At 45.2% G+C, this 66,689-nt stretch overlaps 4 protein-coding genes and 1 long non-coding RNA gene across 7 annotated transcripts; all 5 read left to right on the top strand.

Moving 5' to 3' along the window:
* Nucleotides 1-18,394: 18,394 nt before the first annotated feature.
* On the top strand, nt 18,395-20,611 carry LOC120676313 (E3 ubiquitin-protein ligase At4g11680-like). Of its 2 annotated transcripts, XM_039957548.1 has the most exons (3): nt 18,430-19,064; nt 19,184-19,541; nt 20,023-20,611. In XM_039957548.1, exons 1-3 carry the CDS (start codon nt 18,628-18,630, stop codon nt 20,164-20,166), a joined length of 939 nt encoding a protein of 312 aa, XP_039813482.1. In that variant the 5' UTR covers nt 18,430-18,627; the 3' UTR covers nt 20,167-20,611. The 2 variants fall into 2 exon arrangements, with proteins under 2 accessions (XP_039813483.1, XP_039813482.1); XM_039957549.1 differs by lacking the exon at nt 19,184-19,541 and having other exon boundaries at nt 18,395-19,064.
* A 4,305-nt stretch (nt 20,612-24,916) lies between these two features.
* Nucleotides 24,917-29,327, top strand: LOC120673150 (farnesyl pyrophosphate synthase-like). The gene is made up of 3 exons (XM_039953862.1): nt 24,917-25,366; nt 26,627-26,713; nt 29,081-29,327. Exons 1-3 carry the CDS (start codon nt 25,226-25,228, stop codon nt 29,126-29,128), a joined length of 276 nt encoding a protein of 91 aa, XP_039809796.1. The 5' UTR covers nt 24,917-25,225; the 3' UTR covers nt 29,129-29,327.
* A 782-nt stretch (nt 29,328-30,109) lies between these two features.
* LOC120673151 lies at nt 30,110-30,804 on the top strand. Its single transcript, XR_005674526.1, has 2 exons — nt 30,110-30,259; nt 30,691-30,804. It is a non-coding gene; the product is annotated as an uncharacterized LOC120673151 (long non-coding RNA).
* A 1,449-nt stretch (nt 30,805-32,253) lies between these two features.
* Nucleotides 32,254-37,022, top strand: LOC120673148 (farnesyl pyrophosphate synthase-like). Its single transcript, XM_039953859.1, has 11 exons — nt 32,254-32,629; nt 34,412-34,552; nt 34,665-34,751; nt 35,089-35,205; nt 35,299-35,387; nt 35,613-35,664; nt 35,767-35,862; nt 35,942-35,986; nt 36,103-36,192; nt 36,266-36,337; nt 36,702-37,022. Exons 1-11 carry the CDS (start codon nt 32,477-32,479, stop codon nt 36,828-36,830), a joined length of 1,071 nt encoding a protein of 356 aa, XP_039809793.1. The 5' UTR covers nt 32,254-32,476; the 3' UTR covers nt 36,831-37,022.
* Nucleotides 37,023-55,697: 18,675 nt separating this feature from the next.
* LOC120673149 (farnesyl pyrophosphate synthase-like) lies at nt 55,698-60,304 on the top strand. Of its 2 annotated transcripts, none has more exons than XM_039953860.1 (11): nt 55,698-56,030; nt 57,810-57,950; nt 58,054-58,140; nt 58,462-58,578; nt 58,668-58,756; nt 58,971-59,022; nt 59,119-59,214; nt 59,303-59,347; nt 59,466-59,555; nt 59,636-59,707; nt 60,007-60,304. In XM_039953860.1, the coding sequence occupies exons 1-11, from the start codon at nt 55,881-55,883 to the stop codon at nt 60,133-60,135; spliced, it is 1,068 nt and encodes a 355-aa protein (XP_039809794.1). In that variant the 5' UTR covers nt 55,698-55,880; the 3' UTR covers nt 60,136-60,304. The 2 variants fall into 2 exon arrangements, with proteins under 2 accessions (XP_039809794.1, XP_039809795.1); XM_039953861.1 differs by having other exon boundaries at nt 59,977-60,110.
* The last annotated feature ends 6,385 nt before the right edge of the window (nt 60,305-66,689 follow it).

Genomic DNA, 66,689 nt, shown 5'->3' with positions numbered 1-66,689 from the left:
TATATTGTGATGCTTCGAAGGATGGTCTTGGGTGTGTTCTGATGCAGGAGGGCAGGGTGATAGCTTATGCTTCACGGCAGCTACGCCGGCATGAGCTGAATTATCCTACTCATGATCTTGAGTTAGCCGCAGTTGTGCATGCTCTGAAGATTTGGAGGCATTACTTGTATGGGCAGCGGTGTGATATCTACACTGATCACAAGAGCCTCAAGTATATTTTCACGCAGAATGAGCTGAACATGCGGCAGAGAAGATGGCTAGAGTTGGTCAAGGACTATGATCTGGAGATTCACTATCATCCGGGCAAGGCCAATGTTGTAGCAGATGCTTTGAGCAGAAGGAGTTATGTCAATATGGCCGTTGCTTTCCAGATGCCTCCAGAGTTATGCGAGGAGTTCGAGCAGTTGAGTCTGGGCTTCTTGCATCATACTTCGAGTGCAGCATTTGAGGCAGTACCGACTCTAGAGTCAGAGATCAGGCAGCATCAGAAAGATGATGAGAAGCTGCAGGAGATTCGTGAGTTGCTCAAGAAGGGCAAGGCTCCACATTTCAGAGAGGATGATCAGGGTACCTTGTGGTACAAGAACCGGATCTGCGTGCCTGATGTGCATGATCTTCGGAAGTTGATTCTGAGTGAGGCCCATGATACAGCTTATTCTATTCATCCGGGCAGCACAAAGATGTACTATGATCTGAAGGAACGTTTCTGGTGGTATGGGATGAAGCGTTCAGTGGCAGAGTACGTGGCTATTTGTGACACCTGTCAGCGTGTCAAGGCTGAGCATCAGAGGCCAGCAGGTCTATTGCAGCCTTTGAAGATTCCAGAGTGGAAATGGGAAGAAATCACTATGGACTTCATTGTTGGATTGCCTCGTACTCAGAAAGGGTACAACTCCATTTGGGTAGTAGTGGATCGTCTGACGAAGGTTGCTCACTTCATTCCAGTGAACACTACTTACTCCGGTGCTAGACTTGCAGAGTTGTACATCTCTCGGATTGTCTGTTTGCATGGTGTGCCCAAGAAGATCATATCTGACAGAGGGTCTCAGTTCACTTCTCGTTTCTGGGAGCAGCTCCATGATTCGTTGGATACGAAGCTGCGCTTCAGTACGGCTTATCACCCTCAGACAGATGGGCAGACAGAGAGAACCAACCAAGTGTTGGAGGATATGCTGAGAGCTTGTGCTATTCAGTATGGTACTAGTTGGGATAAGTGCCTGTCATTTGCCGAGTTCTCATATAACAACAGCTATCAGGCCAGTCTAAAGAAGTCTCCCTTTGAGGCATTGTATGGCAGAAAGTGCAGGACTCCTCTCTATTGGGATCAGATTGGTGAAAAGCAGCTCTTCGGTCCTGAGATCATAGATGATGCAGAACAGATGGTTCAGGCTGTGCGAGAAAATCTGAGGATTGCACAGAGCAGGCAGAAGAGCTATGCTGATGGCAAACGGAGAGACCTGACTTTCAGTGTCGGTGATTATGTGTATCTGAAGGTGTCTCCGATGAGAGGAATCCGCAGATTTAATGTCAAAGGGAAGTTAGCACCTCGTTATGTGGGGCCATTCAAGGTGCTAGAACGGAAAGGCGAAGTTGCTTATCGCCTGGAGTTACCTCTCAGCCTCTCAGGAGTTCATGATGTCTTCCATATATCTCAGCTGAAGAGGTGTCTGCGAGTACCCGAGGAGCAGGCACCCCTGGATGGAGTCGATGTCCAGGAGGATCTGACTTATACTGAGCATCCGGTGAAGATTCTGGAGACATCAGAGAGGGTCACTCGGAACAAGCGCATCAAGATGTGCAGAGTTCAGTGGAGTCATCACAGTGAAGCTGAGGCTACATGGGAGCGAGAAGATGAGTTGAAGAAGACATATCCAGATCTCTTTGCTAGCCAGCCCAGCTAAATCTCGGGACGAGATTTCTTTAAGGGGGTAGGGTATGTAACACCCTAATTTAAATTTCAGCATTTATTAATAAATTTAATTTGGCTTTATTCAAATTTCTAAGGTTTATTGTGCTAGTAATGCATTTAATCTAATTTTGGTGCATAAGTAATTAAAATTTTCCTTAGATTTAATTGTGTTGTTGCATACATGCTGGTGCATTGCTTTTGTTGGTTGAGTGCTAGTCGTGAATTCAAATTTGAATTTGAATTCATCTAAGTTTGTGTTGGTTTGAAATTAGGAAAGACCCAACTCAAGCATGTGAGCCCAACCCAAACTCTTGCCACCCGGCCCAAAACCCCAAACTTGAAACCAACCCAAAGCAACCCAAACCCAAACCCAGTTGGCCCACAAACTCCCCCCTAGAACCCAGCCCAAACCCACCAGGCAGCCCAGCAACCCAACCCGCGGGCCCAGCTCCCTCCTCTCTCTCAGCCCGCTACCGCCCCAGCCCAGTAGCGGCCTGGCCTCCTTTTCCCCTCCAACCGCGCGGCCCAGAACCAGCGCTCCGCTCGCCCGACCCCGTCTCGCTGCAGCCCGGGCCCGCCTGCCAGCTCCCTCTCCCCCGTTCCTTCCTCCCCGCCGCGAAACAGAGCCCGAGATCACCGGCGAGGACGCCGGGATCCTTATCCCGCTGCGCCCCGCCGCGATCTCCGCCCGGCCCCTTTAAACGCCCAAGCCGGACCCCCCATCCTACTCCAGCGCCGCAAACCCTAGCCGCCTCACCCCCGCCGAGCCGCGCCTCTGCTCCGCCACGGCCGCGCCGCCCTGCTACGCCGGAGCTCCGGCCGAACAGCACGCCGGCTCCGCCTCGACGCTCGGGTCTTCCCCGAGCCGTTTCCCTCCGCTGCGACCCACACCAACCCCGGTTCAACCTCCCTCCGCGAGCTCCACCGACGCGCCACCGCCGGACGACGCCGCCGAGCACCCTACGCCGGCCACCTCCTTCAATACACAGCTCGGTGAGCACCCCGGTTCCTCACCACGTTTTTGCGCCCGTTGTTTTAGCCGTAGCGCACCCCAGCCCCTGGAACACCGCACGCCGGCGGGTTCCGCCGCCATAGCGCCACCTCACCACCCGAAACCGCTGCTCCGGCCCTGGATAGCCCGCGCAACCACTCCCAGTGGGTTACGCATGCGGCGGGCTACCCCCCAGGCCAAAGCCCCGCCCGAATCGAGCCCCGGAGCGGCCGATTAGCCAACTCCGGCGAGCTCGCCGCCGCGGAGCTCTGCTCCGGCGGCTGAGCGCCGCCGCCCAGCGCCCCCTTTACCCTGGGCCCTCCGATCCGAGCCCAGCGGTCACGATTAGATCGTGGCCCGATCCGATCTAAACCGTTAGATCCAGATCCAGCGGCCCACGTGCGTGGATACCGGTTCGGCCTGGAGTTTTTCTAAAGAGACCCCCGGTTCTGTTGAAATCAACCCGCAGTCCGAGCTTATTCAGAAATATTTACGCAGAGGTCCTGTTTTTATTCACTTAAGCCCCTGATCTTTCTAAATATCGAACCCGCGGTCCAGAGTTGTAGTTTTTGCACGTTGGACCCTAGATCTTTAGTTTAATTATGTTTTAGCCCTCGGTTTTAGCAGAAAAGTCCCTGGAACCTTAGTTTTCTCGCAAATAAGCCCCTGAACCTTGTTTTTAGCCCAGAAAATGCGTTTTAGCTCCGTTTTTAGCGTTCTTTATGTCCACGCGATCGTTGTAACGAGTAGGATAGTTTTAGCTTAGTTTTTCTTGCTGTTGTTATGTATTGATGTACTGTTCTTTAGCTTTTTGTTAGAGTTTGCTTGTATGCTTATTGTTGTGCATTGTTTTGGCCATGTGTTCGTGAGTAGACGCTGATCCAGTTGAGGAGCCCCAGTACCAGTACCCGGAGCAGCCGTCTTCCGAGCACTTTGAGCAGCAGCAGGAGCAGTACGAGGAAGGCAAGTATAACATGAACAACCTATCACTTTTAAATACAATTCCATACTGCATTTTAATACTGTATGCCTTTAAGGATTTCCTAGCCAGTTTATATCCTTTAAATATACCCTTGGGTTGCATTTTGGTTAGTTGTGCTAGGTTGCTGCGCTATAACACACTCTGGTCCTTTTTAATTAATTTGATTAATGGTTGACTTGAACTTAATTCTGAGAGTGGCACTCTGTGTGGCTTGAGTGGCTCACTTCTCGTTAAAAGATGTTTTTTTTAGAAACATGGTTTAGGGGGCCAGCACGGTGCTTAGTGCTTGGTTGGCCACTCTCCATAAGGACCGGTTCATAGAGCGACAACCTGGGACAACAGCGCTACCACAAGACTGGAATGGGACGGTCTTGGCTTACTAATTAGGCCATGTTGGTTCGGGAGTAACTTACCGACGGGGCATGGGGGGTGGTGAGCTTCAATGGTGGCCAGGCTACGAGGCTGGTCTGTGTGTCTTGTACCCCCTCGAGGTGGTTACCATCGTTGCGGAGCCTGATTCCTTAGCGGTTACACCTTACCAACGTGTCCTTTGTAACGGCCTCGTAGTGAGTCGCTAGTCATCTCACCTAAGGAAGTGTGATGAACAACTGGCGTAGCTCACGACTTGTGGGTAAAGATGTGCAACCTCTGCAGAGTGTAAAACTGGTATACTAGCCGTGCTCACGGTTATGAGCGGCCCAGATCCTCCTTTTGATTAGTGAAGTTATCTTCTTCCGACGAGGGAGGTGCTTCTCGGGGTTTACCTTGGTGGCTTGGTTTTGGTATGTTTCTCAGTAGTATCATAATTAATTCTGATTAATTACTATGTAACTGGGTTAATGGTGATTCATCAACTCGTAGTAAATAGCTTTAATAAAATTTTGCCAACACTTAAAAGCTAATGCAGTTGAGTCAGCCAGCCTAGAGCCTCATAGTTTGTGTTATACTTGTTGAGTACAAGTTGTGTACTCACTCTTGCCTCTTCTCTACTTTTTCCTCTTGGCTACGCTACTGCTGCTCAGTTCCTGCCGACACGAGGGAGTTCGTCCAGCGCTACCAGGACTACGAGGACTTCTAGGTGCTTCGTCTCCCAGTCGACGTCCCTGTGGCGCCCTGCTTCGGCTTCAGAGAGCTTTATCGTATTTTGTACTTCGCTTCCGCTGTATCAGACATTTTGTCATTATTGTAATAAATAACATTCGTATTCGCTTTATTATATCTTTTTACGTGATATGTGCTATGATATACTGTTCATTCTGTTGTATATACGTGTGACTTGATCCTGGCACGTATATGATTACTCGGTTTATGTTCTTTTATAAACCGGGTGTTACAGACACTATGCCCATTAGGGAGGTTTGTACTCTGCTATTGCTCCGGAAACCTTAGCAGACTACTTCTTACTAGGAAATCTTTGTAAAGACCTCGTAGAGTCCCTATACAATCACACCTCGGAAGTGTGGTATTGTGCCTGATCAGCACAGCATGGTTGGGTCCAAAGTTCTTCGGAACTTTTACGCGACTTGTGGGTAAAGTGTACAGTCTCTGCAGAGTGTTTAGAACTGTTGTATCAGCCGTGCTCATGGTCATGAGCGGCCTGGACCCTCACATGATAATTGAACTTGAAGAATGACTTAATCGGTGGTGCTTTGGCTTTATATTGTTGGATCATTTATGATCTTATGCTTAAGTGGGTTGGTATAAATTTATACCTAGTAAATAGGTGCTTGCTAATAAAATTTGACCAACTAAAATGCTAACTGCTATAAACCTCAGCCTTTCCTTGATAGCCTTGCATCTTCCCCCACTTCCTGAGTACCAACCATAAGTGTACTCACCCTTTCCTAATTGCTGCTCAGAAGAGAACATTGAAGTGGAGAACTACAACAACTTCAAGGAGTTCTAGGCGTGCGTTCACCAGTCAATTGCCTGTGGGATTGGATGAAGCTTTGTTGAAGATCTCGTATAGGATATCGGTGGAACGTCTAAAGACCTTCGTGTCTATTTATCGGAGTGTAATAATGTTATGTACTCTCTCTTGCTTACGTTTTGGACATTGTCTTTGATATATTTCACTTATGACGTCTATCATATGTGTGTAAACTTGATCCTAGCGCATATATGAGATGCATCTGATTTCTTTCTGAAATCGGGTGTGACACAAATAGATTAGGAAGATGGAAGGATGGCTAATTTCTTTTGGGCAGATGGTCAATCTATCGTGGACTACACATGTTTCGGTGATGCTGTTTCTTTTGACACCACATTTCAGACTAATAAGTTTGAAATGCCTTTTGCTCTCTCCTGGGAACGAACCATCACAAGCAGACCATAATTTTTGGGGCCGCTCTATTGTTTAATGAGACTATTGAGTCATTTGTTTGGCTGTTTGAAACCTTTCTAATAGCAATGTCTGAAAGACTGGATCGGGTGCTCTAGCCTAAGAGGGGGAGGGGGTGAATTAGGCAAGTTAAATCTTTAACCTATGGCTCCAACTAAATTGCACAATATTAAACTAAAATATGCTATCTATACATGCAACTAAGGTTGTTCTAGTGTGAAACCCCTATCCCAAAAGAATTTAGCAACCTATAGCTTTCCTATCAAGAAACTACTCTATGAAAGTAAAAGCATATAAGAATTACTAGTATGAAATGCAGAAACATAAAGAGCGGGATAGGAGGAAGCAAACTCCTGACGCGGGTGTTTATCTCGTAGTTTGGTTAGCCACAAAGGCACACCTACATCCACGTTGTTGAAGCACTCACTAAGAGTATCGCTTCTCGGTAATCAAGTCTCTTCTGTGGACTCAACCACGGTCACCTTGATCCCGATTTCCACTAAGGAGCTTCTCCACAAAGGATGGGGGTCTCCATGTCCCCCGTACAAGATTGTCGTCACCGCTCCACACCAAGTCGGAGGGTCGATGATGTGCCGGCGAGCCACCTTTGCTTCAAAGGGCCGGCGCACCAAAATCTTCTTTTGGTTCACTAAAGAACCACAACACAAGGGCACAAAGCCTTGCTCTCTCACTCTCTAAAGAGCTAACCTTTCACAACATTCTCAAATGTGTGCTAAGGACTAAAGATATGATCACTAAGCTCTTGGATGGCTTGGAGATGTTCTTGGGTGTGGGTGTGATGTTCTTGAACTCCAGCAATCTTCAAATGGCCGGGGGAACCCATATATATTGGCCACCAAGTGGAGAGAGCCATTGGGAGCCGTTACCCAACTTTTCTGCGTGGCGTCGGATAAACCGACGGTGGGGCACCGGTTCATCCGATCACACTGCGCCCTGAGATAGCCATTGGGTCTTCTGACAGCTGACGTAGGTGTCACCGAATAGACCGATCCTGGGCCGTCGGTGAAACGAACCGGGTTGTCGAACAGACAACCCGACTCCCTGTATCATCGTGATAGTCCCTAGATCAGTAGCTATCACATACAGAACTCATTTCAATTACATATCACAGTCATACTTCGCGATAAAACACAACAAAGGTTTAATTATTACATAATCCAGCAGATTGTGGTACGAAATCATCTGGTACAAGCCCATTGGGCTAAAAGGGAACAACCAGAAAACGGAAGCGGTAGCTAGACTTCTGGGGCATCCTTCATCTTGATGTCTTCTTTCATCCACAGGCAAACTTGAGCGAAGCACGAGTCGTCCTTAGTCCTTCCTTCAAAGTCATCGTCGATCTTCGAGTCGGATCCTGCATCTACCAAACTATCCCCAAGGACGGGATATGTTCACGTCACCATCCGTATGCAAGCTTTAAGTGGATGCATTATGGTATAAGAAATAGTCAACAGATAAGGTTAGGGTTTCCTATGCATAGCATCAACAAAGTATAGCATCTGCCAAGTCACCTGACGCTGGCCATTCCGGCATCCCGGACTCCATTTCGGCATCCCAGACTCCCGGTCAACTCACACCTCCGAGACTCACCCAAGTCCCTAATAACTAAGTCGGTGCGAGAACTCCCTCTCCTCGCACCTCAGCTGCTATCCAAGCAGAAAAGTAGGCTAGAGGGAGGTAGAAAAGTATCAAGTCACACTAACAAATGGAAGTAACAGAAGAGTAGGAATGTACATGACCGAGTACGTGGCTATACATATAGTTTTCACCCTACAGAGATTGTACACCTGTACCCACTCGAATCGCTGCCAGCCGGAGGCCAGCCGACTGACATCGAGACACCGGTCTACTGAGAACAAGAACTAGCAGCCATGGCACCATCCTGCTTTCCCGGGTTTGGGCGCGTTCTCTCGCAAGAGGTCACCCCGGGACTGTGAAGCCATCTAGAATAGGATTCCCATGAATCCCGTGAATCGGGGAATGTCAAGTCCACACCTGCTCCCCCTGCACCGATACTACATCCGCCTACAGGCTTGGCACCACACTTACTAGCCTCGGACCGGATCCACCCGCATAGTGGATAAGTGGTGTGCACGCTCACAAAGTCCCACTAATCATAGTTACACCAACCAGTTCCTTATATGCCGGGGCGAGCATCTCCGTCCTCATGTGTATCCGCCATAGCGGTCCGTGAATGGCACCCATTACAGGTTAGGCCCACGAAACACATCCAGAGTCTAATCGTGTCCAACGACACAAACATGCACCCGCAACAGGTGCTCGCAGGGTGTGCCAAACACACACCCCAGCAAAGTCAACTTGCTCGCCCCCTGCTAAAAGCCCTAATCACCAACTCCTGATATGGTGGATCACCACTCACGCCAAGACTATCATATCACGAGGAAATCCCACACATACACATGCAAGCATATCAACCATTCAAACATGGTTTATATTAGGAGTTCAAGGAATAAGGGCACACAATTGGCTATGCAGGTTCATCTCATAATAGTAATAAAGCGATAGCAGTTCTAGCAAGCAATGCCTAATAGGTAATCAAATCATAGATGGGCGTGAACCCGAGACTTCTCATAGTCGTCCTAGGTCTTCGGAGTCATCTCGTAGTCTGGTACGTCCTTCTGGGTCCTCTGGGCGTCTGGGGCGTCGGTCAGCTCCTCCTCGCTAAGGGCCTATTCGTAATTACGAATTACTAAGGGGGCCAAAGTGCAAAAGTGCACAAAAGTACCCAAATAAGATCCAAATCACACCAAAACCTACTCTAACGGGCATATCATGATTTTAGAAAAATTATGAAACTGGTTTCATAATTTTTGAAGCTCTAGTTAATTTATTATTAATTTTTTAAGCCTAAATCTATTTCTAAAATTATTAACTAATTTTTGGAAAATGAAAAACACACAGTCAACGGTCAACGTCCAGGTCAGCGGGTCCACTAGTCTGTGGCCCCACCTGTCAGCCTCACCCTGAGGTTGACATGTGGGACCCGTGGGTTAAAAGGGTAAAAGAAAGGAAAAGGGGACTCGGTTACTGGGCTAAAAGGCCATGGGTCGTCTCGGCTTGGCCCAAAAGGAACTCGGCTCGGCTTAAAGGACCGGCTCGGTCTGCCGCTCACGGGCCGGCTTGGCTACTAGGCTTGGCGAGGTGGCGGCGAGGCAAGGCCGGGCCTAGCTCACGGCGGCGAGGCTAGGCTGTGGCACGGTGCGTGGCGGTGTGGCGAGCTCAGGGGTGAGACCAAGGCGTGGCCTTTCGGCCTCGACGGCGAGCGGCGTGGCAGAGCAGAGCGGGGTGAGGTCGTGCGTGCGTGTTCGTGGCGGTCTGGGCAGCCAGAACCGCGAGGGTAGCACCGACGGGGCTCAAGCGCTCCGGCGGCAGACAGGAAGGCGGAGCGGGTGCGTGTGGTTGTGAGTGTGCCGAAGGGGGCTGTGTGGGTGTGCGCACAGCAGGTGCTCGATGGTATGCTGCGGCGGACCGACCACGACACGCGCGTGGCGTTGCAGCGTTGGCTGCGGTGTTCGTGCATGGCGAGGCCAGGCGGGGCTGCGGCACGCTCAGGCGAGACGAAAGGCGTGGCCTTCCGGCCACGACGGTAAGCGGCAAAGCAAAACAAGACCGCGCGGCGGCAAGGCGGAGCTGGACAGGCATGGGCGTGCGCGAGGCAGTGTGTTTGCGCGCCAAATGCGACACGACATCGCAGTGGTGTGTGCGGGCCAAAAGGGCGTGGCTCAAGCCTGGGCGGTGTGCGCGCGTGCGCCGGGCATAGCCACGGTGTGGCGATGGCGCAGCGCAGGCATGCCCAAAAGGCGGCGTGCAGGGTCAGACGCGCGGCCAGGTCGCGCGCGTGCGTATGCCCAGCACGGCCACGGCGAGACCGTGGCGCGGCGAGGCGGTGGCTACAGCGTTATAGAGGAGGCTACGGGCTACGGCGACGCTCGACGTTGGCTCCTGCAGAAACGGAGGACGGGGACCCTAGGGCACGCTAAGGGATGGCTCATCGGTGATAGAGGCTCGCCGGACAGCAAGGCTGTGGCGAAAATGGCCTCTCATGCCATATTTCAATATAATATTTTGGTGATTGATATAGACAACATAACACTTGGACTAATATGATTGTTAAGATGACCATTCTCAGTCTTTTAGGTTCAAGTGATGACAAAGAGAAGATAGGCGTAGCTAGGCCCGAAGGACAAGAATTGAAGAGACCGTGAAGAAATCCACGTCGAAAAGATCAAAACGAAGACAATTTGCTATCACCGGTTAAACCGATGATGAGCAAATTGCACTCATCGGTGCAGTGAAAACAGAAGCTGCGAGCTAGGGTTTGGCACCGGATTAACCGGCGTTGGGTGTTTTACACTCACCGGTGTAATGGACTTGGAGGCCGAAGAAGCAGCAGGAGTTTTACAGGCACCGGTTAAACCGGCGATCAAGGCAAAGTGAACGTCGGTGTAGTTGTCCAGATAGTTGGTTTTCGGGAACTCTGGGACAGTTACATGCACCGGTTAAACCGGCGATGAAGATACATTCACCGGTTGATTACATCGGTTGATTAAGGTAGCCGTTGAAGTATAACGGCTAGTTGGAAAAAGGTGCTCACCGGTTAAACCGGTGATGACACAAAGTGGATCATCGGTTTAACCGGTGATAGCGCTTTTTGTCAGCCACTTTTCCAACGGCTCTTTTGGGGTGTGTGGGCTATATATACCCCCCCAAGGACGGTTGCTGCATATGGTCGAATGCCAGAAAAGTTGAAGGAAGTGTTGCCCAAGCAAACTAACATCTCCAACCATCCTAGCAAAGCTTAGTGTCATATCTAGCTTGTGAGAAGCTTTGAGAGAGTACTTTGTGCACTTGTATAGGGATTAGTTCTTGCGAGAGCTCCCTTGAGCAAAGTCTTGCTGCGGCAAGCAACCGTGTACTCGTCGTGTGACCCTCCGACTTGGTGTGGAGCGGCAACGACACTTTATGCGGGGAAGGAGACCCCTCTTGGTGAGAAGCTCCGATAGTGAAGACGGTGCCGTTGGTGACACTTCGAGAGAGACGGTGGCGGTGGCCTTGTCTTGGTGACTTGGCGCCACTTAGCATTTGCTTGCTGGAAGCCTTGGTGGCGAACGCAAGACGGTGATCAAGCGAAGAGACTCGGCATCACACTTGTTCGTGTTGGACAAGTGGCCGTGGACGTAGGGAGGGACTTGGTGTTCTGACCGAACCACGTTAAATTGTGTGTCTTGGTGTCTTCACGGGAGTTTGCATATTCTCTCCCTTACCTCTTTACTTACCGTATTATGTTTCCGCATTTGCTCTATCATGCGTGCCTTTACTTACCGTATTACGTTTCCGTATTTGCTCTATCATGCGTGCATATTAGGATTGGCTATAGGTTGCAAGTCTTTTAGGGGTAAGTAGAGAGTAGCATAGATAAATCTTAGTCATAACTAGCATGTGTAGGACGTGTTAGGTTTATCTTATGCAAATAGATTGAGCCCTAGTATAGAAAGCGATTAGCGACCCTATTCACCCCCTCCCCCTCTAGGGTCGGACACCCGGTGATCCTTACAAAGGCAAAGGAAAAAGGGGCGGCCTTTGGACTAAACGCGCATGGATTACGCCAGGCATGGCCGCGGCGAGGCCATGGCGCGGTAGCGGCCAAAGGGGAAAGACAGGGGTGCGGCAGATGGCAGGCTCACCAGCGGGCTCCTGGAGGTCAAGCGTGACGCGGTGGCGAGGCGAAGCAGGGTAGACGCGAGGCTGTGCCGTGCCGGGCAGGTGCATCGCGGTCGTCGTTCGGGGCGCCGGCCTGGTGGAGATCCCCGTGGCAGCGTGGCATCGCGATTCACCTCCTCGACTCCGTGGCTCTCCGCTTCTCCTTGGCTTCCTCCTTCCCCTCTTCGCGTGGCGTCGGTCGACGAGCTGCAGCGGCGCTCCTGGCTCCTCTCCTCTCCTCTGCTTCCACTCCTCCTCCTCGGTCTTCTCGATTTGGTGGCGGCGGCGCTTGATTGGAGCGAAGAGAGGGACGGCTAGGGTTTGCGGGACAGCTTTATAGGCGGCCGAGCTAGGGTTCGCGGGTCTGAGCACGGACGCCAAGGGCGTCGATTGGACGCGTCGCGGAGGCGGGACACGCGGCGGGATCAGGCGGCTCGGCGTCGGGGTTCACGGCGCGGAGCACGGGGAAAAAGGAGCGCGGGCAGTCAAGGCGCGTGGCCGGGTGGTCTTCGTGCCTTGTCGCGGAGTGGAGGCGGTCGCGCCGGAGCAGGTGGAGCGCGTGGGGCGAGCGGCGGCGTCCGCGAAAAGCAGAGAGGCGTCGGGAGGAAGGACAAAAAGGTACAGGGGCGCGCTGACGTGTGGGCCTGGGGTGTCAGCGACACAAGGCGGAGGGAAGGCGGCGTGCGGCGTGTGCTGCGTGAGGCTGGGTCGGATCGGGCCGACGGTGGTGTTCTTAGCGGGCCGGCGTGCTGGGCTGTGCGGGTTGAGCAAGCCGGCTGGTGAGGAAGGGGTGGTTGAATAGGTTAGGTGATTTAGGCCCAAGGTTAGTTAGGGATTTGAGTTAGCTTTTGCAAATAATTTGAATGGCTTAATTCAATTTATTTGCCACCCAACTTCAAACAAAATCCAATCAAACCAAATTTGAAACAAGGTAGATCCAAATAAACTCCAACTCCAAATATAGCACACTAACATTTATATCCTTATATTTGTTTTGCTTTTAATTTGAATTCGATATGGAAGAAGAGATCAACCTTACATTATTTCTACCTAGTTACACATGCACACAAAAAGTTTTTGAAATTTCACATTTTTGCACTATATAACATTCCGTAAAAATACGGGATGTTACAGTCGGTTTATCCGGTGGGCGTCGGATTATCTGGTGCTGAAAGAATCTTTAGCTGAGGCGCTGACGTCATTACTCCGACGCGATACACCGGTGCCTGTCGGATCATCCGGTGCTGAAGACTTGGCTTCAACGCTCTTGACATGCTCTCTGGTACATCCTCCGGTGATTGCTCCGACGCTCCATCTTGACACCGTCGGATCATCCGGTGCCACTGGGTCTTTTCTACGTGGCCTCCTACCAGTGCAGCAAATTGCACCGACGCCTATGCATCGGTTTATCCGGTGCCAACCGGATAGACCGGTGCCTCTGCATCGGATCATCCGGTGCCACTGGTTTCTACAGAACTCGTCCATTTCAATCTTTCTTGAGTTCTTTCTTCATGTTTTGCTTTGCTTGGCCTTTTTGCTTCATCTATGTGATCTATTAATGTTCACTTGACAAACTCATTAGTCACATTGATTTCGTTGTTACTCAATCACCAAAATCACAAAACAATGGCCTAATGGGGCCATGTTCCTTACAATGTCAGGCAAGCATCCTAGCACAATTTTCACTGATCAAGATGCAGCCATGGCAGGAGCAATTGCTTATGTATTCCCGAACACAAGCCATCGTCTTTGTTTGTGGCATATTTATCTAAATGCTGCTAAACATCTGGGCCATGTAATTTAGAAGCATCCTGAGAAGTTTCTTCCAGATTTTAAGAGATGTGTCTATGAAGACAGATCTGGGTTTTACTTCAACAAGAAGTGAGATGAATTGTTGTGTGACTACCATCTTGAGGACAATGAATGGATGTTAAACCTATACAACTTAAGAACCAAGTGGGCTGCTGTGTATCGGGACTCATTTACAGCTGATATGAACTCTACTCAAAGAAATGAAGGTATGAATAACGTATTTAAGAAAAGATTTCGTAGAAAACTGGGTATTTCAGAACTCCTTGTAGAGTGTGACAAGGTTTCCAGTAGTCTTCGTAAAAATAAGTTGGATAAAGACTTTGAATCACGCCGAAAGAGCCCAGTTACTTGCATCCCAAATTGTCCTCTATTGAAGACTGCGGCTGAGTCATATACAGGTAGGATGTATAAAGAGTTTGAGGAAGAATTTAAAGAACAACTTTTATTCTCTTGTAAATTGTTACACACTGATGGGTCAATCTTAACATATATGGTTACACATATATACTCTAATTATGGGAAAACGGTCGTATTCAATAAAGAGGATATTACCATTACATGTGCGTGCCGAAAGTACGAATCCATAGGTATGTATCCACAAAGTTTCAACTGCAATAGTATAGTTTCTAATACAAACTGATGAAGTATGACATTCATATTTTATAGGTATATTGGGCAAGCATGCCCTCAAAGTCTTCAATCTGAATGATGTTTTCATATTGCCATCACAATATATATTGAATAGATGGACAAAATATGCAAAGAGAGGGTTCTGTATTGAGGAACAAGAATCTGACAAGGAAAGTTTGAACACTCGTGCTGCCACATAATAGATTTGAAGGACGACATGAGGATGCAGATCTAGAGCAATTTACCGTAAGCCATATGACTTAGACTACATTAACTTCTCATATTTGATTTTCTTACATTCAACATTTTATATTTAGAATCATATTCTTCTACGTAGGATCTTCATGATGGTAGCATGGATGCTAACAATACAATATCAGACGACTTTGCAAATGATGTGTATGTGCAATCTTCGTTCATGGCTGCTCCATCGATCCAAAATGGATCTGCTAATACTGTAATGCCATACATAAATATGTATGGCAATTCTTCTATCGTGGGCGCTCCTTATATCCAAGGAGGATATACAAATCTCCTACTAGGAGTTGATCCAGCTGCCACATCGCAACAGCTTGTTAAGAAATTAAATTTTGATGAGTGACAAATTAAGAAAACATGTAACCTTGATGTGTTACACTGAATTTTATTTTCATTTGTACTGTTACAATTGGGACCATGTACCTCATTTATATTTTCTGACGTGAAACAATCTCATTCTTTTGTCAAAAGGAATGAGACAATATAATGAACTTATCTACTCTATGTTAACGTGCGAGCATGTGGCAACTAACACTATAGTCTAGTCTAGGTCCTGTTGGATCCGATAATGCACCTTTGCATGTTGGATCGGAGATGGAGCTTTGCGAAGTTCATTACTGAGTCGATGGTTCCATTCATCTTTACGGAAATCACCTCCATCAGGCCGCACCTGACCATGATGCCCGGCGGTGGCGACAACTCGCGGCAGCGGTGGCCGGCGGGCGGCGTCAGCCACGGCCGGAGGCCGCAACTCGGAGCAGCAGCCGGCAACGATGGCGATGGCTGATGCGTTCGTCAAGATTAGAAGCTAATGAGCCGAGCAAGATTACAAGCCGAGCTGCGCGTGCGTTGGGCGCGAGCCAGCAGAGCTGATTCAATCTGATGTTCTTCCTCCACGTGGCAGGTATCTAAGCGGGGCTGTACAGGCGCTGGTTTACAGCGCTGCTGTACCCAATTTTTTTCCCTCGCGCGGACGACCCCCCTGCCTGCCTGCATGCGGCCGCACTCCCGAAGTCCCGAGGTTGACCGCCCGGGCCGCGGGGACGCCCGGATGGGGAGCTAGTGTCGGCACGACGCCCAGCTACACACACGCACACACGGCCCTAAGTGGCTAATTAATCGTCTGATAATCGCAATCAGGGCCATGATCGAGCTAGCAGGATCCATGTGTGTGTGCGCTATTGACTTGGATTTCACGTTAACCTGCCGACGGTGACACGGGGGCGGGCTGACTGTACACAGACACGGAAGTAGACGTGCAATTTGCTGCGCGTTCTGGCTACTGGCAAGTTGGATTTCTAATTTCTTGGACCCCTTCGTGTTCGTCTCATCGGGGTCTCCATCGCCATCGGCCACTGGCCAGTCGCCGTTCAAAGTTTAGACGTGCCTTGTCTAGGACTTTATTATTATTTTTTTGGCGGCACTACTAGTACTACAGCTTAGTTACAGGCTTACAGCGAGCGCGATGATGGCTGATGCCAACTTTTGGCCCTGCACTAGCTAGCACTACTCCGGTACTCTTATTTTGTCTCCTTTTTTTTTTTGCACTACTAAACGTGGTACTACTATATGCAACTAGTTCTGTTCCTATATGCAACTGTATTGTTTACATGCATGCTATGGACATTAGCCAATAGTCCACGTGGATAACTTCTGAAGCAAAGTGCTAAATCTATTCTCAAGCAAGATCTGGACACCGTCAGCTCAGCTGTGCATTCAAGCTGGAAAGGCCAGCGCCAAGCTTCCACGCTACCAAATAACAAGTGACACAAGATCAGTTTCTCTTTTGCAAGATGCCAAGATCCAGCAGTTGCAGTCCCTGTCAGCCTGTTGTTCTTGGGGGGCGTTTTCCCTGATGGGCCTAGTAGAGAGTATGTTTTATGTTCCCCTGTCCCACGAGAGTAGGATGCCGCTTTTGCCCTCCCCTCTCCTCCCTGCCGCTGCCTTGCTGAACGGTCAGCGTCGCCGGGATCGTCGTGGCTCGGCGTTTCAGCAGGAGGAGGCCCCGGCCCCGGCCCCGGCATCTCGCTGTCAGCCTAGCCTTTCCTGGTTCCTCATAGCAGGGTTAATAGTTTCGTCGGCAGCGAGCGCATCCGCGGGCGGTAAGAAACGCCAGCCCATCGGCTGAGAGAGCAGCGGATATTAGTTTAATCATCATTTAATGTTGGGAGCAGCTGGAACAACAACATGCAACCAATAGGTACCAAGGAGGGTTGCGCCACATCATATCCGCCCGTGTTGCGCCGGCGACTCACCAGTCGGCAGCTTTTCTCTTCCTCTTTCTCCCACGTCAGACTGTGATGACGTGTTCTGTCCATTCGCCAGCTGATCTAGCCTTATAATACTTGCTCTCATCTGTGATTGTGACGCGGTGCGCGAGTGGGAACGCCAGCGGGCACCGATGCAGAAAGTCTTCATTTTATTTGCTGCGTAAATTTAGAAAATTATTTATGTCACTAAAATAGGTTGCTGCTGCAAGAAAAGAAAGTTTGCTGCTTTCTTTCCAAAGTCCATCCGATAAATGCTGTGCTGTGATGTGGTTACGAGAAATACAAGAAGAAATTGGAAATTGGCCGCGAAAAATTAAAAAGAATAAGACGAAATACTGAAGTCGCCGTGAAGGAGAGGAAGGAGAAGCGGCCCAGTGGCCCATCTGTGACCCGCTTATGCCGCCAGAAGGTGGCCCGCGCAGCGGCGCTGGGCTAAACTCTGTTTGCCTAAGTATGAACCACTTCGTGCTCCGAAATGGGTTGGGCCTGAGGTTTTGTCGGAAAACACGCTGCTATCAGGGCCCTCTGTTGACCGCCAAGATATTGATTGGATCTGATCACTGGTACCTCTGTTTCTTTTGGTGGATCATCAGTTGGGCTCTGTCCCATCGCAGCAGACATAATAGTAGGCCTTGCCTTTTTTTTGAAAGAAGTAGGCCTTGTCTTAGCGTAAAAGAGACCATATCATCAGATCAACAACCTCTCAATCTTTTTTTTTTGAAAAATCAACCTCTCACGAGACAGAGGAAACAAAGAGCAGATCAGCAGAGCACCAAACGGAAAATCTGCACAAGTACGCAGGGCAGGTGTGAGAGTACGCACGGTGCTGCACGAACATTTGGCCGCGTCTTGACGACTTTCCTCAAACCCGACGACTCTCCCGTTGAAAATCCCAGAAAGGCTTGGGTAACTAGTGCCGTGCCGGAGGCAGGATTTCTGAACCAAAAAGGAACAGACCTGAATGAGGGCGCGGTAGTTGAGCACCACATCTACAGAGACGTGCAACCTATATGCAAGAGCTCTGGTTCCCCGCTGACAGCTTCCGTGGATGCATTCTTGTGAGACACATGCGCTTCGTCATTCACACTGATTGCCTGGCAGGCTGACACGTACAGTATCACTGGTAATCATTGAAAAAAAAAAGATCTCTTCTTCGTTTCCAACACCAATGTGGCACTGCAATTATCAAGTGCTGAGATATTTTTTCAATCCAGTAATGACCAGACCAGTAAGATTAGTAGCCTGAATGTTTGTTTAATAAGAAAACTAATACAAACAGCTAAATATCTATATAAAGCCTAGTGACGTAATCTGAACGTGTAAGGAAAAAAAACTAGTTCAAGCCATGGCCATCTGGTTGCCGCGACCCCTGACCGCCCGTGTTGCTTTCCACCTAAACAAGACCAGACACAAGCCAAGGCGGAGCACGAGGAGCCAGGAGCAAGGAAGCATGGCGTGAGGAAGGAGACGGTTAGGCCAACCGTCTGTATCCCCTCCAGTCTCCACGCACCTCCTCCTCCAGAGCTCCACTCTTGGCGCCAAAGCAAAGCCGTTAGATTATTGGTCACCATCCCGAACCCAACCCCGCCTCCGGCTTCTCCCACCATTTATCCTTCCCGGAGAAAATAAGCGCGCCATGCCAATGCCCGCTCCGCCCTCCTCCTCCTCCGGCACCGTCGCATCCCAGCAGCAATGCGGCCGCCTTCCTCTTCGTCCTCCTCGTCGGCGGCGGGCGGCGGCGGCGGCCGGGTGTCCGCGTTCACGATGCGCGCGGTGGCGCGCATGTCGAGGGCGCGGTGGTTCATCTTCCTCCGCCGGGTGTACCAGTACCAGAACGGGCCCAGGTCCGACCTGGGCTCCAACCCCTTCAACTCGCCGGGCTGGCTCGCGCTCGAGCTCGGCATCATCGTCGCGCAGATGGTCCTGACCGCCGCCGTCGTCGCCACCTCCCCCAGCGAGCGCCCCGCGTGGCCGCTCCGCCTCTGGGTCGCCGCGTACAACGTCGGCAACGTGCTCAGCCTCCCGCTCCTCTATTGGCGCCGCCGCCATTCCTCCGCCGCCGCCGCCGCCGGGCGCGGCGACGCGCTGTCGGACGACCTCGAGATGCGCGGCGCCAGCGATCCTCTAAGGTACGGCGAACGCAACATCTCGATTCATCCGTTCAATTCGTCTGCACCGACGGTGAAATTTCTCGTGAAAAATCGACACGACCGGGTTTAAATTTCCTGCGCGAATCGAACGCACGCAGGAGCAGCTCGTTCCTGATGAACAAGGCGCGGGCGTTCCTGGAGCTCTTCTTCGCCATGTGGTTCGTGATGGGCAACGTGTGGGTGTTCGACGCGCGGCTGGGTTCGCTCCACCGCGCGCCGAGGCTGTACGCGCTCTGCATCGGCCTGCTGGCCTGGAACGCCGTCGTCTACTCGCTCCCCTTCCTCCTCTTCCTCCTGCTCTGCTGCTTCGTCCCCATGGTCGGCTACGCGCTCGGCTACAACATGAACTCGGCCTCCGCCGGCCGGGGCGCCTCCGACGAGCAGCTCGCCGCGCTGCCGCGGTGGCGGTTCAAGGAGCCGCCGGATGTGCCGAGAGACCGGGACCACGACGACCAAGTGAGTGCATCGAAATCAAAATCTCTCTCGTTCGTTCACGCTGCTGCGTACATTATATTTACTTGCCGACCAGCTGGTTAGTAAGCAAACATGGCAGCATTTCTAGCGTGGTGAGGTAGGAGACGGAGCAGAAAAAGGGGAAGCCAGGAGGAAACTCCATCATCAGTTCATCACCAAACAAATGATTGGTAAACTCAGATACAGGCCGGAATAGGATATCGCAAAAGTGACAAAACGTGCGTACGAAACTAGAACATGCCTCCCCTTTTGGATGATACTAAAGATAAGGAGTCCTACCTTGCCTTTTTGGATCCTGCCAATTATAAGCACCTCTTTTCCTGCTACCTATTACCAACCGAACGAGCAAGCATGTACCAATCCTAGCTTGCTCATTGTCATGTTCAAACGGTGAACTGCTGCTGAAGCCTCAAGCCTGATCAGCTCGAAGTCTGATGAACTTGTTTCTGAACCGCAACTGCAGGACTGCTGCATCTGCCTGGCGCCGTACAGGGAGAAGGAGGAGGTGCGGGAGCTGCCGTGCACGCACATGTTCCACCTCAAGTGCGTGGACAGGTGGCTCAGGATCATCTCCTCTTGCCCTCTCTGCAAGCAAGAGCTCAAGTGATCCATCGATGCCTACCCGACTCCTACACGGACGACGCATATTCTTCCCTGACCGCGCCCGCCGATCAGCGCAGCGGGGCTTGCACCCTAAGACAGGCAGGGGGGATTGGCCGGACGCGCCACCCGCATGTACTGCGACCGCCGGCCGACGCGGCGGCGATGCGTGCGTCGTACCTCTCGCGGGGGGATTCCGACGGACCTGTACTGACCTTAGATGCTGACAGGCGATTGGGACACTTGCACTTGCAGCAGGTAGCTGCCTGAAAAAGGGTGTCATACAGATATACTTCAGTCTAGGTCTCTAGGAGACTAGCAGCAGTCTGGGCAAGGTGGAAAATGTGTGAAGGGAAAAAAAAGACTCGTTTCTGTGTGTAATTTGTTGTGCCTGCCTGCCCTTGCTCCATATAAAACTGAATGCACTCTCTCCTTTGGCGTAGAGATAGACATCAAATGAAAAATTCCTATTTTTTTTCTAACTTATTTTTTTTTTTGAACCCTAACTTATATAATTCAATGTGTTTATGGATGCTGGTCCAGAATGGACTGAGAAAGAAGGATCCACCAAACGTGCTCCGGCGGTCGGGCCCAACAATATTTGGTGGGATGGATGCTGGTACGGCCTGGGCCTGATGGTAGGATTTGGCCCCGACACAGGCCCCATATAAATTCAAGCCTTTTCAATTTGCTATATACGTAGGCCGAATTGCTGCCTCAAAACTTGGTGGAATTTCACGGGGCCTGCTAATTTACGATCGCCCGTTGGCAGGCCTCCTTCGGGTCGAATTCGGACAAGCTGCTCTGGTAAACCAATCAAGTCACACAAGCACTGTAGATTTAGCTTCTCGGAATTCGACCGGACTCTGTGGTGCGATGTTTCCGTTGACAACGAGGCGTCTGTGGTGACTTCGTCAATCTCGAAGTTTTGCCGGCTCGGTCTTCGAAAATACTCATAGGAGTAGGGTTTGCGTACATGTGTTTATAGGGATGTGAGTGTACATGCGTTGTGAGTGCCTGAGTAGTATCGTGTAATCTCAAAAAAAAAAGTCACACAAGCACTCGCCCCGCCTTTCCATTTTCTTTTGTTATCAAAATTTATTCAAATACACATGTTTGTAGATAATAAATTTATAGAAAACAAAATTTATATAAAAGTTAAACAAAAAGTTTACCAAAAAAATCTGAAACCAAACATTTGAGAACAAAAATTTGAAATGAAAAAGTTCGGAAAAACTTAGAGATAAAAAACTTGCATGCAAAAATTTGGAGAAAAAATTGGGAAACAAAAATTAGGGATTTAGGATAAAAAAATTTTGAATAAAAATTATAAAAAAACAAATCAGAAAAAAATTAAAAAATATCATCACTGATAAAAAGAGCGAGCAGAGAAAAAAAACGATAGAAAAGGGAGTGTGCGGACAGGAGGAGATATGGCTTTGGTGAAGCATCAAATGATCGTGCGTGGGATCTACGACTAGCAAAGGAGTCAAGATCGACCGCTGGCGTAAGAAGTTACGGTCGACTGTAGATTTAGTTTCTTGGAATTTCACACAGGCTGCAACGAGGGTTAGGACATGTACAACGGCAATTAATAAGTCGTCTATATACGATTAATTGTGATTACCGAAGCTAATCAAGGAGCCGAACCGCTGGTGCCGTCGCCTCACGAGAGAACGGCACCGGCTCGTGCTCCAAGAGCCTACTGACAGCTCCTCATCCGTTGTACGAGCAGCTGCAAGTCAGCCATGGCGGAGAGAGATCCCGTGCGCCAGCTTCGATTTCCTTCAAGAGCGCGTGCAAAATAGTCGGTGGTGGAAAGGCTGCGAAGGCGTTGCGGATGAGAAGCCATAGCCTACCAGTATCACCTTGTCCCCACGCTGGTCACCATCGTGCAGGTCCGCTCCCGTCGCCGCACTCGCCCGAGCCGGCCACCGCTCCCGTCAGAGCCGGCCCCGCGCCGGCCGCCACTCCCGCCAGAGCAGGCCCCCACCTTGCCCCCACGCAGGCCGCCGCCACATCGGCCCGCTCCCGCCGCTGCGACGCTGCCGCGCCTTGCTGCTTCGTTGGTCAACGCTGAGAGACAGACACGAGAGCTGCAGAGAACCAGAAAAATAAGAGATTGAGGCTTTGTTTAGATTCCAACTTTAAAATTCCAATTTTTTCGTAAATTCTCTGCATAGTGTATTAAATATAGTCGAAAAAAATCATATTACATAAATGGACTGTAAATCGCGAGAATAATATAATGAACCTAATTAGGTCGTGATTATACACTAAATTACTACATTAAAACTACAGTAAACATGTGTTAATGATGGATTAATTAGACTCATTAGATTCGTCTCGTAGTTTACAAACGAGTTCTGTAATTAGTTTTGTGATTAGTCTATGTTTAATATTTTAAATGTGAAAAAATTTCCTTTCAAAATTCCAAAACGAGGGAACTAAATCCACCCGGAGAGATGGAGAGAGATCAGAGGTGTATGAGATATTTTTCTATTTTAGGATTGTATAAGTTAGCATATTAAAAACGTATATATATATATGTAGAACAAGCAATAAAATGGCACACATATATCAATTGTATGATTGATCACCATGTTTTATGTACCTATGTATAAATTAAATAGCTTACAGACAGAGTAATAGACAGGCCATTGTACAAGTTATCTTTTCTGCTGTCTATGTGTGGTATTCTAGACGTAAATAGACAGCAATTGTCTACACCATTGTACATGCCCTTGTAGCTTAGCAGTGGCCTTGTTTGGTTCGCGTTACTATTCCCAGTGCACGCAAATCGAGAAAAGAATCTTCCATGCATGAAGTCCAGAATGAAGTTTATTTGCAAAACTTTTTCAGAGATGGGTGTAACTTTTCGCGACGAATCTAATGACAGTAATTAATTGATGATTGGCTACAGTGATGCTACAGTATTGATCATCTAATTATGCGGTAAAAGGCCTCATTAGATTCTTTAGGGTTCCTAGCGTAGGGGTTCTGAAGTTAATTTTGTAAACTAATTTAGTTTAACACCATAATTAGTGGTCAAAATTAACTACAGTTCCTAGCGCTTGGGGAAAAACAGGGCCAGTGACCCTGTCGCAGAGAGGGAATAAGATGGGTTCGGTGCGGAGCCCAAGAAATTCTGAAAAGTTCAATCGCAGCCTACAAAAGCAATATCTTTTAGCACAAATATTAAAATAAAAATCTAATCGCATCATCGTGTCTCTTATGATTTCTAATGAAATCTTCAAAATAATACCACACTTGAATATATTTGGATGATTTTTGTACCGGAACAATTTTAGTGTGATGACAGAACAGTCGTTCCTCTTTCAAAAATAATTTGTTCTGCAGTTATAAAAAATTATAACTGGTGAGCGCTCGTAGCGTGGTGGTGAGGGCTCTCGTCGTGGAGGCCACCCGCCCGGGTTCGATCCCAGTCTGGAACGAATAACCGGGTGTAGCACGGGGGTATTTCCCCGGAGAGGGTACCAGGTGCATGAGTGTGTGTGCGGGTGTGTGTGCGCGTGTATGCATCTCGGTAGGTGCATCCTCAGACTTTCCGGCAGCCCATCTGCGTTGAGCGCGCGTTCAGCGTGGGTGCCCAACTTGAGTTCTTAAATGCCGGCCAGTGCTCCTGGCAATGTTAAAAAAGAAGTTATAAAAAATTATTCTTGGATAACTTTTATACTGGAACAATTTTATTTTGAAGATGGAACAATTGTTCCTCTTTCAAAAATAAATTATTCCACATTTAAAAAAAATTTGTTTCGAGAAAATATTATTAATCTAGTTTTGAAGATCATGTTTGTAACAAACATAACGGTATAATCAGAATTTTATATGACATTTAATAAAACATTACGAATTTTTTTATTTGATTCTTCATTTGAATAACCGCCCTGCCTGTATGGGCCACGCGCTAATCATGGGCCGTGGAAAAGCACCCTGCTGCTGCGTGCCAGTCCGGCTCGGTGTAGTATAGAGACGGAATTGCATTGAAGGCACCAGCGACGTCCTATTTTCACTACTGTAATTCCAGTGTTTTCAAAAAAAAAAATCCAGTGTTTTCTGCAAGGCGAATCTGGTTTCAGATGAAACACGAGCATCGCGTCAACACGAAAATCTCCAGGCGTACGGTCGTCGGATTGGCTTGCGGGATGGGTTTTAAGCAGTACGGCGGATCTGGAATGCTGCGGGCCGTCACCACGGGAAGAAGAAGACCATATATTGAATTCGGATCAGTGGGTGGAGTGGAGGTGGATCACCATCGGCGCCGCCGCTGCGCACGCCCGCCCGCCGTCTCCGCAACTGTCTGTCTTCAGCAATCCGAAGCGTACCATGGAAAGCTTTTTACTTTGCGCGCCTATAAAATGATACTCCATCCGTTCTAAATTATAAGTCATTTCAAAAAATTTGGAGAATCAATTTTTTTAAAATTTGACCAAATTTATACAACAAAATAATAACATTTACGATACCAATTAAGTATCATTAGATTATTTGTTAGTTATATTTTTATAGTATACATATTTGATGTCATAAATCTTTGTGTTTCTCTCTATAATTTTAATTAAACTTTAAAATGGTTTAACTCTCTAAGATTCTTGGAATGATTTATAATTTATAATTTGTAACGGAGGGAGTAGATTTCAGCTAAGCTGGTGGGGGTGGGAGGATCATGCATGTATAAAACGAGATCAGATTTCCCCGACTGATCACTCATCTGTTCTTCCTTCCCTGATCTCAATTCTCCGCTTCCAACCCTCTTTTCCGGTTCTTCTGCGGCGCCTCGCGCGACCAGAGCGACGTGAGGTGCGGAAGAGCTCCGACTCCGGGGGCGCAGTAATGGCGGCGGCCAGCGGCTCGCGGGGCGCCGACAGCAGCAGCAGCACGGCCGCGTTCATGGAGACGTACAGCAAGCTCAAGAAGGAGCTCCTCGAGGACCACACCTCCGAGATCACCGACGAGTCGTCGCTCCAGTTGATCCACCGCGTAATGCTCTTTCTGCTCCCCTTAATTTTAAAAATAAAAAATAAAAATCGTGCTGCCTGGAACAGATGGTGGATTATAATGTGCTCGGGGGAAAGTGTAACCGCGGGCTCTCTGTCGTCGACAGCTACAAGATCTTGAAGGGTGTCGATGTTCTGAGCCACGAGGATGCATTTCTTGCTTGCACCCTTGGTTGGTGCATCGAATGGGTAATGATACTTTCTGCAAGGCGCAAGCGTTCTTTTCGAACATGCTAACTGAATGTGAATAGCATCATACACTACGGGAAAATCGTAGTTCGCCGAGTGCCAAGAGGTTTACTGAGTGCAATTCTTCGGACACTCGGCAAACAATCTATTTGTCAATTGCCAAAGAAAAAATACTGAAAAAAAAACAATCGGCAAAGAGGACAACCATTCCTGAAATTTTTTAAAATTTTAAAAATAGCAAACAAAGTCTCAAAATTATGAGATTTGGCAAGATGTCATAATGTCATATGTGTAGGTTGTGGAAAAAAATTGAGGAGGTTTCGTACACTTTTTCACGTACGTTGCTTACAAACCGAAACATCTTCGAAAAAGAATCGTAGAGTTGAGAATGATCCGGTAGGATTTGGAGTTAAATTGATGGTCAAATTGTTGTTTGAGTTCAAAACTTTTTGTATAGGCAATGGACAACATAGATTGCTTAATGTGAAATTTTGGTAATTTTTCGGGTCTATTTGGTATTTTTAAATTTTTTTGCTTAATTTCTTTGCCGAGTGTATTTCATTTGGCACTCGGCGAAGCATCTCTTTGCCGAGTGCCATAAAGATACACTCGGCAAAGCTTCTCAGATGAATTTTGAATTTGAATTTTTGGAGTGTTTCAAACGACCTCGGATGAAAAAACTCACAATATCAAAGTTGTAGATCTTGAAAAGTTAAGAAAATTTGTAGTTCACAACTTTTTTATTTGAATTCATTTAGGATTTCGAATATGTGTTTGAATTTCTCAAATTTGAAATTTAAATTTTGCAAACGATCTCGGATAAAAAAACTTACAACATTAAAGTTGTAGATCTCGAAATGTTATGAAATTTTGTAGTTCAAAATGTGTTTATTTGAATTCTTTTACGGCCTCAAATAAGCAATTTAAATTTGACTTAGTATAATATGTGGAGAATCGAAACGAAATATACCAGGAAAAAAATATTTTTTTTTTGCTATCTTTAAACGCTACTTTTTTGGTCCGTGGTCCGAAAATTTGCCGAGTGTCTTCTGGCTCATGGCAAAGGCTTTGCACAGTGCCCGAAAAAAAGCACTTGGCAAAGATGATTTCGCCGTCACTTTTTTCCATGTCTGGTTTGCCGAGTGCAAAAGGATCTTTGCCGAGTGTATTTGGCACTCGGCAAAGCGCGCGAGTCGGATAGTGATAAGATCTTAGCCAAGGTGGGGAAACATTAATTATCATTGCTCTCTCATTTGTCAGCTTCAAGGTTATCTCCTGGTGCATGATGATATCATGGACAACTCCCAGACACGACGTGGAAAGCCTTGCTGGTTCAGGGTGCCTCAGGTCAGATGAGAATACATTAGCTCTATTTGGTGTACCAAATCATTTCGGGAACGTTATTTTTACGATGCCTGTATCAGGGCTTTAATTACCTGAGAAGGATTCAACAATGTCGACTGCATCTGTTAAAAATTGACTTTCATGCCACATGTTTCTATTTGATCTCTCTTTAAGAAACTTATTTTATGATGCCAGTATTGTATCAAGGCTTTTATTGCCGGAGAAGGATTCAATGTCGACTGCATCCGTTAAAAATTGACTTCCATGCCACATGTTTCAATTTGATTTCTCTCTTAAGAAACCATGCATCCAACTAGGTAGCAAGCTCTTACTTTAATACATTAGAAACTATAAGAATGTATAACTGTTTGAAGTGTGTTATCAATTTTAGATAGAAGATAAAGGTTGACAAAAGTAAGCAAAATTGGATTCACAATTTCAGAGGCACATATGTATTTATTGTTCAATATATATTTAACTAGGTTTAAAAAAATATAGATTAAACTGTACCAATCTAGAAACAATTAATGCCAACCAACATCTCTAATGGATATTACACATCATAAGAAATCTTGCAAAATTGGTTTCATAATTTTGGATTAACAGAGAATTAATTATGCAATTAACAAGATAAAACACATTTAATAAATTGGAAAATAATATAGTTATTTTTGGAGGAAACATATTTTTAACAGGAACAGAACATCAAGACAAAATGAACAAATTTGTTTCACATCAGTCGGAGCTATATTCAATTTTATATAAATTATGCAATATAGGATATGCTTATGCACTGAAACAAACTGGTCTGCTATTGTGTTGCTACAGTACTTGCGGACCGTCTGCAATATAAGTTTGGGATGGGCTCTAGAAACAACTTGGTTCTGTGTAAAATTTGGAAGTGAAGCGTGGACCCTCCGTGTGGAGGGGTGGACCGTCCGGCTCTAAAAGGCGAACAAGGTTTATGGGTTCGGAGCTCCGATCAATGGACTGCGGACCGTCCGCTGGCCAACAGCAAACCATCCACGGTTCGGAGGTCCGATCTAAGGACTTGGGTACACGGTTCGGAGGCCCAATCTAAGGACTTGGGTTCGGAGGTCCAGTCGGCAGATAGCGGAACGTCCACTGTCCAACCGTGGACCGTCCAGAGATTTGGAGGTCAGATCAACGGACTTAGGTTCGGTCGATGAACTGCGGACCATCCGCTGGCCAACCGTAGACCGTCCGCCTCACATTTTCCAGGAAGGTCTAAGAATGTACAGAAACATTGTTGATTGGGTCGTGTGACTAGCGGACCGTCCGGCCATGGTGGGCGAACCGTCCGCGCCATAGCCGAGGCTCACCGGCATGTTCGCCGCCGACGATTCGAGCCAAGGTTTGGGATGGGGTTTGTTCCTAGAGGTTCCTGGGAGTGTGGGGACTTCATTTTGGCAACTAAATCTCACATGCTTTAAGGTTTCAAAGCTCTAGGTCAACAACGATGAAAGTGCTCTAGGTGTCTTCATGGCTTCCAAACCTTGGGCAATGGGAATAGATCGGGGATTGGGTGAGCTCACTGGCGACAAGTGAAACATCGGCAAGGGCTTCAAGATGGTGGAGAAAGCTTGGTGAAGCTCGAGCTCGTCCTTCTTGCTTGAAGCTTGAGGAAGAAGAACAAGTTGGGGAAGATCTTGGGGAAACTCCTTGCTCCAAGGAAGAAGATGAAGTAGAGGTGGTGCAGCTCGTCGACGTCGTACTCTGACGTCCTCCGTCGAAGCTCCGGCGAGGTGAAAGTGCTTCAATGGTGGAGAATGCAGTGAAGCTCCTCCAAGACTTGAGTTAGAGAGAGAGAGAGAGTGAGAGTGAAGTTTGAGTGAATGGGGAGGGAGGGAGAGAGAGAGAGAGAGCAATGGTGGGAAGAGAAAGTTGGGCTGACGTGTGGGGCCTGAAGGGGGGTACGTGGCGCACAAGTTCTGCGCACAAGACACGCACCAGGGCGCACTAGCGGACCGTCCGCGAGTGAGGCGCGGACCATCACGGGGTGTTGATGTGGCAAGGAATTGACTCGGTCGTTGTTGCCCAAAGGCAGTCATGCTAATGAACTGCAGACAGACAGCCATATAGGAGCGGACAATCCGCTCTATAATTTTGAAAGGGACTTAGCCTTACAGTTTTATCAATCCTAAGTGCAATCTAATCATGTTTAATGCTTGATGATGCTTATGATGATATGTTTAATCTTTTAATTAACCTAGGGCTGTTACAGTTAAGATGGTGAACAAATGTCGAAAATGTGGCAATACTTCATTTATATGTGATGGCACCTGACACTATTTTTGCATACATATTTTGTTTGCTAACGTCGTCCTTTTGACAATGGTATGAGTCCAGGAGGTGTTCCGTGCCGTGAGTACGAGAGTGAGAGGTACAACAAACTGATTGCTGACATCAAGGCCCAGCCAAACAAGGCTGTTCAGAATGTTTTGAAGTCCTTCCTCCACAAGATCCACAAGAGGGATAAGTAGACCCAGCTCATTAAGAAGCTGCTCCATCGATGCTTGCATATATAAAGTTACTATAAGATTGATGCTGTACTTGTACTATGTTGCTATATATGTGTTACACTTCCTTATTGTAACTACTAGAAAACGGCTCATTCGTCCGTGGCCTTTAGTACCGGGCATATTTTGGTCCGGTACTAACGTTGCCCCGGGGTCATTTTAGTACCGGGTATAAATTTGAACGTCCCTTGAGTCATTTTAGTACCGGCCCAAGACACCGGCCGGTACTAAATGTCGTCTTTTAGTACCGGTCGGTATTTTGAGCCGGTACTAAAATGGCGCGGTCATTTAGTACCGGCCCAAGACACCGGCCGGTACTAAACATTTAGTACCGGCCGGTGTCTTGGGCCGGTACTAAATGATCCTCTACTTACTTCAAAAGGAATGTATCTTCTACCCAGTCACATGTGGTGCATAGGTAGGATGGTAAGGAAGCTACGCGCGAGGCTAGAGGTCGTGGGTTCGAATCCTCGCGCACGCGCATTTACGCGTGAAAAATTCGCGTGACTTGTGAGTGGAGAGTGATTGGCATGAAGAGCATTATACTCAAGTTTTCTCAGTTAAGTAGAGCATTGATCTGTTGATATTCCGAAATTGTGCTCTTCTACTATCTACTCTATCATTATCTATTATGTTCTAAGAACTGCTTTGCTTTTGTTGTATATTTAGTTTCAGGTGTTTTTGAGCCACAAATTTTGGTTTCGGCATAAGAATGCATCACAATTTTACTTTTGGTTTCGGCATAAGAATGCATCACACTTTTCTATCTTCTGGAATCGATTATGAATTTGTAATTCAGCTTTCTGCAGTGAAATATTTGATAAGTTCATTAAATTTTGTGAATGGTACGACAATATTTGAGGGCGAGCACGATATTGTCACTGAGGAGGACCTAGAACATCTGCTTCAACTTTTAGATAACAAGGAGAGTGGGGATACAGCGTGGCAGAATTTGATGGAGCGCACAACCTCCAACATGACCTACAAAGCCTGGCGGCATGAGCCTGAGGTTTGTTTTGCCTGTGGGATTTTTGAAAAAGAGAAATAGATACTAAGAATTTAGAATATTATAAAACGTACAGCTATTATGAATATGAGGTGGCATATTCAGCAATGCAGCATTATACACACCGTGTGTCTGTTTTAAGTGTTTACTGTGTTCTTTGTTAGATTCCTAGAATTTTCCTTAATGAATCTGCATAATCTGAAAGAAGAGCAGATGAAGAAGTAGAAATGAGAGGCAATACATCAGCTTTTCAACTGAAACTGGAATGCAGAATGCTGAGACTACATAGTTTGATCACTTTTTTTCCCTGTTACTTAATGTACATAAATTGGCATGAAATAATTAGAAATTCGCAGTAAAACCTGTATCATGACTAAATCTGTTATCATAATACCTTCATGCATACCTAATGAGTTTATCTTAAATGTATTTAGGAGGGACCTATAATGTATTGCAGTCGAACTATTTTTGAGGATGCTACTCCTGAACTGGTTAGAGATTTCTTCTGGGATGGTGATTTTCGTCTTAAGTGGGATCCCATGCTTGCATATTCAAAAACTTTGGGTGAGTTCCCTCAGAATGGAACCACGATTGTCCACTGGATAGAAAAGGTTGTGCCTTGGGTACCTTCATGTTAAGCTTCACAGTTACAGCTTGTTGTTTGTTTTCCAGTTCCCGTTTCTTTTGCAGTGACCTACGCCTAGGCGTTCGGGGTGGATCCGGAGAAGGTGCTTCAAGCCGAGAAGCAAGCGGCAGCTGACCGTGTTTTGATACCCAGTAGTTACGCTATTAACTGTGCTTTTTTTGCGATATACTTGAATTCAATGTCTACTTGGCTAGACATTGTTACCGAGCTCAATATTTTTGTTGTATAATTTTGGGGCTTAACTCTGTAAATTGAAGGATGCTTGTATATATGTTATCTAGATTCCTTGATGAGTAATAAATAACTGAAGGGCAATTCTCAAATGCTCTTGGAATTCCTTTTTTCAAAAGAGTTAATTTTGGTGTAGTGAACAACTTTTGGGTTTCAGGTGTTTTTGAAACTTGGAATTCCTTTTTCTCAAATGTTCTTGGAATTCCTATTTCTCAGATGTGAAGCAGACTATCTGCTCCTTCAGGGCGGACCATCCGCTGTTCAAGACTTTCGGACTTCCAAACGTCTTGAACAGCGAACTGTCCGTCGCAAGGAAGCGGACGGTCCGCTACTTGACCTCGCCACCAAGGCTTATCTTTCTAACTTGTATTTTTTTTACCCATAGCATTAGCACGGACATCCTTACTAGTATGCGGGTAACATCATCAACTGTAATGCTACTTATTACTATTATTATTATTATTATAGCACCGCATGGTGGCGGTAGAATCTTGCACGCAGGATCGGTACACGTCGAGCCCCCTCTTATTTTTATTTGTTTCGTGACGCGCTTAATTAATTTGCCGCACTAATTTTGACAGCTGCGTGCAACAACTCTCGGAGTGGTACAGCGCCAGACGTGTCACGGTGTCAGGCGTACGGAGGAAACGTCAGAGGCGTCAAGGAGCATCGGTTGATTACATCCGCGGACACTACAACGACGCGTCAGCTACTACCATTATTACAAGCAAGGGATGGATCATTGAAGCGATTAGGAGAGTGATCGATGAGTTGGGAGAAAAAAGGAGGGCGATGAAACAACAGCTTACCAGCACGCGGTATTCTAGTCGTTGCTTGAATGAAACTAACAACACGTCAACACCAGCCTGACAGAAACTGCCGCTGGAGCTGGATGTCGATCCCTTGCCGAATCATTCCTGTGTGGTGTTTAGTACTGGACATATTTTGATCCGGTACTAATATTGTCTCGGAGTCATTTTAGTACCGGATACAAATTTGAACGTCCTCTGAGCCATTTTAGTACCGGACTAAAATACCGACTGGTACTAAATGTCGCCTTCTAGTATCGGTCGGTGTTTTGAGCCGGTATTAAAATGGCGCGGTCATTTAGTAACTCTGCAAGCTACTAATACTTTGCACGCGACGCGTGAATCGGCCAGGCTGAGGCCATGCAAACGACAGATTTTAAGCTCTGCTGGGGTGGAGAGGGGTGAGAAGCTAGTTCTCTCTGCTTCCAACTCTTCGTCTCGTTCCATTTCTTCTACTCGACTACTCTCTCGTCTCCTCCCGCACCCACACGACGTGAGGTGAGCAAGAGCTCCGCGAACTCCAAGGGCACAATAATGGCGACGGCAGGGGCGGTGGATGGCAAAGGCACCGGCGGCACCGATAAGATGGCTGCGTTGAAGGAGATATACAACAAGCTCAAGGCGGAGGTGCTCGAGGACCACGCCATCGAGGTCACTCACGAGTCAGCCATCCAGTGGATCGACCGCGTAATGCTCGATTCCTCTCCCTTGACTTTACATTTTTATCTATATATACGGGTGTTTGCTTGATTTGACATAGTGGACGAGATCACGAGAGCTACAATCTTACTTTATCTTTGGAGATTTTTTTAGAGTCTCCACATAAAGCCACCTAAAATTCTAGATGAACAATCTAAAAAAATAGAGAAATTATATAAATTCTCACAAAAATCAGAAACATCCTATCCAACAACTCTAATTATAATAACCATCGGATTTGTTATCTTTTCTAATAAATTACTCACCTCTGCCATTATAAAGATAGACTAAAATAATTTCTCTAAACATGTATCTAAATTACCCACCTCTACCATTACAAAAAAAATCTAAAGTAATCCTCTAATCTTTGTGTAAATTACCCATCTATGCCATTGTAAAAATAATACAAATACCCCCTATATTTTATACATAAATTATCCAATTATGTCATTATTATTACAAGTTAAATTACTCCTAAATCTGAATCTAAATTATATAATTATAATAAAATATTAAATTGCACCAATATAAAATTATAAATTACTATTTCTATCATTATTAATATATTATTTATATTATTGTTATATAAAAATACTATCCAAGATATATGTCACTATATATTCATGTACGATGGAAGAGGTAAGAATACCAATTCGCAAACAAATAGATAATATATATCGAATGCTTATGGAGGTGTGATGCAAAATGAAAATTATTATAATTAGATAATGATAAATTTATATTTTAGAGTATATGTTAGAATATTTAATAGATGAAAAAAAGATGTGAGATAGATAATTATAATTATTGACCTTATTCTTATATTAATTCTAAATAGTCCGTGCAGGAGCACGGGTTGATAGACTAGTAAGCTAAAAAAAATTCGACTGGAGGGTACGATGATGGTCCCATCATATTTTTATTAAGAGAAAGCAACTAGCTTTCCGGTCGAGAAAACCTCCGAAACCTTAGCCGCACTCAGGGTTTAATTTACCGACCGGAACGGCCAAACCGCCGGGGTCCGGTACCGGTATACCGGTCCGGTTTGGCCGGAAACCGGTCGAATTCAAATTTGAATTCAAAAAACTCAGTTCAACCGGTTCGTACCGGTATACCGGCCGGTTTGACCGGTTTAAATTCAAATCCAAATTCAAAATCGCATGTGTAACCGGTTTGGAACGGTATACCGGCCGGTTTGACCGGTTTACCAAGTGGGCCTTAATGGGCCGTTTCATTTTTTTCCTTTTCTTTTTTGGTTTAACTTTAAATGCCCGAAAAGTATGTTAAAAGAATGATTTTTTGAGAAAATTTGACACCATTAGATTAGTCGCACCTTGAAGTATTTTTAGGAATTTTTTGGGAATTTTTCATTTTTTTGAATTCAAATTTGAATTTTGAATTTGGGCCGGTTTGGTACCGGCCCAAACCGGAACCGGACCGGACCGGTTTGACCGGTAACCGGTCAAACCGGACCGGTTCCCACCAGTTTTGTAAACCCTGGCCGCACTAGTGAGGGGGGATTTTTTTTAACCCCAGCCTGAAATTCGCTCCTATAGGAAGTCAAACCCAATATCTAAGGAGTGCTACTAGAACTACCTAACCAATTCAGCTACAGGCCCATTCGCAGAGCTACAATAAGCTTGTGTTAATGCTTTAGTTTGTCTTTATTTGTGATGATGTCCTACTTGTAGCTTATTTTCTTCAATCTGAGAATAATGGGTTACTAGCTTTGGTAACAATTTTTTGACTTATTTACGCCAACTGGACCAGATGATGGATTATAATGTGCTCGGAGGAAAGTGCAACCGACTGCTCTCTGTCATTGATACCTATAATATACTGAAGGGTGCTGATGTTATCAGCCAAGAAGAGACATTTCTTGCTTGCACCCTTGGTTGGTGTATGGAATGGGTATTATTACTTCCCGATGGTTTTATTTTCAAGCTTGTTTGTCGAATGGTACGTAATAGCTCAATCTAAACTGCTAGGTGGGGCCTTTAATTATTATATTTCGTGTTTGCAGCTTCAAGCTGTTTATCTTATGCTCGATGATATTATGGACAACTCCCAGACACGACGTGGCCAGCCTTGCTGGTTTAGGGTGCCTCAGGTCAGATGACGGCGGCAGTTGATTATCTTTTATGTCTGCCAAATTATTTGTATAGTATTTGTTTTGATGGTTGTACCAGTAATGTTACTTAAAAGGATACAGTATGCGCACCCAAATCTGCTTCATTTATTGAGCAAGAATAGCTAACGTTGACATTTCATGTTTCTATTTGGTCTCCCCGTAGTAAGCAACTAATTAATTTTACTGACCAAGTTTCTATTTGTTCTCCTTGTAGGGAACTGATTTATACTACTGCATTTTTGTTTTTCACATATTGTTTAGGGTTTTAACCTACAAACTATGAAACTAATTAATTGAAGCATTTTGTTTGCAATAGGTTGGCCTCATTGCTATAAATGATGCAATTATCCTTCACAACCATGTTCCGCGTATCCTTCGGCGCCACTTCAAAACAAAGCCATATTATGTTGATATCATTGATTTGTTCAATGAGGTAATCATATTTAATTTTCAGTCACAAGTATATGTTCATGCCAAATTACTAATTGTTACTTATAAAAGATGGATACTCTCTTTATGTTTCTAGGCAGAGTTCAAGGGAGTTTCAAGTCAGTTGTTGGATCTTATCATTACTCATGATGGTAGAAAGGATCTGAATAGATATAACGAAACAATGTAAGTTCATGTAGCACAGTAGTAGTAATACAATTCACACATACTTTGTTTCCTTGAATGATTTATTGCCTTTTGTAATCGACTGTAGTTGAAAAGTATTAACCGCTACATTTGCAATTTTCAAACTGTAAAAATAATTTCTCAACTACAGTCGATTACACATTCAATTTGAAAAATCATGTTTACTTATTGCTAATTCCTTTCAATGATTTGCATTTTACACAGTTACCGCCACATCGCTCAATACAAGACAGCCTACTACTCCTTTTATATTCCTGTAGGTGTTATCATCCTATATGTTTTGTTCAGTTATCTAGATTGTGATGGTAATACATAAGTAGATGTGTGTGGTACTAATATTAATTCCACTTCATTCAAGGTTGCATGTGCTTTGTTGTTGGCTGGTGAGAACCTGGATAACTTTGGTGATGTAAAGAACATTCTCATTGAAATTGGAATATACTTTCAGATCCAGGTAATGCTTCTATTTTTAGTAAGTAAAATAATGTGAGTTGTTACATCATAAAACTGCTGCTTAATGATATTCTCAATAGGATGATTATCTAGACTGTTTTGGTGACCCTGAACTCACCGGCAAGGTTAGTTTTTGGATATTTTCTATACTAATTTAAATGAGTATAACTGCTGGGTTCACTACAATCAAGACCCTGTTTCTTTAGTTCTCTGATCTTATCAGTATCAATTCTTATCACAGATTGGAACTGATATTGAAGAGTCCAAGTGTTCCTGGTTAATTGTGCAAGCTCTTGAACACGCTGATGAGAACCAGAAGAGCATTCTGATGGTAAGTGTTATTTGGTCATTATTTTCACAACAAATAAAATAGAATCTAGCTAAATTAATGTGTGGCCTCATAGGAAAATTATGGAAAGTCTGATCCAGCATGTGTTACAAAAGTGAAGGACTTGTACAAAGAGCTTAATCTGGAGGTTTGTCTTGAGTCCTGACCATTCTGTAATGTTAATGTTTTTGTATCATTTTCAATTGACTCAACCATATATATAATTTTTAAAATGGACCGAACCGGTGCGTATATATAGTTTGTATATATATATCGTGGGTATCAGCGTATGTATGATATGAAAAAGACTCCACCACACAGTGTCTATGATGTCTGAGTAATATTTTCTTTTTATCCATAAAAGTGAAGAACACATTATGGTGCTAACTTGGTTGAAGATGGTGAAACAATATCCAAACTACAGCAAGATCTATTTAATATGGCGGAACATGGCATCCTGTTTTCATACACGTATTTCATTTAATTTACGTTTGTCATCGTAATGATTCCAGTTGGTGTTTCGTGAGTACGAGAGGGAGACCTACATCAAGCTGATCGGTACCATCGAGGCCCAGCTGAACAAGGCCGTTCAGACTCTTTTGAAGTCCTTCCTGCACAAGATCTACAAGAGAGAGAAGTAGACCTAGCTCGTTAAGAAGCTGCTTGATCGATGCTTGCATAAAGTAACTATGCTTGATGTGGTATTTGTACTATGTTGTTTGTTGTTCGGTCTTAAATTTCCTATCATATTGTACGCCGAGCTTATATGTAATAAAGTACATGCTTTCTTGTGGTATGTTTCAGTAATAATATCTCTGTCATATTCTTAGTTCCTTCATTCTTTTTTCATTATGACTTTTTCCTCTCCAAAATTTGAAGAGATGAACGAACGACAAGAGTGGATCTTTTGACCGGCGTGGTGCGCGCACATCCGTCCGATCAGCACGACAGCACCTGAGGGCTGAGACTGGGCAAGTGAAAGGATCGTGGCCCAAGAAGAGGGGGTTGAATTGGGACCTTTTCAATTTCTACTTAGTCCTTAACCTAGACTAGTATTACTCAATCTACAAATTTGAAACATAATCACTAGAGCATGCTAGCAAAAGGTCCTTAGGTAGGTAAGCACACTATCATGATCATTTTGTCTAGATGAAAGCACACTAGCAAGATCAAAACCTAAGCAAGAGCTCACACTACCATGCTAGTTGTCTTAGTCAATCTACAAGCAATCAAAAGTAAAAATAACAACAAAAGGATTTAATTGCTTGAAATAAAAGTAAGCGACACGAGACAACCGGATTTTTTCCCGTGGTATCGAGGAGTTGACGCTCCCCCCTAATCCACGTTGGAGCACCCACACAAGGGTATAGCTCGCTTGCTTCACCAAGGAGCAAGTGATCACTAAGAATGCTCCTTCTCCATCTCCGGAACGGCGAGCTTCACACCGTGTACAATCTTCTTGTCTTGGGGCTCCCACAAACTCCAAGAGCTCACCAAGAACCTCCCAATCACCAAGACCGGCTAGGTGCCGTCAAACACCAAGAGTAACAAGCTCCTAAGCCTTCACTTGACCTACACTCAGTTGGCCCTAGCTCAAGCACACTTGCTACACTTGCAAAGGATGAATTCTTCAAGGTTGAAGTACAAACAATGTATTAGATCTTCTCTCTTTTGCTCTAAGCACTTGCTCTTCTTCTCAAGGGTGGCCTCAAGTATTCAGGGTGTCAAAGGCACTTCAAATGAGCCAGGGGGTGCCCTTATATAGAGTGGAAAGAGTTACATAGCCGTTGGAAGTTCATTGCAGAAAAATCGAGACCACCGGAAGAACCGACGGGATAGAAAGCGAAAGCATCGGTTCAACCGGTCTCTCTGTGTCCAATTAGTAGCTGTTGGGGTTCTGACACAGTATCCAGGCTTGCGTCATTGCACCGGTGCATTCTCCGTAGGGGCATCGATTCAACCGGTGCTGAAGAGGTTCACTGATCAACTCAAACAAGCTCTCTGGAACATAGCATATCCAATGCACCGGTGCTTGATTCTGAAGCGTCGGTTCAACCGGTGCTGAAGGCGAGTTGAGGTCCACCAAAACATGCTCTCTGGAACATAGTACATCTAATGCACCGGTGCTTATCTTTTGGACCATCGGTTCAACCGGTGCTATAGAGATTGTTGATTTGATTTCTGCTTGCATCCAGAGAGATAGACCGACAGGGCGTCAGAACTTCCGTCAAGCATCGGATGCTCCGATGCTAGGGCATCGGTTAAACCGGTGCTGCTGTTTTTCTTTGTTTTCAACTGAATTGACTTGGATTTGAACGTAACTTCGATTGTTTCTTCTTCGAAGCGTTGTGTTAACTTCTATTGACCATCTTGGGCTGTTTTTGAGCGAGTGTGCAAGATTTCTAAGGCCAACTCAATTTTGGTCAAGCTACTAACTCATGAACCCCTCTTAATAGTACGGTCAAGAACTAAAAACTATAAACCCTAGCTAAATCAAGTGTCCTTCATCTCCTTGTGACACTTGAGACTCGAAAGGTCCTTAATCTTTTAAAATTGAGTCCTTGGCACGCATTGTTGTTCCGAATTGAGGGGTCTCTTTTCACATTTCATATGAGACTAATCTAATCATTAATTTTTCCTTCAAAACAAACGTTAGTCGCATACGGTTGTCATTAATCACCGAAACTTACCATAAGCATCTATCGGCCTAGATGCACTTCAATCTCCCCCTTTTGGTGATTGATGACAACACAAAGTAGAGATACAAAGATATGAAATTGAAACACGATCAACAAGCATGCATTACTAGAAAAGAAGCACATGTAGGGACATGTCAACATAGAGCATACACAATATCCAAATAACATGTCCATACACAAAATCCATGAAGATCCAAACACACCACAAACCACCAAGCTCCCCCTATCTCTACTCCCCCTATCCTATCCTATCTATCTCCCCCTTTGGCAACAAAGAACCAAAAAGAAAGGCGATCTAGTCCTGAGCTGGAGAAGGCGGGGTCTTCAGGCTGGGTCCGGTGGAGAACTGAGCGGCGGAGTCGTTGGCGGCGTCGTCCGTCCAGTCGTCGTCGACCGAAGAGGACTTCTGCTTGACTGGAGTCATCGGAGCAGCAGAAGTAGCTGGAGTAGCGGTAGCAACTGGCTCGGCGACGACCGTGGAGTCCGTCGGAGGAGCAGACATGACGGGAGTCAGGTCTGGCTGAGTGGGGCGCACAACGGACGGACGGAGCACCTCAGGCTGTGAGGGTGACTCAAACGTGAGTGACTGAGCTGAGGGGTGCTGTAGCTGATGCAGAACCTGCTGCTGCCTGAGGAACTCTGCACGCTGCTCGGCTGTCCATACACTAGGCTGTGGAGCATGAGCCGGAGCAGTAGTGGAAGTAGGAGCAGGGCTGGCAAACAACCCGGTCTGAAGAAGTGGTGACATCGGGAAGGACGCCAAGGGTGTCTGCACAAAACCGCCAACAGGTGGAGCAGGAGTGGTGGGGTCGAACTGGAGCTGCTGAGGTGTAGGGAGCTGAGGCTCAGGTAGTCCAGTGTGACGGTACAGCTGACCGAAGCATCCCGAGAAGAAAGTGAACATCTGCTGCTGAATCTGGGACTGTTGCTGAAGCTGTAACCTCATGGCCTCCTGCTGCTGCCGGATCCCCTCAAGTACAAGTGTCTGGGCCTCCTGCTGGCGAGCCTGCTCGGCTTGCATGCTCAGCTGAGCTGCAGCAAACCTATCCTACTAGTCTGAGAGCCTCTGAAGAATAGCAGCGAGTGCATCGGGCTGAGTGACCTGAGCAGTGGTAACTGGAGGAGCAGGGGTGCGGGCTGCACTAGAGGATCCTGTCTCATCATCATGAGCACCTCGAGGGACAGTAACTGTGGGTATGAAATCCTCGTCATCCTCCGAGTCCTCTGAGTCTGTGACCAGGTAGTGTGGGAGCTGGGCCTCTGCTGCTGCAAGTGAAGCGTCCTCAGCTGCAGTGGGATGATCCACAACTCTACCCTCAGCCAAAACACGCTCATCCAGAATCCGCTGTGCTCTGCGCTGGCCTCTCGGGCCACGACGACCGTCTCGAGGAGTAGTAGGCAAGTAAAAACTGAAGTGCGTCCTCGACTGCTCCAGCACATCCATATGCTCATTCTGACTAAGCTGAGCGAGTATCCAGCAGATCCAATGAGCAAAAGGATGGCGACGGTGAACTGTCATCCCATCTAAGATCACGTCCTCTAGCTCGCAGATAAAGAAGTCGACGAGGTCAAAGTCTCGTCCTGTCATGATATATAGTAGAAGCCACTGCTACGGAGCTGTGATCCCCTCATTGTATCCAATCCGGAACAATAGACTCTTCCTCAAAGCTAGGTGTACGGAGTGAGCTATGGGAGTCAGTCTGTCCGGTGTCCTCGGAGTGTCAGGCTAGAAAGGCTGCTGAAAGAGAACGCCGACCTCCTCGTCAGACGGTGCGTGAGTCTCATGAGGACGACGTGGAGGCACTGTGTTGCCATAAGCCTGATAGTGCAAGAAGTGTGGCTCCTTGGCAATCTGAACTCCTAGCAGGGTAGCCAAACGTGCTCGAGTCAGTCTGTAATGCCTCTGCTGGAACATGAAGTCAATGAACTGCCGGTCCTCCTCAACAAATAGGGTGGCGTAGAAAACGTGAACCCACTCTCTGATATACCGGGACCTCTCATTCAGCAGAGCTGGTAGTCCCTCATATCTCTCAAACAAAGAGAGGATAGGAATGCCTCCTGCTGCCACGCGCATAGCTACCCAGTGAAGCATTTTGTGCTCACTGATCTTGATGTCCATCTGAGAATACGCGTGGTAGAAAGACTCCTGGAGCAGAGCTCAGGAAACCACTGCTCCGGGGTGACATATCTCAATCTCTTGACCCTAGGTCCTGGAATGCCCCGAAGATCAAGTAGCTCAACCTGTGGAGGCTCCTCCTCTGCACCACTGTCCTGACCAGCTGCCTCTCTCTCTCTCTCACTATCACGGCCTGCTGCCCTGTGAGTACCACCACCTCGAGTCCGTGGTCGTGAGTGGGACTCAGGTGTGGTCTGAACTGTCTCTGGCTGACGTGAATATCCTGAGCGACGTAACTGCTGCTGTGGCTCCCCCTGAGCATGAGGATCTCTGATCCTGAGTGAACCCTGCCTGTCTGCAGCATCTGCAACTGCCTCAGCTTGCTCTCGCTCGCGGTCCTCATGGGTGCACTTCTTCTTCTTCTGTACAACCATCTTACCATTACCCTTCTTGTCACCAGCCATCTGTCATAGAGAATCGATAGAAGATACTGGAATTAAGATAGGGAATTATGCATATATGAGATATCCACTGAAGGAAAGAATGTCCTTAAGCAAAGCATGGAATGATATGAGCCTATCATGGTGAGATCTAGTGGATAACAACTCACTAACACCCTAAAAAGAACTATCGAAGTAACGAGATTCGATGTGAGTGAGCAAGGCAAGGGTATATATAAACATGTGTGTAAGGGATAATAAAACAAAGATACATCACATTCTAGGAGGGGCAGCACCAAACCCTTGCTAATCCGAGAATCGGTCGAGAAGAAATCGAAGAAGAAACCTAAGAGGCAATTCCTCGAACACCTTGCGTGCACTCGGACCAAGAGTGGAGGGAACTCGAATCGGACTTGAATGCACGCGCGTGGGAGGTAGTCCGGAGCAGGAGAGGATGCGCGTGTGGAGAGAGGCCGTTGGCGGCGGTGAGCGGCGGCGCGTGGGTGGCACAGGCGCGGCGTTGGTGTGACACGGGCGTGGGAGAGTCTGTGCGCGAGCGGCTACGGAGCAGCGCACGAGCGGTGTGTGGGTGCGCGTGAGCGGCGGCGGATGCGGCGTGCGGGCTGTGGCGGAGAGGTGTGCAGGCGGCGGTGCAGTGGATGCACGGGCGAGGGGTGCGGCGGCGGTTCGAAGCGGGAGCAGCGGTTCGCGTGGAGAAGAAGGAGCCTGTGACTGACGCGCGGGGCCCGCAAGAAAAACAAGAGAAAAGGAGCGTGTGGGCCCGCAAACCCTAGACACCGGAAAGACCGATGGTTCAGAGAATTAAGCACCGGTGTAAGTGTCGGTTTGAGTTTGACCAGATCTGAGAGAGTTGAAAACGTGGTCAACAGAGGGCACCGGAAGAACCGCCACTGAGGCATCGGAGCATCCGAAGAGCGTCGGTGCAACTGCAGGTGTAAGGTCCAGAGACACTGCAAGGGCCAAAACTCCACGCAGTAGCACCGGTTGAACCGATGCAAAGGCGTCGGTTCATCCGACAACCATCGGATGCACCGGTGGCCATCGGTGTAACGGTCGGAGGTTGTTCCAGAGACGATGCAGAAACCGAGCCACGAAGACTTAAGCACCGGTTGAACCAATGCATGGAAAACCAGGGCGTCGGTTTAACCGGTGGTGAAGAGAATTTTCTGCTGAACTACAAACTCTACTTCTGATCCAAATTTTTCAAAACCAAAACCACAAACACTCAATTTGGACCATTTTCGAGAGATAACCTCACCCCTCAAACACTCATTCATAGTGCTCGCAAGCTTTTATATAAACATAGGCAAATTAAGATCCAAGCGAAGTTTTAAACACAAAAACCAAATGTATGAGCCACTTTGCCTATGAACTTAGAGATTGAAACTTTAAGTTCGATAGGACGTGACTCAATAGGAATGAAAGCGCAAAATTGATCTTATCACTCTTATAGAGATGATATATCATATTTAGCATGAATATCTTTCTCGAAGTGTGATTTGCTCCCTTGTGATGCTACTAACGTGATGCAATGCCAATGCAAAGCTAGAAATTAAACATGGATGCATTCTATATGACAAGCACATGCATTGCACAAAATGAATCTATCTTGTCAAGTTTGAACCCTTGGCAAGCTTCTTCATGACGAACCATTCTTCATGCCATGAGCGAAACGAAGACCACCGGCTCATGCAAGACCCATGTTCATCACTATCTTGACAAGGTTAGACAAGCCCCTAACATTTGTACATATGAAATGCATCTATATGACCAGGCAATTATATGACGTTAGAAGCATCTAGAACGTTAAACTCACTTCGCAACCTACAAAAGGTGCTCTCATCTAAAGGTTTGGTGAAGATATCCGCCAATCGATCTTCGGAACGAACACCACAAAGTAGTATATCATTCCTTGCCACATGATCTCTTAGAAAGTGATGGCGAATATCTATGTGCTTGGTACGAGGGTGTTGAACCGGGTTATTAGCAATTTTAACGGCACTCTCGTTATCACAAAGGAGCGGGATCCTATCTAATACTACACCAAAGTCCAAGAGGCTTTGCTTCATGTAGAGGATTTGAGCACAACAAGCCCCGGCGGCAATATATTCCGCCTCCGCGGTTGACAAGGCCACGAAATTTTGTTTCTTTGACGACCAGGAGACTAAGGAACGCCCTAGCAAGTGGCACCCACCCGATGTACTCTTGCGATCCACACGGCATCCGGCAAAGTCCGAATCCGAGTATCCCAAAAGTGTAAAACTAGCTCCTTTGGGGTACCACAAGCCTATGCTAGGCGTATGCTTGAGATATCTAAGGATCCTCTTAACGGCACTAATGTGTGATTCCTTAGGATTAGATTGAAAGTGGGCACACATGCATACACTAAACATGATATCGGGCCTAGATGCGGTTAGGTAAAGAAGCGACCCAATCATGGAACGATAGAGAGTTTGGTCAACCGATTTACCTCCCTCATCCAAGTCAAGATGTCCATTAGTTGGCATTGGAGTCTTGATCAGCTTGCAATCATCCATCTTGAATTTCTTGAGAATATCCTTTGTATACTTTTCTTGATGGATGAAAGTCCCTTCCTTCAATTGCTTGATTTGAAACCCAAGGAAGAAATTGAGCTCACCGATCATGGACATCTCGAATTCCCTAGCCATCATTTCTCCAAATTCTTTGCAAAGAGTGGGGTTAGTTGAACAAAAAATGATATCATCAACATAAATTTGACATACAAATAGCTCTTCATTGATGATTCTTGTGAATAGAGTTGTATCCACCCTCCCGATCTTGAAGCCCTTTTTGAGAAGAAAGTCACGAAGGCGTTCATACCAAGCCCTTGGCGCTTGCTTGAGCCCATAGAGCGCCTTGTGCAACCTATAAACATGATTAGGATATCTAGGGTCCTCAAATCTGGGAGGTTGTTCAACAAACACCAACTCATTAATAAAGTCATTTAAGAACGCACTTTTCACATCCATTTGAAAGAGTTTCATGTTATGATGTGAAGCGTACACTAAAAGGATACGGATGGCTTCAAGTCTTGCAACGGGGGCAAATGTTTCACCAAAATCCAACCCTTCAACTTGTGCAAAGCCCTTTGCCACAAGTCTTGCCTTGTTGCGAATCACTACACCATGCTCATCTTGTTTGTTGTGGAAGACCCACTTAATACCAATGATATTCTTGTCTTGAGGACGTTCTTCAAGAACCCAAACTTCATTGCGGGTGAAATTGTTGAGCTATTCTTGCATGGCCATTACCCAATCTGGGTCCTCAAGAGCTTCATCTATATTTGTGGGTTCCAAGCAAGAAACAAACGAGTAATATTCACAAAAAGAGGTATATTGACGTCTACGAGTTCTTACTCCACCGGAGGGGTTACCCATGACCAAGTCAATGGGATGATTTCTTGAAGTTCTTGTAAGCCTCTCTTGTGCTTGAGACGTTGATTCTTCTAGTGATTCGCCATCTTGATCTTGAGCTTGGGCTTGTTCACTTGTGATGTGCGTGTCATCAAATGGAAGTTGTTCTTCAACCACTTGTTCATCTTGGACATCATGGAAAGGAGGTGAGGCATCATCTTCTTCATCAGATGACTCATCATGGTGATGTGATGGTGTAGACTTGTCTTCATCCTTTGAGTCATCCTTGGAAGTGACTTTAACTTGAGTGGATGAGGCTTGTAGCTCTTCTACCTCCTCCTTTGGCTTGACTTGCCCAATAGTAATGTTCTTCATGACTTCTCGAAGTGGTTCATCACCTACATCATCACAAGAGAAAACTTCCCCTTGGGAGCCATTAGTCTCATCAAACTCCACATCACAAGTTTCTTCAATCTTGCTAGTAGCACTATTGAATACTCGATATACTTTGGAGTTTGATGAATAACCAACAAGAAAACCAACATCACATCTACTTTCAAACTTGCCTAGGTGCTTCCTTTTCTTGAATATGTAGCATTTGCAACCAAACACCCGGAAGTAGGAGATGTTGCGCTTCCTCCCAATGAGAAGCTCATAGGGTGTCTTTCCCAAGAAGCGGTGGAGATAAACTCGGTTGGATGCATGGCATGCGGTGTTGATGGCTTTCGCCCAAAATCTTTGTGAGATGCCATAGTCATCCAACATTGCTCTTGCAAGAGTGATTAAAGTCTTGTTCTTCCTTTCCACCATACTATTTTGTTGGGGTGTGTATGTTGATGAAAACTCATGCTTGATCCCCATGTCGTTGCAAAGCTCTTCTACTTGAGTGTGCCTAAACTCCGTGCCATTGTCACTCCGGACCTTCACAACACTTGACTCAAATTCATTTTGAGCTTTCTTGATAAAAATCTTGAAGATCCCCATAGTCTTGCTCTTGTCCTCTAAAAAGAAAGTCCAAGTATATCTAGAGTAATCATCAACAATTACAAGACAATAGAGATTACCGCCAAGACTTTTATAGGTGGTTGGCCCAAAGAGATTCATATGTAGTAGCTCCAAGCTTCTTGATGTTGGCAAATAAGGCTTCATGGGATGTGATGATGCAAATTGCTTCCCGGCTTGACAAGCACTACACAATTTATTTTTGTCAAAAGTAACATCTTTGACACCAACCACCATTCATTTGAAGGCCTTCTTGAGTTGGCTCATGCCAATATGAGCAATGCGGCGATGCCAAAGCCAACCCATGGAGTTCTTGGAGAAGAGACATGTCGCCAAACTTGTATCATTAGATGAGAAATCAACAAGGTAAATGTTACCATGTCGAAATCCTTTGAATATTAAGCTCTTGTCCTCCTTGCTTGTCACTACAACCTCACTATCACTAAAGGTGCATATTAGTCCTAAATCACAAAGTTGAGCAACAGATAACAAATTGAAACTAACTGACACAACAAGCAACACATTAGAGATAGAAAGATCCTTGGTGATGGCTACCTTACCCAAACCTACCACTTTTACTTTTGAGTTATCACCAAAGGTGACATATTCATAATCGCCCACATCTTCATCCAGTGAGGTGAACATCTTTACATAGCCGGTCATGCAAGTATTCTCCTTATGCACTTCATCCCAAAGTGCCTTGCATTGTGGAAGAGAATCTCCTTATGCAAGTATTCTCCTCTTGTCACATTGAACATACATTTGATCATGCTTTCAAGTTCATCCTCAAGTTGTTTCTCCCTATCATGGTTAGTCTTTGAACAATAAGGAGAAGTATGATAACAAGTAGTAGGGTGAGACAACTCCACAAGATCATCACAAGAAGTAGCTATATTGACTTTGATGACTTTCTTTTGAGTTTCTTTTAGTTCTTCATCCAAAGCATCAAAGGCAAGATCAAGTTCTTGATACTTCATACTTAAGTTGGCATGATCAAGCTTAAATTTTTTGTTGCTTGAAGTAAGTGACTTGTTAAGCACAACTACTTCCTCATATTTAACATTCAATTCATCATGCTTAACAAGTAGCTTGTCATGCTCATCTCTAAGTTGTTTGCTAGGAACAATGCTTGTATCATGAGTTTCTACTACCTCATTGTGCCTAACAATCAACTCATCATTTGAGGCCTTAAGCTTGGCATATTCAATTTCAAGAACTTTACATTTTGATTTGTACTTCTTGATTACTTGTTGGTACTCATCTATGATGTTTTGTACTTCGTTAGGAGATAAGCAATGTTCACTTTCATCACTAGAGGAGTCGTCATTATCACTCACCTTGGAGTTACCTCTTGCCATAAAGCACATGGGTGGTGGAGGTAGAGGTGCCTCATCACCATCATCTTCATCATCATGCATGGCAATCCCCACAATCTTTTTCTTGGATTCTTCATCACTTGAGTCATCATTTGAGGATTCACCATCCGTGATCCATTCTCCAAGGAAAGCCTTGACCTTCTCTTTTCTTGTGAAAGACCCTTTCTTCTTGTGGTCATTCTTCTCATGACTTTTCTTTGAAGTCTTGTATTGATTGTCATCATCTTCTTGTTTCTTGTTGAGCTTTGAAGGCTCCGGACAATCATATGAGAGGTGGCCATATTTGCCGCAATTGTAACACATTTTCTTAACATTTTCCTTGCTTTTCCGGGTACGAAACTTGTTTTTCTTGGGGTCATAGTTGTACCCTCTCTTATTCAACATTGACATCATCTTGGAGGTCTTCCTCATGAGAAGTGCTAGCTCAACATCACCATCTTCATTACTTGAATCTTCGTTAGCTTCATCTTCGCTTGATCTTGGTGATGGAACTTTGCACTTGTTCTTTTTCTTGGACTTATGATCACTCTTAGCTTTGAGTGCAAGATCTCTCTTGTCTTGCGGTGGATCAACTTCTCCCAAGAGGAACATCTCATGAGACCGAATCTTCCCAACAACATCACTCACTTCAAGTGTTTCAAGATCCTTCTCATAGAGCAATGAGGTGACGATGTTGTATTTTGGCTTGTGTAGACAATGAAGGATCTTCCGGATGATATCACTTGTAGACAAAGGAGAAATTTCAAGAGCGTTAATGTCCTCAATAAGCACATTCAATCGAGTATACATTTGTTCAACCAATTCATTTGGAAGCATTTTGAATTCATTAAATTTTTCCTTAAGCACTTGATATTTTTCTTCACGAAGCTTTTTAGAACCAACATAAGTAGCTTCAAGTGCTTCCCAAATTTCATGAGAGGTCTTTTTGCTGTGAACACGTGCAAAGATCTCCTCACTAAGAGCATCAAACAAAGCATTCTTCGCTCTAGCACCATATTTGACTTGATCTACATTCCACGGACCAACAATAGGTTTTTCCGTGACCGCCCAAGCGATGGGGTTAATAGCCTCAAGGTAACCCGCCATGCGAGCTTTCCAATAAGCATAATTTCTCCCATCGAGCTTGGGTGGACCACCACTTCCCCCGGCCATTCTCTAGGATTTTAAGCCTAAAAAGAGAGCCCTTGCTTTGATACCAATTGAAAGTATCGTGGCCCAAGAAGGGGATTTGAATTGGGACTTTTTCAATTTCTACTTAGTCTTTAACCTAGACAAGTATTGCCCAATCTACAAATTTGAAACCTAATCACTAGAGCATGCTAGCAAAAGGTCCTTAGGTAGGTAAGCACACTATCATGATCATTTTGTCTAGATGAAAGCACACTAGCAAGATCAAAACCTAAGCAAGAGCTCACACTACCATGCTAGTTGTCTTAGTCAATCTACAAGCAATCAAAAGCAAGAATAACAACAAAAGGATTTAATTGCTTGAAATAAAAGTAAGCGACACGAGACAACCGGATTTTTTCCCATGGTATCGAGGAGTTGACGCTCCCCCCTAATCCACGTTGGAGCACCCACACAAGGGTATAGCTCGCTTGCTTCACCAAGGAGCAAGTGATCACTAAGAATGCTCATTCTCCATCTCCGGAACGGCGAGCTTCACACCGTGTACAATCTTCTTGTCTTGGGGCTCCCACAAACTCCAAGAGCTCACCAAGAACCTCCCAATCACCAAGACCGGCTAGGTACTGTCAAACACCAAGAGTAACAAGCTCCTAAGTCTTCACTTGACCTACACTCAGTTGGCCCTAGCTCAAGCACACTTGCTACACTTGCAAAGGATGAATTCTTCAAGATTGAAGCACAAACAATGTACTAGATCTTCTCTCTTTTGCTCTAAGCACTTGCTCTTCTTCTCAAGGGTGGCCTCAGGTATTCAGGGTGTCGAGACCACCGGAAGAACCGACGAGATAGAAAGCGAAAGCATCATTTCAACCGGTCTCTCTATGTCCAATTAGTAGTCGTTGGGGTTTTGACACAGTATCCAGGCTTGCGTCATTGCACCGGTGCATTCTCCGTAGGGGCATCGGTTCAACCGGTGCTGAAGAGGTTCACTGATCAACTCAAACAAGCTCTCTGGAACATAGCATATCCAATGCACATGTGCTTGATTCTGAAGCGTCGGTTCAACCGGTGCTGAATGCGAGTTGAGGTCCACCAAAACATGCTCTCTGGAATATAGTACATCTAATGCACCGGTGCTTATCTTTTTGACTATTGGTTTCAACCGATGCTATAGAGATTGTTGATTTGATTTCTGCTTGCATCCAGAGAGATAGACCGACAGGGCGTCAGAACTTCCGCCAAGCATCGGATGCTCCGATGCTAGGGCATCGGTTAAACCGGTGCTGTTGTTTTTCTTTGTTTTCAACTGAATTGACTTGGATTTGAACGTAACTTCGATTGTTTCTTCTTCGAAGCGTTGTGTTAACTTCTATTGACCATCTTGGGCTGTTTTTGAGCGAGTGTGCAAGATTTCTAAGACCAACTCAATTTTGGTCAAGCTACTAACTCATGAACCCCTCTTAATAGTACGGTCAAGAACTAAAAACTATAAACCCTAGATAAATCAAGTGTCCTTCATCTCCTTGTGACACTTGAGACTATAAATATCCTTAATCTTTTAAAATTGAGTCCTTGGCATGCATGATTGTTCCGAATTGAGGGGTCTCTTTTCACATTTCATATGAGACTAATCTAATCATTAATTTTTTCTTCAAAATACACGTTAGTCGCATACGGTTGTCATTAATCACCGAAACTTATCATAAACATCTATCGGCCTAGATGCACTTCACCAAGTCACGTAATGGCTGATATGACATGGCTCAATCTCAGCCTCAGTGGCGATCTGATGGCTATGAGTTCCGGTGGACAAGCTCACACTATGGTCATGAAGTTTTTTTTTGGATGAATGACACGCAAATAGACACTGTGATTGTTGTGACTGGAAGCCTGACTAATTGTGCCTGGCGAGGCATTTTGGCTTCTTACAAATCACTTGGGTGGTAACAAATTTCGATGGTTCCAGCAACTGCAGTTCTTCCTTCAAAACAAATTGATCTCAACAACATTATGTGAGAAAATTCTAGAAGAAACAGGAGACTCATTTCGAACACCATGCTTTTGTGGCATACTCTTTCCGTTCCATAAAAAGCATAATTCTAATTTTTCCAAAGAGATTAGTGTTATTGGCAAGTTACCACAGTAACCTTAGTAATTGTCTTAATCCCACTGATCTAGATATAGATGGTGTTCAATCTCCACAGAGTTAGTTATAACATGAAGACAATTCATTCTAAAAGATGTATTTGAAAGGATAAGTCAGGTAATTTATTGGAAGAATTACACTTTTTGTGAGATTTTTTTATTTAGTTTTAGAATTATACACATCATCATGGGACCAGAGGCGGAGGCTCCAGGTCTAGAGCCCCTATAGACCTAAAACAAACCATGGAGCCCCCTTGAGCACCCCCCCCCCCCCCCCCATTTTTAGAAGAAAAGAGGAAGAAGAAGGATAGGAAGAAGAAATCAACCCCCTTTTAATCAATTCTAGATCCGCCATTCCATGGGACGGAGGGAGAGGGAGTAGGACAATAGATCGAAATGGATGGCAACGACAATGGTATCGGGACAAATCCAAGCACAACGTGCTGACATACAATACTCTCTCTCTCTCTCTGATCAGTGTTGCTTGTAAAAGAGAAACCAGTGGTGCCGCATAGGCTAGCAGCGTCTCCAACTCTCGTACGTGCTCCCTGGCATGGGGGGGGGGGGGGGGGGGGGGGTTCTACTTCGATCTCGCTGAGGGATTAACAAATAAATCTGCATGACAGGAGAGATATACTCGATCCGTCCGCCGGCCACCGCGCCCGCGCGCCCCACGACCAGCGGAGCCCCGTCGGACCAGGCAATATGTCCACGCGCTGCAGCATGGTGTTAAACGGACGAGAAGCGCAGGTCGCAAAGGGAAAGTAAATCTGAAAGAAGCCAGGCACTGGGAGTTGGAGACGCTTACTAGTTCCTACTGGCTTCGGCAGATTGATAAATCATACAGGTAGATCTCAGCTCAGCTTGTCAAGAAACTAGTTCGTTTCTTGTCAAAGCACACGCTGACAAAAGGTCTTTCAGTTCGCCGCTCTATCTCTCTCTCTCTCTCTTACTGTCACCTGATGAATCCAGTCTATCACATTCTAATTCTCCGGCAGGTGTTCTCCTACCCGGCCGAGACGGTCAGTAAAGGCACCACTGCCTGTGTACAGATCGTTCACATTCTAATTCTTCCTTGGCCCCCAGGTTCGTTGCAATTGGGTTCTTTCCCGTGGCTGAACATTCCGTCGAACAGTTGTGGTGAGGCTCCGAGCTTGGATTTTCTTTCTTGGTTGCTTGCACGGACAGCTCCATGACAGTTTTGTAGTATCCAGTATTTGTTTTAGTTCCATTTGTCACAGACAAGAAGACGACGATTCTCTATTGATGGTTCAAATGGTTTCTCCGTGAGACCTACTCCCAGTCCTGCATGCATATTTATTGGACAGACTTCAATTTTCATTATTTTTTTCAAAACGGAACCGGCATGAGCTTTGCCGTTCATATATTAATACAGAGGAAAAGAGATGTACTCCTAGACGAATTTAATTTCTCGTGCCCCTCTTTTGACGAAATGGGCACTCTCGTCCAACTTACGGTTAGAAAACAAAGGTATATTTAGATAAATTCTTTGTTTTGGGGTTTATATTTCTTTTTGAAAAGATGGGGTTTATATTTCTGTAAATACAGTGCTGATTAGTACTAAGAAAATAAAAAATTGACAAAAGGTATTTTGTCGCTCTCTTTCTCTGTCTTCTGTGACACGTCCATAATAACATTCTACTAATTCTCTGTCACGCGTTCTCACTCCTACCGGAGATGGTCAGTAAAGGCCCCACGGCCGGATCGCATGTGCTCAGCGAAATCAGCCGCGTGCTGGGCGCTCGCGAAGCACGTGTCCACATCCACACAGGTCGGGCCGTCGGGGTACGCGCGCACGGTGGAGTTCTGGCAAGAAAGTTTGCGGGACACGAGGCCGGCGACTAGCAGCCGATGATCGAGACGGCCAGAAACACGAGTACCTTTTGCAGCTAGGCTCGTCGCGGGGCGAAGTGGCACCCGGCAGGCCATGCGCGCGCGTGTGCTGGCCGGCGGTCGTGCCTGCCCACGTTTTTCATCACCTCCCCCGGCCCTCCTCCCAGTGGATGTGGATAGATGTGGAAGTTAGCTAGTACTCCTAGTCCTAGATTGTGAGCTTCGGAACGTCCAAGCGGTGCTGTGTCACTGTGTGTGTGGTGCCAATACCAACCAGGCGGCTCTGAGCTGGCTGAGCAGCAGCAGCCACAGCGACCCAACCAAAAACCAACCCAAGCGGCGGCGACGGCGAGCACATGGAGCGCGTGCGCCTGATATGGGCTCTGTTTGGATACAACAGATAATCTTTAATCCTCCTCTTTTAGTTCCAAATTATTCCTCATGCATCTAAATATATAGGATAAATTTTGAGCTAAAGTGAATTATCCCTCCCAAAATCTTTAGCCCCTCCAAAAAGTGATAATGAGGCTATTTTTACATGATCCCCACAAAAAGATGAGTATGCACACACATCTTGACATGAGAATGGAAGAGAGAGGGTGTGCATTAGACCAATCTCAATGTGGTGTCATTGTAGTGCCATGGACATTAAATATACTGACATGGCAGTCTTATTATGAAGAGAAAGGAGAGAGAGTATCATCACTATGATACTTTTTTGACTCGATTACCTAGTTTACTGACTTGGTAACCGTCGATGACACTCCTATTGAGATTGGCCTTACCCCATGGATTCAAATAACCCACCTTGAGCTAATCCTTAGCCTATTAATTTAAAACTAAATATTATCCCTCAAAATTAACCTTCCAAACATACATGCCCGTGATCGTCGATCGACCCACTGCAAAATCCATCGATCTCCGCATCAAAAAGAAAAATCTGCTGTCGTTTGCCTCTGGAAAAAAAAGGAATAATTCGCAGTTGTTCGGCAGGGGGAGGACATGTCACCTTTCGGGCCCATGAATGCGTTGCTGGGCTGCGTGGCGGAGAGGTGAAGACGACCACGACCACCATTGAATTCGTTCCGGACTCGGGGACGTTGGACGGAGGACGGGCGCGGAGGTCGGATCATCAATGGCCAACTGTTCTCGCCACCAATGCGCGCGCTGACCGACTTGACCGGAAAGCGACGTGGCGACGCCGACGTCCCGCTCGAGGCTTGGCGCTTGTACTCCGGCGCGGCGCATCGCCCCGGCCGCTTGCCCCAGATCGGCAGCGGCATCGGCGCGCGGCCACCGGCCGGCCGCCCTGTATCTCCGCAACTGCCTGCCATGTGCCATCCCCTATCCCCATCCGAATTGAAGCGAACTCTGCAGCCGAGCAACGCTCGGCCGGAAGCCACAGGCCGGAGAGACATGGCGGTGGTGTGCACGGACGACGTCGCCTGTCGATGAAGGCTTGCCATAGGGGCCAAGTTAAGTTCTGGTCAGCAAATTAACGGCCCGAGATTTTGGCCATGGCCATCAAAATGGACTAGAGTGGCCAAAGTAGAGGGTCACTACTGGGGGTATTTAGTTCCCTCCTAAAAATTTTACAACCCGTCACATCAAAGTGAATCTTGTTATATTTAGAAGTATTAAATAAAATATATTTACAAATTTTTTTTACACAAATGAGTTGTAAATCGCGAGACGAATCTAATGAGTCTATTTAATTCATGATTTGCAATAATAATGCTACAGTAACTATCTGCTAATTATGGCTTAAGTAGCCAAAATTGGTGGAGAAAAATGGTCACAGTAACCAAAACTTGGCGTGTCCACACGTACAGGAGCCGACGATACTTTTTATCAGTATATATCAAAACTTGCCAATATATTCTCTTTGCATTGTGATTTTAATTTTGTTTACCAAAAAAGATCAACATGTACAATTAGTGGATCAGGGGTATTTTAGTCAATTGAGTCTCCTTTACCTTTTTTTCATGAATCAAGCTCCAGCCATCTAGCCAAATGTTTTTAGAAGCAATTTTGATTGAACACTGAATGCACTTTCTACTAGTAATAAATGCTAAACGAGGGGAAAAAAGGCACAATAATGCTTTTGTGCATAACAAAAACTTCTTTGATAGGGCCAAAAGTAGAAGACAAAAGTACTATTTATAGAAAAAGAAATAGATAATCCTAAATTCAAAGGTCGACAACAACTATGCCCACTAATATTTCCATTTTGTTGTATCCTTTCTTTTTCTTTAATATATAAACAGTAGGGGATTATCCCTCATGTTTGATAAAAAAATATTTCCATTTTGTATAGGGTTTGTTTGGTTGGATACTAAAATGTTAGCATGCTAAGATATCAGAGTGGCAAAACGTGGCATGCCAATCTTTTTATCAAAATCTTGGCAAGTTTATAATATCACTTTGTTAGGTGGGCTATTTTTTGGTCTTCAACCAAACGAGTGCCAAAAGTTATGAGCTTGCTCATATTTTAGTACGGTATATTTCGGAAGCAAACCAATCAACCCTATAGTCTCAATTGTTGTTCTCTATTTCTGAAATATACATGTTGTTCAGGATGAGTACATTATTTTATTTTAAAAAGAGAGCGGATAACTTTATAATGGGTACACAAGTGCACAAACATGCTTCACGTGCACAAGTGAATGGACACAAAAAATAAAAATGGGTACAAGTAGCGTGGTTCGTATAAACAGCAATGAAGATAGGCAGATGGAACTCCTCGAAGAAGACGAAGGGCTGCCCATACATAAAGTTTGTTTTTTTTTTGCAAGCAACACCGTTGTGCAACTCAAGCATCACCCACTATTCATCAATCAATCGTATAGTTTTCCATCATGGACATATTCCCATGCTCTTCCCCAACGTGATGATGACGTGGGCCGGCTGCAGATCGACGGCCGGAGAGCTTCAATCTGAATGCGGTCTTGTTGTGCTTGAGCCTTTTTTTTTTTCTTACGAGGATTTGACTTCTTTCTTTCTATTTGGAGTTCGAATGTGCTGGAATCGCTTGAAGATTTGTTTGTAGTGTTCCGCAATCTGTAACTGTTCAGAGAATAAAACGAGTGCCTATGTTCACTTTGGTTTTCTTTCTTCCTTTTATTCCTGGGCAAAAAATTCTGATGGAGAAGAAGAAGGGCGTAGCTTGATTGGAGAGCAAGCCGAGCGTGGCACTGCATGAAACGTTTCCACGAGCCCACAGTTCATCCTCAAAACTCACCCATATTTGTTTGTTTGCATCCGGAAAGTGACTTTTTCCCCCAGCCTGCCACGGCCACCAGCTCGGCAGTTGGCAGGCCGTCGCGGTCCATAAATAAACGTGTGCCCACAAATCTGTTCGCCCGCACCAACCACAATCCCCAGCGCGGCACACGCGCAGCACGCGGCAGCGCGCCTCGCTTCTCCTCCTCCTCAGCTCGCTCCCTCTCCCATACTGCCTCCGCAGAATTCCGCTCCCTCCTCGTCTCCTCCCGCGCCGACGCGAGGTGGGGGAGGGCTCCGACTCCGAGGGCGCAATGGCAACGGCGGGGGTGGCGGTGGCCAACGGCTCCGGCGGCGCCGACACGAGGGCCGCGTTCAAGGAGATATACAGCACGCTCAAGGAGGAGATGCTCGAGGACCCCGCCTTCGAGTTCACCGACGAGTCGCTCCAGTGGATCGACCGCGTAATGCTCTCTTCCTCCGCTTAGTTTTTACCCTGGGTGTTGGCTTGATCTGGTCTGGCGGAGGGGGCCTATATGCTCGCGTAAGAGCTTCGGGGGTTTATTTTTTTACCAGGTTTAGTGGGCTTTCGGTGGTTCCGAGGATTTGACGCCTGACGGTTGAAATTCTCCCAGTTTGCGTGATTACGTGTTAAATAGTTTTAGAATGCTATGGAGAGAGGAGTCGTGTACATAAACACGAAGGATTGATGTTTTTGATCGGTTTAATTAGACTTGTTAGAGTTGGATTATTCAGGAAGTCCGAGCGACAAAGTCTGTTATCTCTTAATCTCTGTCTTTCTCTTACGCACACATTAAAAGGAGACTCAGCAAATATGAAACAAGGGATGTGATTAGGACTTTGGGTTTACTCTAATCTATCTAAAAGGGCCGACCAATTCGTTGCGAAAGGCTTAGCTGTGTTGTGAAATCTGTTAGCGTTTGAGTTGTTGTTCCTGATCCTTGACACATTATGGTTGCTAAGGGGTTTTCTAATATACCATCTAGGACTTCGGTAATTGACTAGTTTTTTGTTTAAGAAAAGTGTGTTGCTGCCTGAACAGAATTAAGTTTAGCATGTCACCTTGTTGTTACTAAAGTTAAGTTGTGTCTCAGTGTCTGACTAAGCCCTGAATCAGGAAGAAATAATAATGATGCTGAATCACTAGTCGTGGTCACAAATTCTTGTCAAACTGTTACCTTATATCAGAGATTATCTTTAGAAAATATTCAGATTGTTCATATGGAAACGATTTCATTTTATTTGAGGAAATACTATCACCATACAAAAAAAATGGTTGCTTAGAACATATGTGCTTGTAAAAACCAAGGTAAGAAATAGCGGGTTAAGATATTTAGCGGAAGCCCTTCTAAAAAGCTAAAAGAGCTATAGCGAAAGCTAAATCATTTAGCGGAATAATAAAATAATCAATAATTACATATAAATTTAGAAGAATCATTGGTCTAACACTCTAAAAATAGACTTAACACATATCTTGATTGTCCAACTATGTCTCCACTGTTTTGTTTATGATCTACTCTAGTTATAATGTTCTTTATTTCTTTTGAATAAATCTTTAGCGGACATAGCAGACATTTATTACCGCTAAATCCTATAAAATCACCTTTAGCGGACATAGCGGTCAAATGTTGTATAGCATAGCGGTAGGTCTCCTAAAAAGCTAATAGCGGGCTATTAGCTGGCTATTTTGTACATTGGTAAAAACTAATATATAAAAAGCATCTCAGGGACCTAGATATCTGAAGTGCTAGAAATTCTGACTAAGTTGTAAAAATCACAAGAAATCTGCCTGTTATTACATTAAGTAAGTCAGTTTCCATTGTTTAAGCAGAGGAACAACTGCAAGTTGAAGGAAAATTTGGAGCGTCACAACATGTCTTAAAGAATGCCATACCTTATACTTTGCTTGGCACTTAGTAGTGAAGTTGACGGATTGCTTCTGTCGCCTGTCCCTTTTGTAAACTACAAGTGTTTTTATTGGTTGTTCACAGTGGATACAAATTGAGCGACTTCACTGGGAAGGTCTTATAACTTATAAGAATCCACCAGTATTCTCATGTTCGTTTGCAGTTTGTGGTCTGCAATCTGCATAAACCGGAAATCCACATAATGAGTTCTATTGTTTCTGATTATATCCTTCTTTTAGTTTCTTCTGTTAAGTTTGTGATACTATAACTAGCTTAGAGAGCTTTTTTTCAACTTTTTTGTTTCGTTTGGAGCAGATGGTTGATTACAATGTGCTCGGAGGAAAGTGCAACCGCGGGCTCTCAGTCATTGATAGCTACAAGATATTGAAGGGTGTCGATGTTCTGAGCAAGGAGGAGACATTTCTGGCCTGCACCCTTGGTTGGTGTATTGAATGGGTAATACTCCCCGACAATGTTGTTTTGAACATGTTTGTTGAATCTTAATAGCATGAAATCTTTTCTAATGTGGTAACCTTAATTATTATTTCCCATTTGTCAGCTTCAAGCTTATTTTCTGGTGCTTGATGATATCATGGACAACTCCCAGACACGACGTGGGCAGCCTTGCTGGTTTAGGGTGCCTCAGGTCAGCTGAGGATCAATTATCTTTTTTGTGCACCAAATTATTTGGGTACGTTATTTTTATGATGGCTGTATCGAGGGCTTACCTGAGAAGGATTCGATGCTGACACCGATTATCGAAGAATTGTTCATCTATTAAAAGTTGACTTCCATGCTGCATGTTTCTATTTGATCTCTTCTTATAAGCAACTTATTTTCATGCCCATTTCTGTTTATTCTCCTCGTAGGGAATGGTTGTATACTAGTGTGTTATTGAGTGCAAACAGATTGTTTTCGGCTTTTAGCCTGCAAACTTTGACACCTATTGCTGGGCTTCTGTTCGCAGGTTGGCCTCATTGCTGTAAATGACGGGATTATCCTTCGCAATCATATTTCACGGATCCTTCAACGCCACTTCAAAGGAAAGCCCTATTATGTTGATCTCATTGATTTGTTCAATGAGGTAATACTATCTTCTGACATAAGCATAGGTTCATGCAAAACTTACTGAATTCTTCTAAACAATGACTGACTCTCTTTTTACATTTGTAGGTTGAGTTCAAGACTGCTTCAGGGCAGTTGTTGGATCTTATCACTACTCATGAGGGTGAAAAGGACCTAAGTAAATATAACTTGACGATGTAAGCATTTAAACACAGCAGCAGTAACGCAATTCACATGCTTTGCTTCCTTGCATGATTTATTGCATATATCTTGGTAACCACATGTAGTAAAAGAAAATCTTTACCACTGCCTGTGTAGTTCCAGAATGAGGTATCATTATTTGTTTGGTACCTGAAACTTGGGATATCATATTTTTTATTGCTATTTTTTTTATTGATTTGCATTTTGCAGTCACCGACGCATTGTTCAGTACAAGACAGCCTACTATTCATTTTATCTCCCTGTAAGAGATATAATTCCATATGTTCCTTTTAATTGGGGATGGTAATCATAGTATTTAACTAGATGTCTCTCGTGACAATATTCTACTACATTCAAGGTTGCATGTGCACTGCTGCTGGCTGGTGAGAACTTGGATAACTTTGGTGATGTAAAGAACATTCTTGTTGAAATGGGAACATATTTTCAAGTCCAGGTAATGATCTTGTTGCTTCTAGGTGGAATGTTATGAATTGTCTGTACTCTATATTGAACTACATCTGATTAATCATATTTCTCTACAGGATGATTATCTAGATTGTTTTGGTGATCCTGAATTCATTGGCAAGGTTAGCACTTGCACCTTTTAGTTTTACTAATTTAAATGGGTGTAACTGTGGGGCAGATTGCAGTCAAGGTCCTATTTTCTTTAGTTTATGTTCTTATCAACATGAACTCTTATCACAGATCGGAACTGATATTGAAGACTACAAGTGTTCTTGGTTAGTTGTGCAAGCTCTTGAACGTACTGATGAGGACCAAAAGAAAATCCTATTTGTAAGTACTTTTACCTTGATCCATTTTCGGAACAAAGAAGATAGTATCTAAACTCTACTCCCCTTATGTCTGGTCAACAGGAAAATTATGGGAAGTCCGATCCAGCATGTGTTGCAAAGGTGAAAGACTTGTACAAAGAGCTTAATCTGGTGGTATGTCCTGACCGTTATGTTCTTATCATTTACAGTGAAGTCAGCATGTAAAATTCACGGATAGCAGCATAAGCCATAATACAGACAGACTCTGTCGCACAGTGTCTCTGACGCCTTAGTGAACAACAATATTCGCGTTATCTATAATAAACTATAAAAATCTAACACCTTATGCAATTGGTTTGGCTCAATATGTTGAAACAACATCCAAATTTTGCGTTTGCCTGTGGCAGAACCTGGCAATTATTTTAATACATTTTCTGTTTCGGTGATGTCCTTCCTCGTTGGCATAAATCCAGGAGGTTTTCCATGAGTACGAGAGGGAGAGTTACAACAAGCTGACGGCCGACATCGAGGCCCAGCCGAACAAGACGGTTCAGACCGTTCTGAAGTCCTTCCTGCACAAGATCTACAAGAGGGACAAGTAGAGCTCAGCTGCGTGTGTGGAGAACCTTTTCCACCTATGCTAGCGACGTTTTCGACGCACTATGCTTTCTGTGTTTCGTGGGTAGCAGCATGTATTTCGTTCACTCTGTACCGTACTAGCGGTTTTATATATGTAATGTAATAAAGCACATGCTCCCGGTTTCACAGGCTTGTGTCGCTAGCATTTTCCCTGTCCCTGCTGTGTTCACCCTGCCCTTTCCATTCTAACAATTTGGGGTGGTGAAAACCCAGGCGCTAAATATTTCTGGTTGCTGTGCTTGAACGCGACGGCCTTGATGTGGTGCCAGGCAGGCACCCAAGGGGTGGTGAGTGGTCAGAACGAGCGGTAGCTCGGACGGTAATGGCTCAAGTGTGCGTCTATATGTGAGTTCAGATACTACAGCTTATACTACAGCTTGTACTCTAGTATAGGATTAAAAAAAAAAGAGGTTTTGAGTGGTAACTGGTGAGGAAAAAGACGGGCGGCAGCTGCACGGTTCTACGGAGCCTCAGGAGGTTGCTGCCCTCAAAAAAAAAAAACAGAGATTGCTGATGTGTCCAACCTGATCTTGGCTGTTTCGGTGGTAACTACTGGTTCGATTGATTCCAGCAAATTGCAGGACTCTTCGAAAGTGGAATGTTCTCTTGGACGGTAGTGCAAGAAGATGCTGGAAGTTTACGACGACGATGAGAAAGGTTCTCCTGCAGCCTTGAGGTGCTCCCCGTGCACCAATGGGTCGAAGCGACTGGTTACGACAACAATGGTGTAGGGCAGACGAGTCCGAGCACGACGAACCGGCGTCTCGTTACTCCGAGCACGACGAACGGCACAGATACATTGATACAGAGCACTTCTCCCGTTGAAACCCTGCTCGGCCATTGTGGTTGATGGTGTGCTGTTGCAGTGAAAACGGTCGGGATAAATCCCGTTCCGTTCCGTCTCGATTTCTACATTTTACACGTTCATTTTCATATTTTCAAACAAATACGGAAATGGTATGAAATACGGGATGTCAAATTCGAAAACGGAACGGAAACGGTTTGGCTTGTATCCCAATCGTTTTTGTATTTCTCGTATTTTATCAGAATATCCCGTTTTTACTAATTCGGTATATACCGTTTTTACTACTATGTGTGGCTATGACTATGAATATTTTAAATCTTCTATCTAAGTGTGGGCTTGTGAGTTGCGGCTATATACTGCACTACTATTGCGTGGCTGTGAACTTGTTTGTGAGGTTGTGAATTATTATCATGGCTTACAATTACTTGTGTTATTATCATTTGTCTATTATTTTCATGTACTCATGTCGGGTTTGTTGGATGATTGGATATTGTACAGGTCGGTGTGTTTCCGTCTTAACTTTTCGTAGACCGTTTGTTTTCGATACGTATCCGTTCGAATTGGTTCGTTTTTTATATTCCGGAAATCCATATTCGTATTCGTGTTCGACTATTCTGTTTTCGATATCGTTTTCGTATTAAAATGTAAAAATGAAAATGTTTTCTTGGCCCTCGTCTCAGGTACATTGATACCGAGATGCGATATTCTGCAAAAGCGTTGATTGATATACCGATTCCACGAGCATATATTGCAATTATTTGAAAATAAATATTATATCGAATTATACAGAATCTTTTTTGCGAAATACAGTAGCTCGTCGATGACGACACTGGAAAGAAACCGAAGCAAAGGTGGCTACTACCTTGTGACATCCCAGAGTTTTAAAATGCTAAGCAAGCAATATTAAATTTGATTTCATGCTTAATAAACAAGAGAATCGCAATTTATGCATTTCTTTTTGGAAAATAACTTATATGTGTGCATATGTATGTGTGTATATGTGCATAGGTCAGGAACCTCAAATAACTTTCACACCAAGGCAAATAGGCATATGAAAATGAATAGATATGTTCACCATGAAAAGAATTGTAAATGTCCAGTTGAACTCTAGGGGTACAAATGATGAAAATCGCATGAAATGATAAGTTGTTTGATTTGTAGTTTTCAAAAATTTAAAATAACCTTTAAACCTTTGCTCGTTTAAACTTGTTCCAGAAATAAAAGTTGTAGGTTTTTAAGTTCTCTACAACTTTCGTATTCGAAGTTTTCTATGTTTCAAAAGGAATTTTTGAGAAAAATTTGAATTTGAATCAGTCAAACTCCTTCTCTCTCTTTCTCTCTACCCTCTCTGTTCTCTCTTCCCTCCCCTGTTTTCTGCCGAGCCGAAGTCGCCGTCGAGTTAAGGCGGCCGGCCACGCACCGTGCTCTCCCTGCGTCCCGTCCTTGGCTCCTCCGCGAAGCCTCTCGGCCTCTCCATGCGGCGCCATCTCCTTGCACGCACGCCGAGGACTGCCGTCGGCGTGCCACGGCGACGAACGAGCCGAGCAGTGCCGTGCACCTTTTCCCCAACCCGCTCGCGCCCTCGCCTGGCTCTCCTCCCTCCCCTTGCTGCGCAAACGGGTCTCCTCCCTCCCCCTCTGCTCGCCTCCCTGCTCCACGCGCCGAGCCGAGCCCTCCGCGGCGTCCAGAGCCGTCGCCGCCTGCCATTTGCGCCGCCCATCCCTAGGCTCCCGCGGAGCTCCCTCCTCCGGCTTTCCTCGCGCCCATCCAACCCCGCAGCTAGCACCCCCACCCTCCGTTGGTGCTCCCCGACCCACTCGCCGCCGCCCAAGCCCGCCGGAACGCCGCCGCCGCAAGCCCAGTCCACCGCCGGCCGCCTCTCTCCGCGGCGCCGCCCGCTCCGGCCATCCCAGCCCCAACCGAGGCCACCCCGAGGTAGAGCTCGCTCTCCTCTTGCTTTTCCCCCACCGGGCCCTCGCCGCCGACGACCCCAAGCACCGGAATCCGGCCGCCCGAAGCTCCCCTGTTTCAAACCCCAGCCCAGGACCTCGGGTTGAAATTCAAGAAAGTCCAGGGGGTTGTTTGAATAGACTGTGACTCAGATGAATAGTGCTGTAGGGACTCCTTTGTAATTTTTAGCTGTAAACTTTGAAATTCAATTGAAATTCGTAGAAAATTCGTAAAATAGAAAACCCAGTTGTTCTGGAATCCTTATGAAAATCTCTATGCAGTAGAATCATAGTATGATGGTTGTTAGTTGAAACTTTTTGCTGGAAAATTAGATTTGTGTTACTAGGTGCATAAAGGCTAGTTGTTTATTCTTTTTCTTAATTATTTCTTGAAGCCTTGTTATGCTCTGAAATTTTTATGGTGGTTTGTTCATGTGACACTAGTGTTGCTATAAAAATTTCGTGGTCAGTTCTCATGTGTAGCTGATTCTTTGATTTAATCCTTGTTTAGTAGACTTTATTTATGATAAATAGTTTATGTTCTTGATAAATCCTGAAAATATTCCTGAGTGTTCATCTAGAGTATATTAGCTTTTCCAGGAAGTTTGAGCTTCAGTTCATGGCTAGATAGGGAGATAAAAATAAATCTTGCTAATCTGTTGTCTGTTTTGTTTATTTTCTCATATTTATTTCTGTGCATAATAAATCATGAAAAATTCACGATAGATATTTTATCCCTCTTTAGACCTACTGTTAAAGTTTGAGTTTCTTTTATGCTCTGGTCTAACCTGTGTAATTCAATCTTGTTTTAGGAGTTGTCTGATTACATGATTTGTTCTGGTTATTTGGCTACAAGTTTTAGGATGAATTTTGTAGGATAGCTAGTTCTGTTTACCTTCTGTTTGAAGTAATTTTTTTGTTGAATTTACTACTATATGTGTGCTGAGTTACTAATTTATTAACTAACCATGATTTAATTGCTATATGAAGCTAATGCCATTTGTTTAGGATGTTAGTATAGCTTTCTTGTGCTGTTAATCATGATGTCTTGTGTAGTTAGATATGTTGAGTTACTACTCTATAAACGATTGCCCAGTAAATTTTGAAGGGAAGTGTTTCACTCTTTCACTTCGGGTTTTGTTTGCTTTACACCGTTATTGTGAAATAATTCATAAATTCTTACCATCACAACGACTTACCCATGTGCATTGCATCTCATATAGATACTACCACTCTCGCTGACGGAACATACGAGCTGGTGCCCGAGTCCGAGAGTGAGCAGCGTGAAGCTCAAGTTAATCTAACTGAAGCTGCGCAAGACCCGAACCCGATTTCGGAAGAACCCAGATCCAGTTACGCCCAGGAAGGCAAGCCCCGGAGCATGTCCTATCTATTTTAAATTTATGCAACTTATTATTGTTTCTATCTACTTGTGCATTTAAGTTACAGGAGTTGATTGGAACCTTAGTTGCATGATCCTAGGTACCTATGCTTGAACACTAGTATGTGTAGGTCGCTAGTTGGCTAGGCTAATGGTTCGGTAGAAGTCGAGTGATTTCCTGTCACTCGCGAGAATTATAGGAGTTGAATGTCTACTACTTTCTGCAACTATAAGGCTCACAGGCGGGGCTGTGGTACTTGTGATGCTCCGTCTGTTTAGTGAAAATGGTTAAGGCCGCAGTGTGTGGTAGTGGTGGTTAAACGTTTGAACATACTAACCACATGCCGAGAAATATGGTAATCGGTAAGCTTAAGTACCTGATTGGCTCGGCAAGTGGACTTTACTCTCATCTTCTTTGAACGTTGTTTCTCATACGCGCACATGCGGGTGCAGAGTCGTCGTACTCTGTAGTCGAGGAAGGTGACCCTGATCCACAACCCGGAAAGAAAAGGGGAAAAGTCGTGTGGGTGACTTGGTTCCCATACGTGTGTGTTAGGTCTGCCTGGTCAGGTTAACAAATTCGATTCGAATCGTCCGCTTCTCACGGTTTGGGACTGCTTAACCCTTTTGCCACATAGAGTAAGAAGTGAAATATGATGATGATGATGAATATGGTTGGATGGATGATAAAAGATAATTGTTTCCCACCATGTATGCTATTGGATAGATGCTCACCTAGAATGGTTAATTGAACTAGAATTTGGAAGCTAAAATCTAAAATTTAGGATCTACTCTTTACTGCTTTTCGGCAAAACAAACCCCTCAAGCTAAAAGCCTTGCATGTCTAGATTATGGGCTAAGTATATCCTTAGTCGGGTAAGTCTTGCTGAGTATTAGTATACTCAGCCTTGCTTGTGGCTTTGTTTTTCATGTGGAACATCTGAGGTTGTGATTGACGTCATGTACGGGCTTCATCATGACGTCTGGTTTCGACGCTAGACTATCGTTCGTTTTTCGTCAAACTTGAACTCTGTTGTCTTTTTATAAATTCAAACTTGGTTTGTAATAATAATTCAATTTCATACTCTGTGCTGTAAAATGTATGGAATGTTGCATTCTCTAGACTGCTTTGTCGATCCTGTTCAAGTGGTTTAATCGGGATTTTACCCGACAGCACTGCCGGATTACTCTGTTTTAAGTGCGTGTTAACCCTGATTGTCGTTTTGATGATGGTTAGCGCACTTAAGCCGGATTAATTTAGGTGGGACTGCCACATACCTCATCAGCCCAACAAGCCGTGCTCATAGCCCATCTAAACACCGCCGGATTTCCAGTGTCTCTGATCGGAAGGAACTCAGGACTTGTTTAGTTGCAAAAACTTTTGGAATTTTGATATTGTAGCACTTTCGTTTGTATTTAGTAATTATTATCCGATCATAGGTTAACTAGGCTCAAAAGATTCGTCTCTCAAATTACAGACAAACTATGTAATTAGTTATTTTATTTAGCTACATTTAATACTTCATGCATACGTTCAAAGATTCGATGTGACGGGAAATCTTGTAAAGTTTTGAAATTTTGGATGCAACTAAACAAGGGCTTAACGACGAATGATGCAGCCCAAGAGACCGGCAATGCACATTCGGGCCCAAATGGGCTCTTTTTTTATGCAGAATGTTACCTCTCTCTTTTCATGTCCTTTTAGATAATTGGTTATCTTCTTTTATTTTTTCGACAATAGAGGGGCTGTTGGGCTAATCGGTTGTTGGCTGATATTGGCTGAATGTGAACAGTAGCCGCCATCTGCCAACAGTGCTGGGCTTACACTTTTGAAATCAGGCTGATGGCGGCTGATTCCATTCAAAAAACGGCAGCAGTTTATACATTTGAAACTGAACAGCAACACCAACAGATTCAGACTACTCATTACCGCACCAATTATCAAATGAGCCACTAATCACAGCAATTCCAACTAATCATTACCACTTATGACCCCATCCTTAAGGCCTCTACAGTTCGCTACAGCATACATATAAGTAGACAATTTACAAAATTTGTAGCTGTCATGAGTCACTAATGACACAGCTACAGGTCTCACAACTGCATCCATCTCCTAGACAAATTGCCACTGCATTACTTTATAAATTCACCTAATCAAACTAATTTCAAGTAGTACCCATTGTAAGCAGCCAAATTCATCAACCTCTAAAAGGCATCTGCAACCCTCTTCCTCAACCAGCCAGTCCCTCATCCCCATGCTCCCAGCCCCTTCCATACCTCATTCATCAAAATCCTCATCCTCCATGTCCTCCCAGGAACTGCATGTTTACAAATGATTCATTAGTACAAACTTTGGCAGTCAACTAAATATTGATCATAACA

This window comes from Panicum virgatum, chromosome 5N, assembly GCF_016808335.1.
Source record: "Panicum virgatum strain AP13 chromosome 5N, P.virgatum_v5, whole genome shotgun sequence".
Classification (NCBI taxonomy): domain Eukaryota; kingdom Viridiplantae; phylum Streptophyta; class Magnoliopsida; order Poales; family Poaceae; genus Panicum; species Panicum virgatum.
The sequence above is the reverse complement of the archived record's forward strand: the minus strand, read 5'-3'. Positions and strand labels throughout refer to the sequence as shown.

Excerpts from the sequence above, each read along its gene's own strand:
- LOC120673150 (XM_039953862.1), top strand. The coding sequence starts at position 25,226 with ATGGTGGATTATAATGTGCTCGGGGGAAAGTGTAACCGCGGGCTCTCT. Across the intron at positions 25,367-26,626 it reads TTGGTTGGTGCATCGAATGG|CTTCAAGGTTATCTCCTGGT; the intron begins GTAATGATACTT and ends CTCATTTGTCAG. Across the intron at positions 26,714-29,080 it reads GCTGGTTCAGGGTGCCTCAG|GAGGTGTTCCGTGCCGTGAG; the intron begins GTCAGATGAGAA and ends GTATGAGTCCAG.
- LOC120673149 (XM_039953860.1), top strand. The coding sequence starts at position 55,881 with ATGGCAACGGCGGGGGTGGCGGTGGCCAACGGCTCCGGCGGCGCCGAC. Across the intron at positions 58,579-58,667 it reads TCATTGATTTGTTCAATGAG|GTTGAGTTCAAGACTGCTTC; the intron begins GTAATACTATCT and ends TTACATTTGTAG. Across the intron at positions 59,708-60,006 it reads ACAAAGAGCTTAATCTGGTG|GAGGTTTTCCATGAGTACGA; the intron begins GTATGTCCTGAC and ends GCATAAATCCAG.
- LOC120673148 (XM_039953859.1), top strand. The coding sequence starts at position 32,477 with ATGGCGACGGCAGGGGCGGTGGATGGCAAAGGCACCGGCGGCACCGAT. Across the intron at positions 32,630-34,411 it reads CCATCCAGTGGATCGACCGC|ATGATGGATTATAATGTGCT; the intron begins GTAATGCTCGAT and ends CAACTGGACCAG. Across the intron at positions 36,193-36,265 it reads ACCAGAAGAGCATTCTGATG|GAAAATTATGGAAAGTCTGA; the intron begins GTAAGTGTTATT and ends GTGGCCTCATAG.
- LOC120676313 (XM_039957548.1), top strand. The coding sequence starts at position 18,628 with ATGCGGCCGCCTTCCTCTTCGTCCTCCTCGTCGGCGGCGGGCGGCGGC. Across the intron at positions 19,065-19,183 it reads GGCGCCAGCGATCCTCTAAG|GAGCAGCTCGTTCCTGATGA; the intron begins GTACGGCGAACG and ends GAACGCACGCAG. Across the intron at positions 19,542-20,022 it reads ACCGGGACCACGACGACCAA|GACTGCTGCATCTGCCTGGC; the intron begins GTGAGTGCATCG and ends CCGCAACTGCAG.